Consider the following 71,595-nt stretch of genomic DNA (forward strand, 5'->3'; position numbering starts at 1 on the left):
CTTTCTTGATAACGTGACTGAAGTTCAATATCACCATTTAAAGATTCCTGAGATAGAGGCATATGTGAGAAGTTTGTAATCCTGAACTGAATTCTAGATGATTTCAACAAAACCCAGGAGACAGTGTGTGTGTGTGTGTGTGTGTGTGTGTGTGTGCGCGCGCGCGCGCATGCACTTGTAGGAAAGGCAAAAATCTGACATTCTGCTGAGTTTCTTCTTATTCAGGGAGAAAGTGGATAACTGAAATCCACTGATAACATAGAATCAAGATGCTGAATGCCAACTTACTACAGGGAAAACTTGACAAATAATGATGAAAGCAAAAAAAGAGCCAGTTAGAAAACATAATAGGACAAATAAATGACAAATAATATTGCAACAGATCACAATCAACAAGTTATATTGACTTTCCAGATTTCGCCAAAAAAAAAAAAAATTCTAGCAATGTGCTGTTTACAAACCACCTACCTCCTGTAAAGTGATAGAGAAAAGATGCTTTTGTTTTGAATATAAGTTCAAAACAAGAAGAACCAAACAGGAAGACATTTTATTTTTTGGCCGCACCACGTGGCTTGCAGGATCTCAGTTCCCTGACTAGGGATTAAACCCGGGTTACAGCAGTGAAAGCCCAGAATCCTAACCACTGGATCACCTGGGAATTCCCACGAGCTTTTTAAAACTAAGCTTCAACCAACTTATAAAAAGAAGCTGTCGAGGAAAAACAGGAAAACATGATAATACCAATATACAATCCTTTAATGTACTTTTCTTAGAAATGGACAGATAGTATAGGCAAAAAAAAAGGGGTGGTGGTGGTGGAGGGAGACAGCAAAAAAGAAGATTTAAATAATTTACAAGTTGAATTTGATAGAGTACATAACACTTTATACCAAACCAACAATATGCGTTATTTTCAAATGTGATAGAACGTTTTCCATGATCCCCTCCCCCCAAAAATCATTCTAAAGTTCGTCTGGAGAAATAAATGCAAAAAAGAATCTAGAACTTTTTTTTTTTTTGCGGTACACAGGCCTCTCACTGTTGTGGCCTCTCCTGTTGCGGAGCACAGGCTCCGACGCACAGGCTCAGCGGCCATGGCTCACGGGCCCAGCCGCTCCGCGGCATGGGGGATCTTCCTGAACCGGGGCACGAACATGTGTCCCCTGCATCGGCAGGTGGACTCTCAATCACTGTGCCACCAGGGAAGCCCTAGAACTTTTTGAGTAAGAACATATCCATGAGGCTGCTAGTACTGGTGTGATGGTGACCAATGGAAGAGTCCAGTCCTGAGCTGTACAGACTGGCAGCCTCCAGCCACCTGTAGCTGTGGAGCACCTGTGCTACTGTGAGTCTGAACCCACAGGCTGGAGTGTAAAATACACACGTGGGATTCCAAACTCAGTATAAAAACACTGTAAAATATCTCAGTATTTCTAAAGTCCATTACATGATGAAAAAATGGGTTAAACTATTATTAATTTCACCTGCTTTTTCCTTTTTACTGAGGCTCCTAAAAATTTAAACTATGTCTACTGGACGGCACTGGTCCTGAAACGGGCCTGGGTTTTCAATTTTCTGTCCACATCCTTTATGTGGACCTGTTCACGGACTCTTAGTCTTACTTTCTGATCATCATAGAGTTAAAAATGTTCACTCTCTGGCCTAGATGCTGCCAAGTTTCTCCTGGACTTGTTCACATAAAAATAGGCAAAATGATGGATCTCTCCTGCCAGTTTTTCCAGTTCTCAGTCCCACAGCTTTCCTGTGGGCTGGTCCGTTAGCCACTGCGGTGTGTGTTCGGGGAAACGGCACGAGGCATGATCCTCATGCTGTTGCAAAGCAGTCGTGGCTGAGAACCTGGCTTTGAGTCTCAGCTCCACTCCATCCGCAAACTGGTCTAGTCTCAATCTTCTACCTGTGGCATCAGGCCCTGCCTCGCTGGGTCGTCATGAGGACTAATAAGTATTACCTGTAAAAAAGCACGGCGTCTGACAGGAAGTTCTCCAGCTAAACCTTGTTCGATCTTCAGCTTGCAGTGGTTAGGTGCCACCTCTAAGCTGTACAAGGTGCAGCAGTAACCCCAGAACCCAGCCTCCACGCTGACACCCCACGAGGTCTGGTCACTCCTCCCGTACCCAGCAGGGCTCCAAGGACCAGAGAGGGGCTACAGGGCACACAAACACCTGCAACGAGAACAGGCTGGATGCTCTAGCTCCTGTGCTCAGCCACCCCCTCTCCCTTACACCCTTCTCCAGCCCTGGCTTCTCCCAAGAGGTCAAGTTCACCCCTCAGCTGGCCCCTAATGGCCCACAGGTAATTCAAAGAACATATCAAAAAGGTACTCGCCCGGAGGGTCGCCGTCTGGCCGGGTGGAATAAGCACCTCTGTAAAACCGGAAACCCGCTCCTCTGTAAAAGCAACAAGATTACTGGCAAAATGGTCAAACTCAACTTCTTCAGAACTCTGGCAATTAATCAAAGGCCCACAGCAATCTAAGAAGTGTTCATCCGAAGAGCACATGCCTTTCAGCAACTTCCAACTCACTTTCCCTCCAATATTCCACCCCTGAAGGTTAAAACCCGAGACACCAAGCACAGCCCACCTCCGCATCCCCACGGCCTCCCCTCCCCGGTCCTGGGGCCTTAGCCAAGGACCCTGACCCCGTCATTTGTCAGACCAAGAGCCACGCCAGAGGAAGCCTGTCTCGGCTGGACCACCCTGGCTTTGGTCTCTGCTCCTTCACCTCGCCCATCCTCCTTCCTGCACCAGAATCACGTGGTTCCCACCTTCAAAACCCCTCCATGGCTCGCAAAGATAGAGACCAAACCCACACACCCAGCTTTGTGAACCCTCCTCAAACTAGCTTGAAGGCTCCCATACACCCTTTCCTGCTCCAGTGATGCAAACTGTAGGGAACAAAGCTGAGACCTGAGTATAATCCGCCTTGGCCGAAGTCACACCCAACTGCCGTTGGGACTTAGGGCTGTTGGCAGGTAAGACCACATGGGAGCTGGCAGTGGGCCAAGCTCTGTGCAAGCGGAGATATCGGGTTGGCCAGAAAGTTCATTCGGGTCTTCCCGTAACACCCTACAGAAAAAGACCCAGACGAACTTTTTGGCCAACCCAACACTTCCATTTCATTTCATTGCCTTACGAGGTTGGTACCATTATCTGATCCCACAGATGAGGGAAACTGAGGCTTTTATTTTAACCACTTGGTCCCCACAGCTTGGGAGAGTGGCTGCAGCTCTGCAGGAGGATGCCTTCAGTGTGAAGGACCCCAGGGCTATCTCAGCTCCCCAGAGACCCCTGGAGGGGTGGGCAAGCCCAGAGGCACAGAGGCCTGGACCTACCTTTAAGAGGAGGGGCCCCTGGATCAAGACTTAGCTCTGCTCTCACCATGTAAATGTATTTTTTTTATATCATTCTTAGCACTACAGTACCTTAAATAACTTCACAGATCTATCAGGAATGCACAAAGAATTTGGGAAACCAGTGCTTTAAACTCAAGCCTGGCTATTTGAGACCATCACTGGGGGAAGCCAGAGGAAGCTTGGCTGCCACCGTGTGGGGCAAAGGCAGGGAAAATACCAGACGGAGATTTCCGGCTAAACTGTCTTCAAAGGAGCCATGGGTCTCCTAGTTTAGTTGGGACCCTACAGCCCATCACACTTACAACCATCCTTCACTCCCCTTTTTCACCATGGAAAAAAATGGACTCAAAGTTACAAGGTATACAATTTGAGATTTATATAAGCTTAAGTTATTTAAACTGCACAGTGCTGAATGCAGTCTAAAAAAGAATCAAACACACACCACTGCAAGGTAATTCAATGAGCTGCTTTTTTTTCTTTTCTTTTTTTTTAAACAAATTTGTACAGAAAATAAACAAAAACAAAAATCCCCGGATCACACCTATACCATACAGTCACCCTGTCAGGTATGCAGGATGCGATGGGAGCTGGGACGGGCAGCGGTAGCCGGCACAAGTAACTTCTGCTCACAGACAACATGGGATGTGGAAAAATCGTGGGTTCCCTTTGTTCTCCAGTGTATCTTGTACAAAATAATTACATTTTTTTAAACATATTTACAGAGTTTGCACAAATAGAAAATGGTTACAAATTACAACAGGATTGGCAAGACAACAGTTCCCCCCTCTCCCACTGACCGAGGCTGGAGGTATGATTGCTTTGTATTTACAGATGCATTAAAAAGTCTGCCTTCTTAGAGACCTAGACGGAATTTATAAAAAACGGTTAAATATCATAAATTCATTTGTAAGCTGTACAAGTGATTGATGCCCATCAGTCAGTTCGTGTCTTGCTCCCTGAAGATAGACTCTGAAGGTAAAAGAAACCCTTCCCCACAAGCAAGCAACACCTCCCCTGGCCTGTCTGCCACAGGGGCTTGGGTCTGGGTAGCGGAGGAAATAGGAGTAATGGAGGAACGGAATGGAGGGGGGCAGGACAACCTAGTTGAGACAGTTCTCCTTCCACTTTTGTTTTAAATAAACAGCTTGCAACCAGGTTTAGCCAACTGGCTTGTTACGTGCCATCCTATGGCTTTGAAAAGAACCCACAGTTCTTTCCTTGTCTCAGAGACGAAACATCTCAACATGACTACAGTACAGAAAGAAAGGACTTTCAGGGGAGGACAAATGTTTGTAATTCTGATGTAAAGTCTTTGCCTTGAGTACCAAGCCCAACTTCAACAGTGCAAAAAAGACTCCAGAAGCGGCGTGGGGAGGGGGTCAGAGGCTCGAGTAATAGCTGTCCACCCACTGAGCAAGTCCTCGCTCCACCAGCGACCGGTTTATCAACACCACCTAGGAGAGAAAGGTCTCTGGAGAGCATGGCCACGGCACCAGGGACCACTTCCCAAGCCAGCGTGGGTTCCCCCCTCACAGCAGGCGCCTGAGTCATGGGGTGGAAATTTGATTCATCTTCTGGGCCAACAGGGGATTGATTCACTTACAGGTTCTGTCGGCATGCAAACAGCCTTTCCAATAGGCTGAGGAAATCTAGGCTTTAGTACCAGGAGATGAAGGAGAAAACCCAAACGGACAAGGTCCAGGAAGGCTCACGGACATTCCGCTGTGGGGACTGTCACGTGCACTGTAGGATGTTTAGCAGCACCTCCGGCCTCTACCCACTAAGATGACACTAGCATTACTCCCAACTGTGGCCACCAACAGCGTCTCTGGGCGTTAAAAGGGAAAGAAAGACAGAACTCACTTCATCTCCAATGACACTCCAGAGCTGAATCAGAGGAAGGCCAGTTGGACTATACCTCGTCACCTGAAAAAAACAAAACAAAAACCAAACCCTCCACACCATGTTTAAAAGCTACCCCATGCACCTCTCCTTAAAGACTGCTGGCCAACCCGGGGTGTGAGGCACAGGAAAGCAGGCACCGAAAAGTCAGTTCCCAAGAAGCCCAGAGAGTTAGGCGAGGCCGGGAGGGACTGCAGATGCCAGGGAGGAGGCTCCTGAGACAGACCCTGTCCGGCCTGCCCCCTGCCCCGCCCCCAGCCACACACCTGAGCCAGCAGTGCTGCGTTGCCTGTCATCTCACTCATAGCTGCATCCGCCTCAGGTGAGAAGTGGTCATCGTCTTTAGAAGGAAAAGCAGCATTTAGACTCTCACTGAGGCGAGGCACTCGTCACTCACACAGCTTGCAGGTGTTTTCCAAGCAGAAGACTGCACACACTCCCGTGGACTTAAGAACTCCATGGGGCGTAGCCACACCTACGCCATGTTCAGAGCCCCAAGCCTCCCCAGGGCTCCAAGTGGGTACACTCGGGGTGCCTGCTGCATGCCAACCGCTGGGGGACGGAGGGCAAAGGGACAGAAACTCTGCCTTCAGCGGAAATACCACCACCACCGCCGCCACTTATGTGGGGGCCATGTGGACTGAGCACGTTGCATGTGTTCTCACACCGAATCAAGAACACGCTTTACAGGCGACAGCACGGAGACACAGGCCAGTGGCCAAAGGTCAACCAGCTCCCAGAGCGATGTAGGTGGAATTCAGATCGAGGCAGCTGGCCACACAGCCCAATTCAGGCAGTGACTCTACGTGGGCAGGGCACGCAGACCACATTCTTTGTCAGGTTATACAGGTCACGTCCTTGTACAAGGACATACCCAAGGCGAGAGGCAGTGAGGACGGGAGGGGCAGGATTAAGGTCTGGGAACGTCTTATGAGCCACGTTCTGGCAGGTGCCTCTGTTGGAAGCCGGAAGCCTCTCAAAGCTGGAGGCCTGGGCAGAGTCTAGAACAGTGGACCTGAAAGGGTGGTCCATGGACCAGCAGTACTGGCATCGCTGCAGAACTCGTTAGAAATGCGAGTTCTCAGGCTTCCGCCCAGACCTATTCCATCGGAAGAGTGGCAGCAAACTGTTTGCGCTTAAGCCCTGTAGGTGAGAACGAGGGTCTCAAAGAGGAAGACCTACTTTCAACACCTGCCTGCACCCCCCCGAGCCACAGGCCCCCCGTTACCTGACAGGGGCATCACGCTGTCCAGAAGGACCTCTGCTCCCTGGAACGGCAGGGTCACAAAGTCAGACCTAGAAAGGCAAGAAAGGCACAAGCTGAACACGGACTTCACGGCTGACTCACTCTGGGCTGACGTTCGCCTTCTGCTTAGCGCCGTGACCCCCACAACCCAGGGTGAAGCCACACAGAGGTACACACGACAGGCAGCAGGCCACAGCGCCCAGCTCGCCCTGCCACAGGCCTGGCCTCAGAGGCGCTGCCCGCACCCCGCTCCCCAAGAGAAGCCGCCTCACTTTTGCCTAATGACACTTGGGGGAATTCTTCTACCAGACGGGCCTTTCTAGCTCCGTCTGGCTGAGGCGAGCATGGAGTTTGTTTATATCATACTCTGCTAAAACAGAGTAGGCAGCAGCAGGGAAGAGTCAACCCACGTCCCAGGCTCCAGCTCTGCAGAAACCACTCCCGACTCACCGGATCTGCCGGAGCACGCCTACTTTCACTCTCTTGTATCCACCGTAGTCAACGTAGCGAATCTCGACTTCATTGGTCTCTTCGTAGGAGGCCACCACCTGGGCTCGCCACCAGGCACCGTCCACGCCAGGGGCAGCGCAGATGACCGTTACTGCAGGGCAGGACGAGAGCATGTGCAAAGGCCCGGCGCAGGGCAGGGCGACAGCAAGCATCCCCCAAGGGACGGACTCGGCCCGCCTCACATCTGCGCCGCCCAAAAAGCTACCCAGACCAGAAAGTGTTCATCCACATCTGTTTACTCTGAGACTCACTGAAGCCAGAGGTAGACACAGATTAACTGGAATAAACCAAGTAAACTCAAAAATTCAGGGAATGGACCAGCAACTCTGCCTTCTACTCTTTAAGGGAATGTCCCAGAAAAACGTCGAGAGCCTCCAAGTGCAGACTCAATGGCTGGTTGCTAGCACCTGCTCTGGCCCACGACAGCTCAGATGCAGGGCTCGTCAGAAGGCTGCCAGGCCTAAACCCCACTTCTTCTGGCCTTTGCTTCAGGAAGGCACTGAGAGCACTAATGCCCGGGACAGCCAACCAGGCCAGAGAGCAAGTGCCCCCCAGCGTCACCAACCACACCCTGGCGCAGCACGGGGGGGAGGGGTCTGTGACACAGCTGGCCACGCCGTGTCCTAACCCTTAAAGGCAGCCCCTGACGTAGTCACCTCCTGGCCTCCAGTTTGCTCTTTACTTCTGGGCTGAAGCAACATCAGAGAATCTGACAAAAGTGAAATCCTTATTCCTCTAAAAGAAAACCCATAAAAAATGCTACCGAAATTTCAAAGGTTTTCCTCACGCCTTAAAGCCCTCTGGGGGCTCCAGGTTAGGAGTCCCTGATGGGGTGGGTTAGAGACACGTTTCAACGTTCGATTCCCTCCCGCTAACGAGGGCAACAAAGGTAACAGCTCCTGCGCAGGGACCACCTGGGCACGTCACTGACTCTCTCACCTGTCCACTAGAGATGACCCAACCCACCACAGGACTTGCTGCACTTGGGGATCTTCTGTGGGACCTGCATCTGCATCAGGTACTGTGCATGTTTAACACACACAGTAGCCAACTGCAATTCCTAGATCAGCCCCACTCAACAGGTAAGTAGCAGAGCTGGTGCCAACACTCTACTCTGACCCCTTTCCTCCGTCAGCCGATGGAAACGCCATATTGGGCTAGCCAGGAAACTCAGCCCAGCACACTCCATGCCAACAGCAAGAACCCAGGGATGCTGCTCCCATGAAGGGTCCAAAACAGCCTCCTCTCGGTCAAGACCAAGGGCAGAACAACAGGAGACCCCCAAAGCTTCTCCCCAAGCCTGGCCAGAGCCCAGGTTCCCCTCTGACCCCCAGGGCAGCACTTACTTTCCACTGGGGTGGGCAAGGTGGGGATTCCAGGCTGAGAGTAGCAGAGGTACATCTGCTGGTCCAGGCTGCGCAGCGCATGGAAGGTAGGGTGTGTGTGCTGCTGCACAAACAGGTGCCCGGCATTGACCTGGTTGACCACGATCACCTCCACAGTGATGCCATCCGGGAGCATGAGCTGCAGAGGAGAGGGGTGGTGAGCACGGCAGCAACTCTTCTCATGTCTGGGATGAGCACTGAGGCCCCAGGGGAAGTGTCTGAACTGGCACATCTTTGAAAAAGGCATGACTACCCAAAGCAACATGGCACCCAGAGGCTGACAGAGGTTCAAGGAGAACTATTTTAGCCGTGCAGTGTTTGGCTCCACTGTGGCCCTTGCCCTGCAATACCACAAGTAACCACTAGAGGCAGCCTCAGCTCAGCTGGGCAGAGAGGCTCCCAGGAGCCAGCTGTGGATGCAACGTCCCACCTCCCACTGGCCTGGGCACAACTTCCCTCCCTCGCCTCTTCAAGAGTCTGTAAGACCCAGGGAAGGCAAACAGGAATGAGGTGGCCACTGAGAACAAGAATAAGAGGTAGACCAGCCCTCGGACCCCTCAGCCAGCTCACTGGGACCTGCAGCTGACCCCAGGAGCTCTGGTTTGACAGCATCTCTCTGCTCTGCCTTTCTACCAGCAAGCAGAGGCCTGAGGTCAGGTCCACTGTCAAGGTCTGCACAGTCCGAGTCATTTGTTCTTCTTGACTCTCCACAGACATCCTCCCAACTCATTCCCACTCTGGGATTTGGAATGTAGGTTTGCTCGGTGCGAGGTCCCATGCTAAAGACCCTAGAAGAGGCCAAGACTGGTCTCTCAAAAAAAAAAAAAAAAAAAAAAAAACTGTCCTTAAGGCACTAGTTTCCCTGATACTAAGGCAACATCCAGGTGCGCTGGATGGACACAGTAGGGCATCTACTCCACCTCCCAGCCAGGTGGCCACAAAAAGCCTCTGGCTGAGAATTCTGTGCCTCCCCCCGCTCCTGCCCCCGTCCTCTCAGTGCTGCTGGCTGAGGCACCTCTCCAGTCCCACCCAGCCACAGAGCACAAGGGCAGGAAGCCTCACCAACCACTCACTTACTGAAAAAAAGAGTGGGTCTGTGGTCGAACCTGGTGGGAAAAACCCTATGATTCAGAAGTGGAGCACGGAGTGGGGTTCAGCCCACTCCCAGATACCCATGGGAAAGGAAAGGGACATTCACCTCTCCCCGCAAAGCACAAGGGTCTTTGGAGGGAGGAAGACACCCTCCCCTAAACGAAATCCAGCTTGGAGCTGCACATTCACTCCGCCTGTGAAATGCAGCGTTCTCGGCCTTCAGAACCCTACAGCTCTACTCCCGGTGAGACGGGGCTCAACAGGGCTGGGGGCACACAGCAGGGAAGGATGACAGGCCCCAGAGAGCCTGCAGCCCCAGCACGCAGGCCCCCGACGCGCCCGCTACCCCCCTGCCGGGGCTTCCGGGGTGGGGGCGGAGGCAGGGGTTCTTCTCCTTTATGACCCAGGAACCTCCCGTGAGGCAGGAAGGCGAAGGGGAGCCTTCGCCAGGGCCACCGCTGGACCTGGCTCAACTAGGAGGAAGGAACAACGACACAGTAAGAGCCCGTTCGAGCCCAAAACGGTGGGTCCCAACCAGGTCTCAGAGGTGATCCAGGACACAGCACCAGCTTTAAGGAGTCCCGAGCCAGCCTGCACACACCCAGTCTGGACAGACTGTAATCCTCTCTAGGCAAACGCCCTGAAAACACGAAGGGTGCCCAGGCGGCAGAGCCAGGGGAGAGTGGTCCTTCCGAGCAGCAGGGACCGAGAGGCCTGTGGCTTCCGACCAGCACTCCGGCCCTCAACCCGATCCAGAGAGCACAGGCTAGAAGCAGAACTGACCAGTGGAGCGCAGAGGTGAGAGGGCACGGGCATCAGTGTGCTCCCGGCCTTCCTGGCCCACGCTCTTGGGAGTCTCCTGTTCGGGGGAGGCTGGGGGAAAGGGGCACAGGCAGCCCCGGCCCCCAGAGGCATGCTCACCCAGGAAGTCATTGGGAGAGAAGGCAGGGCCAGCGAAGGCAGTGGGGGAGCGTAGATGTTGGTGAGGTTCAGTTCCTTGAACTTCTTCCCAATCAAGCTCAGGGCCTTGTCCACATGATGCTGAGAGCCTAAGTGGGGTGTGGGAAGCAGGACACAGCCACAGGGGTAAGACAGACAGCAGAAGGGCACTCAGGCACACCCCCCACTGCACGGGACTTTTCCTAGAGTTCGGGTACATCTCTCATGTGCCAGAATGCCAGGCCTCGCCTCCGGATGAAAGGCATCTAAGAAGCTTGCCGCCTGCTGACCTTTCAAACGAGACCTCTACTGTTGTGACTACACTCACGGTAACAGGAGCCTAGCAGCCAGGGAGGCCCAGCCTTCGTCGACCATCAACCCAGGACCCCTGGCCTGCCCCTGAGTGCCCACACCTCTCCTGACCAGAAGACCAGACTCAGGGGGGACCCGAGTCTCTTTCAAGCACCAGAAGTGGAAAGGAGGGTAAAGGGAAGCCCCACTCCCTTCACCTAGGGTGAGGAGCAGGGCTTTCCACTCAGAGACTTAAATCCCAAAAGGGGAGCAACCGGGACTCAAACGCTTCAAGTTACTTACACTTCAGGTAAGAAAACTCAACACAGGGCAGCAGCCGCCACTGACCTTCTATGTGGCAGATCTGGACGTTCTGGGTGTACGGAAGGCTCGAGATGTAGATCTTGGCACCAGACGTCTGCTTCAGAAAACTCACATACCGTCCCTGCTTGCCAATCAGCCGCCCAACTAGGTGCTTCCAGAGAGAAGGAAAGACGAGAACTCAGTGAGAAATCAACTCCCTGCATCCCCAAGACCTGCCTTTGTTTTATACCAGGTCAGGCTCGAACATAATATCTGTTAACACGTCAGCACTCACTTGCCAGGCACCGTTCTAAGCACTTACATTTACTCAGAGTAAATGTATGAAGCAAACAGCATGCGTTTATCACCATTTTGCAGTTGAGGGAACAAACCCAGAGGGGTTAAGTAACTCGCCCAAGCTCACACAGCGACTACGCAGCTGAACTAGGCAGTATGGCTCCAGGCCTGGGCAGTTTCCATTTCATCCCCGACAGTGGGGCCCATATTCAGAAGCTGCAGAGGCAGTATTTTCTCCTCCCAGATCCACACTGTGAGATGTTTCACTAGCACAAAGTTTGATTTACAAGTCGTCCACTCCTCCAAGTCTGCTCAGGTCCGAAAAAGAGGCTCGATTTGAAAATAAAAGTCTATGAAAGAGCCCTTGGGCTCCAAACTTAGCCACAACGTTAAGACGAGCCCTGAAACATTCCCCAACGACCCCACCCTGAGGAGCCGCTAGGGACATGGTCACTCCTCACCCAGAGCTGCCTGGGTGTGCCCTTTGCAACCACTGAAGGAGAAGAGGGTAGGACTGCCATCAGGGTGACCAGGGGAAGAAAGAACTCAGGGAGCCAGAACCGCAGGGCAGAGCAAGCCCCCTAGACCCCGAGTTCAAACCAATCCAAGTCTCCACCTCGGTGGGAGCCTAAGAGCCTCAGGAGAATGCAGTCGGCCAATTATTTCTGAGCCCCAGAGACAGACATCAAGATCAAGCTAGTAAGATGTAAGTTAGAAAAGAAGCTAGAAACCACTTAAGCACCCTGGAACTGGGGGACTGGTGAAGTAAATTGACATTCACACAATGCATAATGCAGTTAAAATTACATTTTCAAAGAATAACTCAGAAAGCTGAATTGTTAAATATTTAAAAGCATTAATTAGAGCAACATAATCTTAGTTTTGTTTAAAAACCACAGGGTGCAAGATGAGAAGGAAATAAAAGTCTTCCCAGTCACTCTCGGGGGTGGAATTAGAGCCTGATTTTTATTTTCTTCCTACACTGCTATACTTCTCGAGCCCTCTAAGATACGAGTTTATGCTGTGCTCAATCATAAAACACACTTTGCGTTGGAGAGCATGAGAAGAGCAGTGAGGGGACTCCCGGCCAGCCCCTGCCCTCAGTCCGGTCTTGCTGCCATCTCCAAACAGATCTGAGTCCCAGGCCCACAAGAAAAGCCCCAGAGGAGGGGAGCAGGCCTGCGAGTGTGAAGAGCATGCTCCTGAAGGCAGCCGGAGGGATTCCACTCTGCAGGAAGCTCTCTGGATCCTGGCAAAGTGGAGCGCTCCCATCCCTTCAGCCTCTGGCTCCCTGGGGGCTTCTTCCGGTTTACGGCCCCTCCCTCAGACCCCTGACCCCAGCCCGATGACGCTGCGCCTGGGGGCACCGAGAGCTCGCAGCCCTTACCTTAGGCACCTCGATCTCCCAGACGGTGAGGTCGACCTTCTTGGGATGGGAGCCTGCCTGGGCATTTTGGAAACCGTCAGGCTTCCTGAGGCCACAGCAGCTGTCCACCGAATCCATGCTGTTCCCGTCCGAACCTGCAACACGCACAGACACACAGACACCAGCCAGAGCAGTTAATAACCTCCAACTTCCAACTCGCATCCCAGGAGGCCCCCGCCCCTTGCCCCCTCCCTCAAACTTGGCAGGTGACTGTCAACTCACAGTCTAGAAGGCTCAGAACAGCCCCCAATGAAAGGAGGCCTGGGGGTGTAGAGACACCTAATTTTAGCCTGTCACTTACAGTCCCACTTGCTGAATTGGCAGCCGCGCCCAGCACAGCTGCTGGAGCAGAGACAAGTGGTGAACTACGAAGAGAGCGACGCTGGCCCAGGAAGGGGGGCCCACGGGGGGGAGGGGGGCCAGCAGGTCCCACGGTCTCAGCAGCTGGAAGTAGGTCCCCATGGAGACCAACCCGTCACAGCTGGTCCGCACCCTTCCAACTACGCAGCCCCTCAGACGAAGGGCCCCTGGTCCCCAAGGCCCCAGGCCTGGGCACACAGGCGGTGGCCTTCCGCCAAGCAGAGCTAGAGAGAGTTCTCCACGGCCCTTATCCCGGACAGGGCCCCGCCAGAGAAGGTGACGGAAGGAGGCCCCCCTCCCCTCCGCTTAGGCCTGACTCGTGCCGCCCCTCTGAGTGCTCTTCTGGGCCCAGGGTGGGTCTTCGACCCCCGCTCAAAACCGGAGTGCAAGTTCGGTCCCGGTCCCGAGAGGAGAGAGCGGGAAGCGGGACTGGCTCCGACAGGGGCTGCTCCACTCCCGCGCGGGGTGTGCCAAGGGGCCCATCTCAGAAAACGGGGGCCACACCAGCTTCAGAGAAGTGGCTCTGGCTTCAATATGGAAGGCTCAACTGCCAGAAGGAGGTCGTTCCTCAGCGTCTACTAACTAGGTTATTTCCCACACCGTTTCTCCAAACCCTGACGGACACAGGCCCCTGCCGAGCAATCCACATGCTACCTGGATGCCGGGGCGGCAGGCGCTGCTGCCAGCTAAGGACGAGTCCCCGTGAAGCGACTCCTTCAGCCCCGGGGGCCCAGACGCGCTTCACGCAGGGAACACCACCCCTTCGGAGAGAAGCCTGCTTAGCCGACCTGCTAGGACCAGAGGTGGCTGACGGGGGGCTCGGCTCATACACGGCCCCCAGCCGCTGCCCGACGGAACAGGACGCGCCTGTCACCCCAGTGACACCTAGAGGCAGCTCCAACCACACCAGGAACTCCGGCAAGGCCGGCTCCACTCAGCTGGGTGGTCCCTGGGCCACTCTAAGCTTCGACTTCCTCGCGCCCAAGGCAGGGCTACTGAGGGAGAATGCTGGAAGGCTCGAGCCTGGAGCCGGGCATAGCCAGTGCTCAGTGGGTGGCTCCACCACGCTCCCACCTGCCATGCCCACGCCTCCCCGCTCACCACTCTCTCCCCTGCAGCCTGGACACATCTGAGTAGCTACTACAATCAAACTGGAGTCAGCATGGTGAGGCTGAGGGGCAAGAGGCAAAGGGAAACTCCTTTATTCCTAAAAGATTTTCACCCATTTTAAGATGCTTTAAAACAATTTTAAAACCCCTGAAGTTGGGTGCATCTTACGGTCTCTGGCTTCCTGCACTCGTGAGCAGCAGCGTTTCTTTTTTCTTTTGGAGGTACACACAGAACAGCAGCGTCTTAACAATAGCATCTTACAGGTGACAACTTGTAGCGTGTGGTACACACCAGATGCTGCCGAAAGCAGTATTATTCCCAAGAGTCCCGACCTTCCAGGAGCCGCGACGGTAGGGAGTGGCTCCAGGACAAGCAAGCTGGATACCCACAGAGGGAATCCATGGCCTCTTTCCGTGAGATCAATGAAAATACCCCAGGGAAGCTGCAAAACCGGGGACAGGAGCTGCTGACCTGTCTACGCTGGGGTCAGCACTCGAAAAACCCAGTGGACACTTCGTTACCAAAGTGCCCCTTTCCCGGGGGTGGAACTGCAGCTGCACAGAAAGGAAATGGCTGAGGTTCTCTGCGAAGGAATAGGTGACAGCAACACGCAGGGAGGCATGAGCCTCCTGCAAGGATTCAAGGCTGTGGCCATTCTCTGGGCACTTACCCCGAAAGAGCTTCTGGAGAAGGAAAGCAGGCGGAGACATGGGAACAAGCACATGATTAAAAGGAAATAAACCATAAAAAAAAGCTTACCCATCCTTGGTACTCAAGGGAATTAAAGCTGAGGAGGCCTCTCCTTTTTAGAAAAAAAGCTACTACGAGGTTAGCGTTTAAGAGAGAGACACACTCAGGTTAATGGGTGAACCCAACTTTGAGCTGGTTCCTTCGGAAGGACTGGGAAGGGTCCCTGGCTGACGAACCAAGTTACAGTTCCCGTGGCTTTGGGGTTCAGGGCAGCTTAACTTCTCAGTTACCCACCAGCTCTATGCTGTACCCCGACTTTCTGCAGGCCGGCTGGGACACAGCATTGGAGAGCGTCATTACTTGCACAAGGAGCAGAGGCAGGCCGGCTGCCTTTCCCGACCAAATAAAGGGAGACCCCCTGGTCCTCTGAGGGACACCCCAGGCCCTCCTACCTCCCGAATGATCTGCTTCCGCACCCACGGTCCATCCATCCTCAGCCCCCAGGTCCGACAGCTCCCCTTTCAGCACCCCGTTGCTGAAGGGCACAGTACTTTCTGGCAGCAGCGGGGTGGCAGCCTTGTCCCTGGGGCTGGAGGTGGTCTCTGTACAAGAGTCTTCGAGCCCCGAAGTGCTGACAGAATCTGAGCACTGCCCAGAGGAGGCCACGGAGGGGACACCCTGGCCGTTGCTGGACACGCAGGTGACACAAGCGGCATCTTCTGCCAGGATGCTTGCCTCGTCCAGTGACTCTCCAAGGGAGGCAGCCGGTGGAGGGCAGGGGGCCAGGGAGACGTGGTGCGCGGAGTTCTTTGGCTTCCTGTCCTTGGTGGGGCTGGACAGGGGGCTGGTCAGGCAGCTCACGTACGTCTTTGGTGGGGGCAGATCCTCTGCCGGCAGGTCTGCGGAGGGGAAGGCGGCGTCCACCGGGCCCGTGGCTGCCTCCGCTGTGGCCAGAGCAGGCTCCGCGGCATCCTGGCCCAGGGCAGCTCTCTGGTGGGCTCGGGCGCAGCTCTCCTCCTTCGGCCCTTGGAGCTGAGCGGCCGAGGCCGGATGCATCCGACCCGCGATCCTGCCCATCGTGGTGCTCAGCACCTCCTCGGTGGCCTCCAGGATCACTTTGGAGATGATCTGGAAGGCAGCCTGCTCGACCTTCTCGTTTCTGTCCAAGGTCTCTTCCTTGCCCAGCTCCCGGCTGAAGTCTCCGTCCCAGCCTCTGCTCCCCCTGACCCGGGGCGCTGGTGTCTCATCGGGCGTTGCCAGCTCCGAGTGGGCCGACTCCACGAAGCTACTCAGCAACTTCCCCACGGGGTCCTCGTCCACCGCCAGCAGGCTGCTCCCCTTCTCTCCCCCTCCTCCCAAGGGAGCCAGGCTGGGGGCTCTGCTGCTCGGCAACTCGGGGCCCTGCTCCCAGGACACGGGACCTTCTTCCGGCACGTTTTCTCCCGTCACCGCATCACCTGTGCCTTCGGCGCCACCCATCTCCCTGGTCTTCTCCCCAGGGTCCACCTTCTCTGCGGGGGCTGCAGACTGGCCCTGCTGGCACCGCCCTGCCGGCCTGCCCATCACGGTCTCTCGATTACACACCTCAGCTGCTTCGTGGGGGAACGGAACGCCTTTTGGGGACGGCAGGGGACACTCTAGAGGAGCACACTTGGCTTCGTCACCCGTCAGAGCGAGCTCCACCCTTGCACTGTCCTCTTTGCATGGTCCTGGTGGAAACCTCGTGTCCGCGGTGTTGGGAAGGCCGCCCGAGGACTCTGATCGCCGGTAGGCCGGGTGTGCCCGCAGCAGGGCCGGCGGCTCCACAGGGGGCTTGCTGGCGGTGGGGAGCTCCCTCTCCGGCGGCTGGGCGGCACCGGGGGGCGGGGCCGCTGCTCCAGGACAGGGGTCCTCCGCGGGAAGCGCGTCCTCCGTGGCAGGGCCAGCCCTCAGCTTCACAGCGCTGGCCCCCATCTGTTTGTTGTGGCTGCTGAAGTGCTCTTTTTTACGAGAGAAAAACCACCACCAGCCGAGGAGCGCCAGCACTCCAGGCAGTGCCAAGGGGAAAAGTGAGCGGAACTGGATCGCCATCCTGGAGGCCTGAAGTAACTATACCTGCGAGAACAGGAGAGAAAAGGGGATGCTGTGAGAGACAGGTAAGAGGATCCTGATGTGACTGCACAGCAAAGACAAACAGGTTATGGCAGAGCCTTCGCTCCCCCACTTTCCCTGACCCCGCAAGGAGCATCCCTCCCTCTCGGCACACCCAAGACTCTGGGTGATCCTTGGAGGTGGGTGGGCAGGAAGACACACCTCCCCCCACTTCCGCTCCCTCATCCATGCACACTCCCTTGAAACAAGCTGAGCCTTCTCTTGAAACCAAATCCCTTCCTGCATCACTTCTTTTTTTTTTTTTTTTGCGGTACGCGGGCCTCTCACAGTTGTGGCCTCTCCCGTTGCGGAGCACAGGCTCCAGATGCGCAGGCTCAGCGGCCACAGCTCACGGGCCCAGCCGCTCCGCGGCATGTGGGATCCTCCCGGACCGGGGCACGAACCCGCGTCCCCTGCATCGGCAGGCAGACTCTCAACCACTGCGCCACCAGGGAAGCCCTTGCATCACTTCTTGATGCCAAATTCTCCCTATGTTCCCCCAAGGGACTAGTTATGTTTACTGCTTTAGTTCTCTAAACTCCCAGAGCACTTATCTATCCAGGTGGTGTTGGAGCATTTTAAAATACCAATGGAATCCACATGTACATGTCCCTCGCGTGCACCCCCAAAATCATGAGTCAGTGAAATAGTAGTTACGCAGCAGTAAAGTCAGAACAGAGGATGAGTTAAGATTTTTAAAAGGATAGGGGAGGACTTCCCTGGTGGCACAGTGGTTAAGAATCTGCCTGCCAATGCAGGGGACAAAGGTTCGATCCCTGGTCCGGGAAGATCCCACATGCCGCGGAGCAACTAAACCCGTGCACCACAACTACTGAGCTCACGTGCTGCAACTACTGAAGCCAGCACACCTAGAGCCTGTGCTCCGCAACAAGGGAAGCCACTGCAATGAGAAGGCCGCGCACCACAACAGAGTAGCCCCCGCTCGCCGCAACTAGAGAAAGCCCACACGCAGCAATGAAGACACAACGCAGTTGCCCCAGAAAAAGGATAGGGTATACTCCAAGGCGAGGGACCAGTAAAACACACAGTGGCGTGGAGATACGGTCATGTTTGAGAGTCAAGTCGTTTACTGGGCTCGATGAGGGTCCTGCACCCGCTGCAGAGTCTGGACTTTTTCCTGTAGACAACAGAGAACCAGCTTTGGTCTGCAAGGCACACACACCAAACTGTGTCTCTGGCTTATTCTGGGAGTAGGACAAAGAGTATTAAGCGAAAGAAAGCTGAAGACCTAGAGTCCGTTAGATCCAGGTAAGCAGAAATAAGAGCCCAGAGGAAGGCGGGAGACACGTAAAGGAGACAGGGAACTGTTTTCTTCACCTGTAAGGTGGGGACACACCTTGTAAAGGATGGCTGGTATAAGATCACTTGAGATACGTGTTAATCCTTGTAAAGCAGGTTAGCTCTCATTAGAGGTATGTGACAAACTTATTCTAGAATACACACTTGTATCCTCTGCCTCCCATACAGCAAATTTTATTCTGTCTGCAAAAACTGTAAGTCTTCTTAAAACCAAAAATCCTCCACTGATATGGTGAATTACTCCTTAACTTGGTTTGTGCTTTGTTGCAGAGATGAATGTAAATGCTTTAACAACTCTTATTTACTTATATCAATGTTTAATTTTCTTGTATCAATGTTCTCGGGAAAACCCAGAGCAGAGTTCCCCAGGTGGTTCTAATGTTCAACCGAGGCAAAAAAAGTTTAACCACTGCACAAAAAAAAAAAAAAAGTCCTGGAGACTCTGCTTCTCAAAGTACAGTTTATGGACCAGAAGCACTGAGCATCACCTGAGAAACTGCTCTAAATACAGTATCTCAGCTCTACCCCAGACCATTTAACAAGACCAGCAAAGGACTCACGAGCAACATGACAGCTTGTGAAGGACTAGGAAAAGTGTTCTGCTCCAAAGTGAGGGGGTCGGGGAGGGGTGGGAGGGGTCATCTCCAGAAACTCCTTCATCTGTAAAAATAAACCTTCTTGCTAATATCTGAAGATGAAGCAATGGAATTGGAAAATACAAAGCAGAGTTAAACAATGGCCAGGGCTCAGAAGACTATATTAATCCCTTCAGGCACAAAACTCCAATGATGCTACCTTAGAGCTTCAAATTCAAACACGGAACCTCACTAGATGCTTTCCCTTGCATTGCTTAGTCCTCAACCACCGGGTTTGCAATATGCATTACCATCCTAAAGGTTAAAATAACTCCAGGTCACACAGCCACGAGGTTGAACTCAGGTTCTACTCCACATTAAATCTAGAACCCACTTTAATGAGTCTGTGCAGACGAGGCATTGTACAGGCCAAGGAAAGGAGAAGTTTGTACCCCTCTTAAAACTTGATGGCCCTATTTTTTGACCCACCTCCTCGAGTAATGGAAATAAGAACAAAAATAAACAAATGGGACCTAATGAAACTTAGAAGTTTTTCACAGCAAAGGAAACCATAAACAAGACGAAAAGACAACCCTCAGAATGGGGGTTGAATCAATGGATAAAGGATTAATCTCCAAAATATACAAACAGCTCATGCAGCTCAATATCAAAACAACAAATAACTCAATCAAAAAATGGGCAGAAGACCTAAATAGACGTTTCTCCAAAGAAGACATACAGATGGCCAAGAGGCACATGAAAAGATGCTCAACATCACTAATTATTAGAGAATGCAAATCAAAACTACAATGAGGTATCACCTCACACCGGTCAAAATGGCCATCACCAAAAAGTCTACAAACAATAAATGCTGGAGAGGGTGTGGAGAAAAGGGAACCCTCTTGCACTGTTGGTGGGAATGTAAATTGATACAGCCACTATGGAGAACAGTAGAATAGAAAAACAGAATTACCATATGACCCAGCAATCCCACAACTGGGCATATACCCTGAGAAAACCATAATTCAAAAAGACACATGCACCCCAATGTTCACTGCAGCACTAATTACAGGTCATGGAAGCAACCTAAATGCCCATCGACAGATGAATGGATAAAGAAGATGTGGTACATATACATACAATGGAATATTACTCAACCATAAAAAGGAATGAAATTGGGTCATTTGTAGAGACGTGGGTGGACCTAGAGACTGTCATACAGAGTGAAGTAAGTCAGAAAGAGAAAAACAAATATCGTATATTAATGCATATATGTGGAATCTAGAAAAATGGTACAGATGAATCTGTTTGCAAGGCAGAAATTGAGACACAGATGTAGGGAACCAATGTATGGACACCAAGGGGGGAAAGGAGCGGGGTGGCATGAATTGGGAAATTGGGACTGACATATATACATTATTATGTATAAAACAGATAACTAATGAGAACCTGCTATATATAGCACAGGGAACTTGACTCCTCTTTGCTGTACAGCAGAAACTAACACAACACTCTAAAACAACTATATCCCAATTAAAAAAAAACAAAACACCTTGATGATCCTACCCTATGACCCAAAAATCCCACACCTGGAATCTTTCCTTAAAAAAATACCACAGGCAGAGGTCTATATAAGAGTGCTCACCGGGGTACCATTTGAAACAAGACTCAAAGCAACGGCTGCTCAATCTATCGCAGACTCCATGGTCATACCAGTTTTGGAAAATGAGGCTGATTCTCCTGTACTGACATGGAAAACTTGCCATGATACAGAAAATAAAAGCGGTAGACCACTGTGGGTACGTGATGTCTATGTCCACATAATCCCATGGAAAAACTGGGAAGGATCCAGGCAGCCTTTCAGCTGTGGAAGAGGGGAAGGTTTGTACATTGATCTTGTATCCTACAAACCTTCCCAAACTTGTTTTTTTCCTTATCTGCAAATAGGGATAGTCTTCCCTTTTTCCTTTTGGAAAGAGAGAGTTTTAAATTTCTTTAACAGAGATTCTCCAACTTGGCTGCCCACCAGCATCACTGGGGAAGCTTTTAAAATCTCACAGTGGTACCCAGAACAATTACCTCAGAACCTGAGGGTGAGACCTGGGCATCGGGTTTGTTTTTTTTTTCCAATGTGCAGTCAAGTTGGGGAAGTCACTGTTCTGGAACAACCTGCGCACACACGCAAAAAGGTGGTGGCAGATTATGGAGATTTGCTCTCTGTTCAGTGTCCTTCACATAAAAATAAATAAATAAATAAAATGAAATCTGAGAAGGAAAAGAGGTTATGGGGGACGGGCACACGCAGGATAAGGCCCTTTATCAGGAAATCAAGTCCCACCCAACAGATCACGTGCCACAGGAAGTGGGGCTGGGGTCTGAACACAGGTTTTCTTCTCGTCAGTAAAGTTATATTCTAATTCCTTATTATTCTAATCCCATTTCAGCAGGGCTTATAGCTGTGATTCCCATAGTATTCTAGCAATTCTCTGTTCTCAGGTAAAAGATTAAATGGAATGGGATGGAGAGGAAGAAAAAGAATCCTATGTCTTAACTACCCATAGGGGGCAGTCTCCTCACTTTACACACCAAGGACCCAAGGCCACAGACTTACATTGGTGTGTGTGTGTGTGTGTGTGTGTGTGTGTGTGTGTGTGTGTGTGTGTGTGTAAGGGGGGAGTTGCTACCAAGACATAAACTGCTTCTCAAAATAGCTGGAAGAAGCCCCCCCTTTGGAAGTAAAAGCCAATCACAGGGGTCTGCTCTCCAGCAGGTGTCCCCATCCAACCCCCAGGATCCCAGAAGCTGGCTACACTACAATAAGGCAGAGGCCCAACACAAACCACCAGTCTAGCTCTGGTTCTGCACTCCACGAGGTCCACACTGCGACCCAGACCACAGCCCACCACGCCCCTGGCCTCCCCTGCGGCCTCATCTGTTCCGTTCCCAGCCCCAGTTCAGATTGAACGCACAGAACCAGACACCTGGGGCCAGGACACGTGTTCCCTGCCTGCTGCTCTGTAGCCCAGGGACACCGCTGCCACCTGCCCACCTAACCCTGCCAGCCGAGCTCGGTCCCCAAGAGACTGAGGCACAAGCCCCCGGATCCACCATCTATAGCCCCCCCACCGCCCCCCAACAGGCTACTCAGCTAATGACAGCTCAGGAGACACTTTCTGCATTTCCAAGCCAGACAAATACCCCGTTGTTGTGCCAGAAGGGCCTCAGAGAAGGGGGGTGATGCTGCCACCGTGAAGCAGTGTCAGCCACCCCACAGGACCCTGAATGTCCCACCTGATCCCAGTGGCCACCACTCACCCCAGGGACTAGAGCTGGGGCACCAGGAGCCGCTGCTTCTACGTGGGGAGCAGCAGTGGCCCCTCTTCTCCACGCCCACAGGGACAGGAACCGCCCTACAGGGAGAGCTCCAGGCGCTTGAGAAAAGAAGTATGAGATCCCCAGAAAGAAGGGGAACACAGGGCTCGTGTACTTTTTCCCAGCAACCAGGGGGCTGTGAATAGCCTCAGAAGCCAGCTCCACCGAGAACAGAGCCAGGGGCCACCGGGATCAGCAGACACCCCACCCAAAGGTGGCGGGTTCAGGAGGCTAGTGGGTTTCACCAAGGGCGCGGCGGCCTGGGGGCACCTCACGGGGAGCCCCACTTCTCACCAGTCAAGGAAAGTCCCTCACTTCCTCGGCCCTTCAACTTCGAAGGGCCCTACCTGAGCCAATTCCCTCAGACAGACTTGCGCATCGGTAAGGCACCGTTTTCCCTGCTCCACCCGGTCTGATAGGCCTGGACAGGGGGTGCAGGATGCACCCACCTTCCCTGAACCCTGAAGGGGCTGCCTTCACGCACACACACAGCGGCAGCCCTCACGAGGCCCACTGCTACCTTCCTTCTCTGGGCACAGACTCATGTATGAGCGGCTCTCTTTGCCCTGGTTTTGTGTGCATGTGGTTTTTTTTTTTTTTCTTTTTTAAACCTGAACCTCTGAAGAGGTTTGTAGTGGCATTTAACACTGGAGGTCTAACGGCCTTCACACTCGCTCACTAATGAAGATGGCCTCCTCCCCCAGGGCCTCCCACCCCAGGCCCAGGACACTCAGGCGCAGGAAAAACCTTGCAGAAGAATGCAGAGCCGGCCCTAGCACTGGTGGGGAGGAGACCTGGCTATTTTGAATCTGGCTGCCTGCTTATTTTTAGCAGGTCCATTTGCTGGGAAATAGATGCAGGCTGGCTGGCTGCCCAGTGGTCACACAGAGCTCAACGCAGGCACGTGCCACAGCCCCACAGGCTGCAGCATTCACCTGGGTCAGTCCAGGTTCTAAGAAGACGTCTTCCTTCTCCCAGAGGAGCAGGCAGCTTCTCAGAACGGCTTACCTCTGGAGAAGTAATGGTCTCACTCCCAAGCGTGATGACCAGGGCAGTCACTGCAGTCTAGAGCCTTCTGCTAAATAAGAAGGCAGATCTTTGCGAGATTTGCTAAACAAGAAAACAAAGAGTGTTGGTTCCATCAAATCAATTTGGCTGTGGTTATTGTGGAAAAAGAGCTGCATGTGATTAATGATGGGGGGAAAAAAATCGACCCTAAAACAAGAGCTTAGGGGGCCAAGAGCCTTACAAGTCCAGTGTGGGCTTGGGCCTGGCCAGTGAAGCCAGATCTACTCTATGATCCGGGCCTTAGTTGCGGCATGCATGCGGGATCCAGTTCCCCGACCAGGGATCAAACCCAGGCCCCCTACAATGGGAGCGCAGAGTCTTACCAGCGGGCCACCAGGGAAGTCCCTACTCTGTGTTCTGAGTGGGCTTTTAAACACTCTCCAAGAAATCTGAACATTTCTTCCATTATTCCAGCATTACATGGTCACTTTTGCTGAAGACGGTCCCTGGGTGTTCACCAACAGGGGGCGCAAGACAGCCCATCTCTGGAGTGTCCAGCACATCAAATTCTTGCTAAGGGGCTTCCCCTCTTGAAGGGGGCCTTCCAAGGACAGGGAACAGCTACATGACTCAGAACCTAAAGCCTTGCTGCCACTGCATTCAGAGAATAACGGCAGGCTGCCGGCTAGGCCCATGTCGTCCCCCACCTGCCCCCCACCCCAGAGGAAGGCCACATACACAGAGGTCTTTACAAGACTCCAAGGGTGTCTCTGGGTTTGTATAGGATGCATTTACCCAATTCCTCATCAGGTTGAGCTTCCGCACATACAAATACGTTTAAGTCGCTGCAAGAAAACGCTGCTGGCCACCAGAAGCTCACAGTCCGGATGGAGGAATCGCTCTGTCTCTCACACACAGATGCACCGAGCTGAGCCTGACTTCGGAAGTGGGCAAAGAGAACACAGGAGGCTGTCTCAAGGAAGGCCATGACTTCCTTAGGCTGTAATGGTGGGCTAACAGCATAAATTAAGGTTCTAAACCCAAGATGCCTGGGGGATGGAGCGGGCAGCAGGGTAGAGCAGGATGAGTCCGGGAGCTGGAGCCGAATCGCTGGCAGGGCCGGACAAATGGTGTTTGACCTCTACTGTCAGGACAACGGGAAGAAGCCGTGGCAGCTGTGGCACGGCCAAAGCAGAGCAGGTCGCAAGAGGCAAAGGCCTGAGCCGCCCCCGAGGGGGGACTGCAGTCCAGGACTGGTGGCCACTTAAGGCACAGGGGGCCCCTGAGCACTGGAAACGTGACCAGTGTGACTGGGGGACTGAATCTTAAAGTTTATTTGATGTTAATGTAAATCTAAACAGCCACATGCAGCTGGTGGCTACCCAGTGGACAGCGCAGTGCTAGGTGGTTATCCCCGAAGACCTAAAGGAAACACAAGGGCTGGATAAACGCTGCAACGGCCAGCGCCTACCTTGCTGAGCAGAGCATGGTCCTGCCCCTGGGGGTGGGGGACGATGGTGAACTGGGCCACTGACCCTCAGCAGCATGGCTGGGGCCCAGGGATCACAGCGCTGGGGCCATGCCTCAGGCGGCTGGTCTCGCCCAGCCGTGTTCACAGGGTTGTTACCTTCATCCTTAGGGGGCCTGGATGGGCTGTGACTCATGTTGGTACCCTAAAGACTCCAAATTAGCTCACAGTGAAGACTGTCCCCCACACCCTCCATTGTGATGGCCCAGCACAGCGGCCAGGGGAGCTAGACCAACCACACTGCCCGTTCTGGGTGGACCAGCTGTCCCACGAAAGTCACGGAACACTTCCAGTCTGCTTTCTGGGAGACCAGAGGCTTCGCCCAGTAACATCTGGGTGGGAGAACCTGCTCACTGAAGCCTCCTCCAACCAAAGCGGAAACTCGGGGTCCAGTACCTGAGCTCCAGGTAAGAAGAGTCAGAAGCAAAAAAATCCCATCTGGACATGTTCTCAAATGAAGAGCTCTTCTTCCTCCAGCTCAACTGAAAATTAAACTTCCACTTAGGAAAACTCGAGAAATCAGGGACTCACACAGGGTTAACTGCCCAACCTCTCTCCTCCTCCTCTGACCAAACCCACAGCCATCCAGTCTCACCAGGCTTCAGATGATATGGGAAAATCAGCATCTCCTACAAAGGACTTCCCATTGCTTCCCTTGCGGGTAGGGATGTGGTTCTTAAAAACGTGAACGACTATGTCACATCCATCCTGCCCCTTATCCCTGGCTCCTGGCAACCTTCTTGCTTTACAAGTGAATTCTGACAGGTTTCTGAGGACAGTGATAGAGCAGGGGCCAGGAAACTGTTCCCAGGCACATGGAGTTCCCACCCATGACCACAGAACACAAGACTGCCCAAAAGGTATGCAGGTGTGCTCTGACAACACGCTCACCTGAAAGCTAATAAGGACGGCATGTGCCTTCAGAAGGAATCAGAAAAGATGCTGCTATGAGGCCAAAGACCCTTCCCACCACCATCTCGGGTGGGAAAAGCAAAGAGGTAAGACAATGGCTTTCCAAATGGCAGACGGTGCAATATGACCAACTCAGAAATCCCATAAAGGCACATAACGTAATTTCTACTCAACAAACATTCATCGGTACCAACAGCGTACAAAGCTCGGTGCGACGCAGAGAGGAATCAACAAACGCACTGCCCTCTTTCAAGACTTTCAACTTCTTTGGGGGCAAAACCCCCCAATGACCTCTTCTCCAGTGGGCCTGGTACTGCCACCCTCCGCCACAGCCCAAAAGTCAGGCAAATGTCCTGGCTGGGCCAGGGGGCGGCGGTAGGAGCCAGACACCCCAAATTAGGATGTTCTAGTGTCCTGGGGTGAGAGATGAAAGGACGTCAGCCTTAATGGCAGTGCCATGGGAGCCAAGGGGGCGGGGGTGCCCCCTTCAGCATGCAGACTTTCATTCTCACCACGACTTGGTACCCAGGTCCAGATCCCCTCTCATTTCAACTACTCCTGAAGTAAAGCCCGGCCTTTTGCTGGCGTGGCAGAAGGGACCTGGGGGCCTGGTTGTCTCTGCCGTCTTTCCACCAACCCTCAGCCTTCAGCTGCACAGCTCCGACCCCTGCCTTCAAAGGGGCTTGTCCTTGGGCACAGATCAGCGTGCTTCTGGTTGGCTGCCCACCCTCGCACACTTTCTCACCAAGACGAGGGAGTAAAACAAGAAAGGAGGGGGCACCAATCCAGGAAGCAACACAAGAGAAGGGGAGAAGGAAGTCCCAGGATGCAGGGGAAGCAGAGCCAGGGGACCGGGGATGCTTCCCAGGAGCGACTCGGAACTGCTGAGTCTGCAGTAAGTTTAAGCACGAGAGGAGCTTCCCGAGAGGAGCTTCCGGGCAATCGACCCACAGTGGCCAAGGCCCAGGGGTGAGTCAGAGAACTGGTGAGACATACAAAGAAAACCAAGCTAAGGAAACAAAGGAAATTAACTAGGAGAAGAGAAGGGAGGGGGGAGACAAGAAGGGAAATAGGATTGCAGCCATAGCAATATTTAGATCACAACACTGTCATGTGACCAAATGTTGGGTTACCTCTATACTGAGAGGATGAGGGGGGAAAAAGTGTAGGAATGGGCCAAGTCCTTATCTTGCAGAGCAGAAAAACAAAACATAATATTTTTAAAAAGGAAGGAAGGAAAAAAAGGAGTAGTATACTACTTAGAAATCCAGTCAGCCCTCCCTATCTGTGGATGCAGAACCCGAGGACAGAGACTGCAAGGGATTTGAGCATCCGCAGATTTTGGTTATCTGCGGGGGTCCTGGAACAAATGCCCCAGGAGACCAAGAGCCAACTGTGTAGAGGTAAATGGCAGGGAGGACGGCTGCCTCTAGAAGAGAACAGGACAGGGTGGGGAAGCACTCCAAGCGAAGGGCTGTTCTTTCAAAGCTTACCAGAGTCAAAAGTCAAATCTGTGTACAAGCAACGCTTTGACAGAAAATTAATACATTCTTAAGTATTACCTACAATGGACGCTCTCCTACCATACAACTTTATGTTTCTTGTTAACCATTATAACAAATATGTATTAGTGCCAATTCATTTTTTTTTTTTTTTTTTCCGGTACACGGGCCTCTCACTGCTCTGGCCTCTCCATTGCGGAGCACAGGCTCCGGACGCGCAGGCTCAGCGGCCATGGCTCATGGGCCCAGCCGCTCCGCGGCATGCGGGATCCTCCCGGACCAGGGCACGAACCCATGTCCCCTGCATCAGCAGGCGGACTCTCAACCACTGAGCCACCAGGGAAGCCCCCAATTCAACTATGCACAAACTTATACTGCTTTATTTTCCCATAATAACTGATACCAATCTTCCTTCAGAAAACCCCCAACTGCCCCGCTGACATACAGTAACACTCAGAAAGAGAACATGCTTACTGACAGCTAGACCCTTTCAGAGACGAGGCGTATGATCCCCCCACCCCGGTGAGGTCACACCAGCATCAGGCAGCAGAACCCCCCAGGGCTAGCCATTTAATTAAGATTTTAATACCCACAGCGAGCCAGGTTCCACTGGGGTTGGGGGCAGGGAGGTGGGGGAGCCCTCCGGAAGCAAAGGTGGAAGGAGGGGTAGGGAGTCACATTTCAGATGAGATAATACCGCAAAGAAGCCGGAACCTGCAGCCTCTCTCAACAGATTCAGACAGCTGAGCCCTAGGCATCCCCTGCACGTAATGAATTAACCATACTCCTGTGCATCCAGGATGGTACTAGTTGGGAGAGCTGAGAAAGCCAATCACTTTCTGTGTTGCGTAGATTAAACGAGGAACCCAGGTTGACGAAGGCTGGATAAAGTGTGCCTGGGAGAGGGGGAGCTTTAGACAGAATGGTCAGGGAAGGTCTCTCTGCAGAGGTGGCAGGAGAGTGAACAGCAAGGAGCGGCTCTGCCAAGATCCTGAGAGGACAGGGAAAGGAGAGGGGGAGAAGGCTCCAGCCGGGAGAAGACGTGCCAGCAACCTAAGGCAGGAACAAGCCTGGCTGACTCAAGAGACAGCAAGAAGGGGAGGCAAAGACGAGGCTGGAGGGCCGCTGCCAGAGAAACTGCTCCCCAGCATCGCTGCGCAGAAGCCATGCTGAAGGTTACGAACCTGGAAGACCAGGTTCACCCAACTCCCTCCAGAGAGGGGGACCGACTTGCCCGAAAAGCCAGGGGACTGTAGTTTCTGAATGAACAGAAGTCGACTGCAGCGTCCGCTCCAGGACAGAGTGCCTCTGTGGCTGGTAGCATGGCAGGCACGTACTGTGAGCCAACAGAGGTTCGCTCTGAGTTCTCAGCGAATGCATCTGCCAGGAAGCCCTGGGGTCGTTAGCCCTGGAGGACCGCAGCTAAGCCCTCACCCACAATGCCTCCACACCCTCAAGTGCATCTGTCCCAATAAGGTGGCCCAGCCCCCCTCCGGGGGTGGGGGTGGGGTTGCGGATGGAGGACAGAGACAGACAGACACACACACAGAAGTCCCTGCCACTTCTTTGAATTGGACTTTGCGAAAACAACCTTGTTCTCCAGCCAACGTAAACCATAGGCAACAGAGGACCTTATATGGCTCTAAGCTTTCTTAATCAGAAACAAGAGAGATGGGCTGGAGCTGGCAGCTCCAAGTTAGAGGAAAGAAGGGACAAGAAAGGGGGGAGAATGGAGGGCAGCGAGGAACAAAACTTGTTTGTCAGACCCCTTTTTCGTATCTCTTCAGCCTCAGTGGCTTCCCAGTAAGAATTCCTGCTGAAGGGCATGCGTTTGCCTTCTCTCGTGGTTTTATTTTGGCTTAAGTCAGAGGATGCCAGTTATGAGGCTGCCGCGGATTCATAGTTTTACAGAGTTTTTAGTGGCCTGTCCTCAGGCTGGGTGACTTCCCACGAAGACAGAACTAATGTGATTTCCTGAGAAATCGGCTGCTGGGTCGTCCTTCCCTAGGACAGCAATCCTGACCTAGGAGTGCCGGCTCACTGGGCTGCCTCGGTCACATGCCCGCCTGGCCCGGGAGGCAGGGGTGGGTCCTTGTCACAGGTCCAGATAGAAAAAGCAGCCCAGGGACCTCTTAAGTGACCGCACACACATACACACCCCCCATGACAGTCTCTAGGGTGGCTTTATTCTCCTTCCTCCCCTGATTAGGAGAGGCAGCAGCTCTGGCACCAGGACCTGCCCCGTACACTGAAGCCACATGCACTTGGCCCTCCTAAAGGATACCACCTGCTAAAAATAGCATGATAGCACATGCTTGGCTGGGCGGGCCTCACCAAAGTCAAAGGACAAAGCAAGGAGGTTAGTCTCAGCATGGCCTCTCCTCACTAGAGACAGAGCTCACGCCCATCCCAGTGCAGCTCAGGGCAAGCCACTCCCATCTCTCAGGAGGGGCAGGAAGGGGGAGGGGCAGGAGATCTGTCTTCCCAGCCAAGGCTGGAGGGAAGGGGGGGGCAGGGCAGCATGCTGAGAGCTGAGGGCTGGGCTTGAAGGGATCCTGCTGCCTGCTCCAACAGGGAGCAAGCCAAGCTACTCTCAGGCGATGGCCTGTTGAGGCCAGGGGATGGTCTCGAAACCCTGTGTGAGGTCTGACAGGCCACACTACTACTAGCCAGGGAATGAGTGACTTCAAGGCTGCCTTTTCAACCAGGTGATCAAACTAAGCCAGTCTCGAGAGCAGTTTTCCAGGCCCTAAGGCATGGTTATGCAGCTGGAAGGCACTGGACGGTTGCGTAATTCTGATAAAACACTTGCCTTAAAGATCCTTAACTTCTGTTTCCTGTAAAATGATAACATCCAAAGAAATGGGATACAAATACCTCCCTCCTAGGGCTGAATGAGGCTGTAATGACCTAACAGTCTGACTCAGTTTGTGGGATTTTATTCTTTTAAAAACCCAGTTTCACTTTCTGGATGAGGATGGAGGGGTAATGGGGCAGTTAACAAGAAACAGCCTCTAAGCAGGGAGCCAGAGATACTGAACCCTGATCTAAGCCCCAAGACAGCCCAGTCCTGTGCCCTAGGATCAGCTTACCTTCCTTAGGGCCTCTGTTTCCACATACACAAACTAGAAATTCTTTTTTTTTTAATTAATTAATTTATCTTTGGCTGCACTGGGTCTTCATTGCTGCGCACGGGCTTTCTCTAGTTGCTACTCTTCATTGTGGTGCATGGGCTTCTCATTGCAGTGGCTTCTCTGGTTGCGGAGCACGGGCTCTAGGCGCAAGGGCTTTAGTAGTTGTGCCTCGTGGGGTCAGTAGTTGTGGCTCATGGGCTCTAGAGTGCAGGCTCAGTAGTTGTGGCGCACGGGCTTAGCTGCTTCTCAGCATGTGGGATCGTCCCAGACCAGGGCTCGAACCCGGTCCCCTGCATTGACAGGCAGATTCGTAACCACTGCGCCACCAGGAAAGTCCACAAACTAGGAATTCTTAACCTCATAGGATTGAGAGAGAATAAAAAGGGAATAACGTGCAAAAACCCTGCCAAATTATCAGGTATACGGTAGGTACTCAGTAAGTGTCTGTTATGCATCTTCTGCTGTTGGGGTCCAAAAAAAGAGTTCACATTACATGCCAAAGGCCAGTCTAGTAGGGTTCAAACTAAGCACACCCAGGACTAGATGAGGGGCATCTGGAAATAGAGCGCACTCCCCAGAGCCGGCTCCACACCAACACTTCGGGATCCCCACTGGGGACCAACTCTCCCCGAGGCCTTCAGTAAAGCCAGGCCTCCTAACACTGAGATGGACCGGAGGAGCAGAATGAAAATGATGCTTGTCCGCAAGGTGTCTGCAACCTGGTTCAGCAGAGGGCCCACACTGAGACCTGCAGGAAGTCATCAGGGGAGTGAAGGACCAAATAGCAAGTCTCCTGACGTAACGACCAAGCCAGTGAGCACTGGCGTTGGAGAAGCAGCGAGGACCTTTACACTGATAAACAGGCTCTCAAGCGAAAACGGCTTTCCAAAGGCTTAGCGTCTGGCCCCTTCACTTCACACTCCCATCCCCAGACCCCTCACTACACTCCTTTCTCAAACTGTTTCATAATTGATCACTGCCCTCCAAGCTGGAAGACCGGAACTTGCTCTGAACATGCCATGGAGAGGACTGATAAATAACTTGTCACCAAAGCTGTTGGGTGTGTGGAATATGGAAGACTAAGCCCAAACACATGATGCTTTACAAGGCGAGACAATGAAGCTTTTAGAGTTGGGCAAAGAACTAAGTCCAGTGCTGTCCAACAGAGCTTTATGTGATGATGAAAATGTTCCAGAACCTGCACTGTCCAGTACTGCAGCCACTGGCCACATGAAGCTACTGAGCACTTGAAATGTGACTACTGTCACCAAGGAACTAATTTTTTAATTTTACTTAATGCTTTAAAAAAGTTATATTTAACTAGCTACACATAACTAGTAGCTACCCTATAGGACAAGGCAGCTCTAGACCCTCAACCCTAAAGACAGACTGAGGAGAATAAAGATATTGTAAAAAATAAAAATATTTAGTACAGTAGCACCTTAGAGTTAAATGAACTTCAAATGCACCTAAAACAGTGGGTTGTCATTTTTTTCTTAGACTTCGGCTTGTACTACCCAGGCACCCCCAGCCCAAACACACCCTGCCTCCCATACACAACCTGCGGCAACTCTACCTCCCAGCAGCCCTAAGGGGCTGACTAACTCCAGGGGTTAGTCAGATTGTGCTCTTAGGGGCACAGTCTGAATGCCTTTGGTGTTGACCAATCTTCTTTCACCAGCTAAAGAAACTAAGACCCTGAGGGCCAACAGACCTGCCTGGAACCCCAGCCAGGTTTCAACCCTGAAAGCGGCACCCAGATCTCAACCTCCACTCCACCCACAACCCCCAATCCAGGGCTCTTGCTAGCTAAGCCCAGGGTGAAACAAGCCTCATCAGCCCTCAGCACTGCATACCTTTACTTCCAGAACTCTTCTGAGGCCCTGCTTTGTTCCTAAGTACATGGGCCTCAGTGAGGACCGGCTAAGTGAAGGCAGCCAGGCTGTACGACCAGATGGGGACAGAATGTTTACTGTCAACTGTTGCAAACTTATCAAACCGAGCTGCAGAGACACTCAAGATGGCAAGAACTGGACAGAACAAAGACCACTTAGTAGAACCATTTAGGAGGAGGAAAAGGACACCTCGAAAGTTCCTTATAACTGAAAGCCAGTCCTCAGAATGCTGAATGATAACACACATTCCTTTACTGCAACAATCTGCTTAGAAAGCAACAGGAAGATTAGGTGAAAAGCCCATGGACTTGATGACTCCTTGTCCTTCTCACAAAAGCCCTCTAGTTCAAGTCCAAACCCACACTTGTCGGTTTCTCTATCCCTCTATTTGTATTTTTTATCAGCCACTGAAACAATCCCGAATGAACTCTAGCTTCACCCTGCTCAACTGCACTCAGAGGTGTCAGGATTAAAGGATTAGGGAGGCGTTTGCTTGTAACTCACCTCCCAGAGTAACTATCAAGGAAGAGGTGTCCCCTAAATTTTAGTTTCCATGTCCCCACCAGCTATTTTTCCAGCTACTCTGTCCTACCCGAAACACTGTCACTGTTTTACACGGCCCAAGTTTAAAACTAGGTACGAGGGCCAGCAGGTTTGCTCGGTGGAAATGCCACACACAATGGGTACTTGATGTTAAACGATCAAAGGTGAAACCTGTGTGAGACATTACACCAGAAAGGGATGTGGAAGAAACAACCTGCCCTAGAAATGAAGGTTTAGGATTAAAATACATCCCACAAAGATCAGCAACTCAAATAGCATGAAATGATTTCAGTGGGATAAGAGGCCCGTAAGGACCCACCACCACCTGCCCAGAGCAGAGGGAAACTCCCTAGAGGGGTAAGCTGAAGGTACTAAGTCACACCCAAAACTTCCCCACAAGAGCACAGCGGTCCAGACTGCAGAGAAGCCCATTCATTCTAGACTCACAGGGAAGATGAGGAAGGAGGAGCCTGGGGAGAATGGGCTGGAAGGCACCAGCTCACCAGGCACATGGGGTGCTGTAGGCTTGAGCCAGGAGGCTGGCTGGCAAAGTGTGGGGAAGCCAATTTGTTTTCCCCCTCCTTCCAACCAAGTTTCCAGGTCAGAGGTTGGGGAGTAGGGTACTTTTATTAGAATTCAAGTCACTTAACAGATTCAAGGGAAACTTAAAGTCAGTCTCAGAGACTCTTTAAGAAAGAGGGAAAAAAAAGAAATCAATGCTTGAGCACCCATCATGTACCAGGCACAGTGCCATGCCCCACGAATATTATCTTAATTTGTCTTTAGGATGGGAGAACACTGAAAAGCCTAAAACTAGCCTTCACCCACAAACGATGGTTATGACCTGGCCTGGGTTCAAAGCCCAAGAATAACTGGGGTTACCAGGTAGAGCAAAACAAATGACTTTAAAATATTGATGCTGAGCAACCTTATACTGGAGACACATCCCCGTGGCACCTGAGCAGCCACTTCCAACAGACACCTTCACTGCCGCCCTGCAGTGGCCAAGTCTGAGTGTGCTTCCTAGAAACAGCTGGGAGGAGGAAATGATATTCACACAAAGGGCTCCAGCTAGACACTCACAGGCTGGGAGGGGATCAGTTACCTGCAACTTCTGGGCCATCACCTGACAAAACATATGACAATAGAGCCTATTTAATCCAGGTAGGCACAAAGGCTTCAAAGATTTGCATACTTGTAGGACGCAGAGAACCTACTCTAGCCTAGGGCCATTCTTCATCCGAGAATATACCCAGGAATTACTACCCAGAACCCACAAAACTAGTTTTGAGGTTCAAGAGGAAAGGTTCAACACAAGTCAGAAAAGCTCCCCCAAAATTACTTCACTTGCTTCCAGTGCTGAGAAAATCTTAAATAATCAGCAGGTGAACCACCTGAACTTCAAGAAAAGAGGAACTGATAAATGGTCAAATCATGCTGCCCTCTCTGCATTTCAAAGATGCTCTGTACCTTTAAGAGCAAAGAGGGTGGGTGGTGCTTACTAAGAGCCCAAACTTCTAAATAGAATTAAAAAAAAAAAAAAAAAACTAATCCGGGAAGGACTTAGTTACAATAACAGGGTAGCAAAGTAAGGTCACTAGCTGCCAGAATTAATAGCTTCTTGTGAATGGTGCTTCTTGATCAATAATTTCGACAAAGGGGGTGGGGGGCTTGGATAGCAAACCAACAGATATGACTGTACCAAGTGTCCAGCAACCCAGATTTCCTGCAGGAAATCAATTTAAACACCAAGCAGCCTGAACTTCATAGGGGAAAGATGGCTAGTTGAACCTAATTGTCCTGCCCACACACCCTACCCGACTTGAGAAGCCTCCTCTCACACCTGGAGTTAAGTGCACCGGGTTTGTGTTAGTAGAGGCCGGGGGGCAAGAAGGCGCCAGCCAACCTCTGCATCTCCGCGGAGAAGGGAGACCGCGAAACGCCCAGGGCTTCCAAGAAGTCCCAGGTCTATTCGGCACCACCCAACACACCAACAGCTCCTATCCGTCTCTTGTGCCTTCCTTGGAGGGAAAATGGGAGGAACCGCACCCAAGGGCACAAAACAGTAAAACTGGCGAAAGCCTGCCCAAACACACTTTGATCCAGAACCCCGAAACTAGCGTGGTCCCTCCGGCCCGAGTACCAGAGGTGGGTGCAGGCGGAGCCCGACACGTGACCCACAAACCCGCGGGCATTAAGTCAGCGGGCACACGGGACAGGACAGCCTCCGCCTCTCCGACACCCTTTAAGGGGCTGCAAAAGCTAATCCTCTTGAGAGACACCAAGCCTTTCACATCGGGACCCTAACTCGGTTCAAACCGTTTCCCTCCGCCCGCAACAAGGTTCCAATCACGACCTATCTCCTAGCTCATCCTCCCGGCTCTGCAAACCGAGCCCCTTCCCCTGGTTCGCCGCACTGAACTCCCAGGGGCAGAGCGACCAGCTCCAGTCTGCCACCGCCGGCCTCGATGGGGAGCACCCCCGGGCGATATAAAGGGGCCCAGAAGTTGGGTGAGGTTCCTGAAGTGACCAATTCAACTCAGTGGGGAAGGAGTGCCCGCAGGCCTTGGGACACTTCCTCGCCCTTGTGAGCACCTGGCCCTGCCCACAGCCCGCCCGCCGGCGCCTCTCCCGGCTCAGACTGGGTACACAAGACCTTTGAAAAGTAAACGCGTGTGGGGTTGGGCGACCTTGGGTGGAACGCACTCAGGTCCGTCTCTCGGGAGAGTGTGTGCGCTCGGGGAAAGTTAAGCCGCAGAGGGGTATCCCGGGCGTCGCGCCCTCGCTTCCCGCCCCCGAGGATGGTGACGCGCGTAGGGGACACCGCGCGGCTGCGGAGCGCGGCCCCAGCCAAGCACAAGCGATTTGTCAGCAAGAACCCGGCGGAGAAGGACGAGGGGGCGCGCAGGCGACGAAAGAGAAAGGGCCTGCTTGACAGCAGGCGACGGGCCGGAACCCCTCTGCACGCCCTCAGCGTCGGGAGCCTCGCACCCCGTGAGTCCTGGAGCACGCGACGCACCCTGCACCTGCACCCTAGGATCACCATCACCCCAACGGCGCCGCCCTCGGGGCCCTGGCAGGTGGTCCCCAGTTCAGCCGCTCCCTGCGGCCCCAACTTACCAGCTCCTCGGCGACCGTCAGGATGCAGAGTCCTCGCGCCGCCGCCGCCCCCTGGCCCCTCGGCCCCCGCCTCTGCCCCGCCTCAGCCCCTCTGCCAGGCCGGTCCCGCAGCGTTGCACTCCGGCCGCTCCCCCACGTGCTCGCCCAGACCCGTGGAACACAGAGACATTAAATACTGAGGACGCGCAGAGACGTGCCCGCGGCGCGACGCAAGGCCCCGCCCCCCGCCCTCGTGCCCCCGCGCCTTCCCGGCTCACCTGCGCGTGCGCGCCGCCGGCCGCTCCCGCCAGCGCCTCTGCCAGCTGCGCCAGAGGGGGCGCGGTCTAGAGTGTTCCGCCAACATCCCGCCCCCGCCGCCCGCAGCCGGGCCTTGCTCAGGCTCTCGCGAGATGAGCTGTAATCTCGGCTGCGCTCGGGAGAGAGGCCTGGCTGGAGTCTTCGGAACGCCCCTCGCTCCTCCCCCACCTACGAACCTCGAAGCTCTGGACCCCTCAAGACCTGCGCGAGTTCGCCCGCCTCGGGTGTGGGAGATTTCGAGGGGCCAGTTAGACCGTCTGCCTGCCTCTGTATAGAGAGGCCCCTGGAAAAGGCAAAGGGGCAAGTGATGCGCAGGGCTCCTCTTGCCTCCCTTGCCTATATATACTATATATTATAGATAGAATATAGATCTATATTATATAGATATATTCACTGTAATTCATCATTACATTTTACGCATGATTTAGTGATATTAATAACTGCACGATAATAACTGCGTAATGGGAGTACGTGGCACCACTCAGATGCGGCATTCTTGCGCATTTTCACAACTTGGTGATGTCAAAGTGAAACAAACTTTCCTCCAAAGGGGGTTGGGTTTTGGAATAATTCCTGCCAAGAGATAGTCATCATGATCTATCAGTGACTCCCTGAGGAAACTTGAGAAAATAAATTGCCCCCAAACAGGTGGACAGGGTGGGGGTTCCAGCTGGCCAGAGACATAGGGACTTTAAGTGAAAAGAGATCATGCTAAGAACTATTACTTGGGAACATGGTTAATCCTAACTAGTTATCAAATGCAAATTTAAATGATGATGAGATACCTATTGAGTTTAAGTTCATATGTGTATATGAATCCCAATTGCATGGTGTGATTAGGGACATGAAGGAAACAATCAGGAAAGAAATAACAAGAGACCTATTTTAGGTTCTGTGGTTCAAAAAGGCCTAAGGTGAGACTTAAACTGAAACCTGCTTGATGAGAAGGAGCTGGCCTTGCAAATTGTACTTGAGAATAAGGGTTGGGGAGTATTCCAGCAGAGGCAGCAACACTGCCTGTGTTGCAGGAAACAGCGTTTGGTGAACTAGATTGGTGTGGATGGACTACAGTGAGGTGGGGAGAGTGCTAGAAAAGAAGGTTGGAGACTATAAAGGCAGGAGGGGTTTTTTGGGGGGGCAGGAGGTGTGAGGGAAGTGGACCACTTTATAAACCATAGTAAAGCTTAGATTTTCTTCTTCTCTGTTTAGCTCCCAGGCATACTTCTACCCCAGGGCCTTTGCACTTGCTATTCTCTCCAACTGGAATATTCTGCAGAGCTCAACTCCCTCATTTCTTTCAAGTCCTTTGCTCAAAGATCACCTACTCAGTGTCAGTGAAACCTTCCTTGGAGTCCCTGCTTAATAACTGTAAAGACACACACACACACACACACACACACACACACAATTCCCTGTCCTTCATGCCTTCTTTATTTTTCTTCACAGCATTTACCACTATCTACATACTACATATTTCTTTTATTTCGTGAGTGGAAGCGTTGTTGAGGGTATGGCACATCGAGGGCACTCAGTAAAAATATGTTTAGTGAATGACTGGGAAGCCATTAAAGAGGGTTAAGTAGAGAGTGACACAGTATAATTTCTGTTTGGAAATGGGAGCTGTAGCTGCTGTGGAAAGAATGGACTAGAGGAACACTAGCATAGAAGCAGTGAGACCAGTTGGGAGGCTGGTACAGTGGCCCAGGTGAGAAATCATGTTGGCTGAGCCGAGAGTCATGGCAGTGAACATGAAGAGACTGCTTTGGACTCAAGACAGATTTTAGAAGTAGTAGCAACAAGACTCACTCATGTTGTTGGGGGTAAAGAAGAAAGAGCAATGCTTCCTCTGGCCTGAGTTACTGTGTGAAATGGGGTACAGTTTATTGAGATGGGGGAAGATGGGGGCAGAGAATCATTCGTTTCATTTTGGACCCATTAAGTTTGTAATGTTTTCGTAACATCCAAGTGCAAATAGTAATTAAGCTGGATATGCAAGCCTGCAGCTCAGAGGACTTGGGCTCAGAGGAGTGGATGGGAAATACAAGTATGTATTGAAAACCATGTAAAAAGTGGATATTTTAAAGGCAGACAATGCCCTGGTGGTGGTGGAGGTAGGAAATATCCACAAGGAAGAAACTGAAAAATGATGCCGGGGGGTGAGACCTGGAAAGGTGGCAGGAAAAAATGGGGGGACGGAGGCAGAGGGGAGGAAGAGGAAGAAAGAGGGAGATGGAGCTGTGAGTATGGTTATGAGAAGGAGGGACAGAAAGCAGGGGCAAAGAAGACGGAGATGTCAGTCATATCTATGCCTGGGGATGAGGGCAAAACCTGCCAGGATAAAAGGAATGAGGGGAGAAAAGAGGAGTGGGAGAACGGGAACACTAGGGAAGACACAAGACTCAAGTCCAAGGGGGAAAGGTGAGAATACAGATTAACTGTAATCACAACTAGAAATCAGCCCAGCAGCTGTGGCTGAGGAGGTGACCACAAGATCAGGGCAGTTCAGAGGTCAAAGAGTGATTCTAGTATGAGATTAGAAGATAGAGGAATGAGAAGGGAGGTGAGGATGGAATGTGAGTCTAAGAACGTGGCCATGAGGAAAATAGGATTCTATTATTAAACTCCAACATGAGCTCATAATGGGCAAAAGCCTGCTTAAGGCAGGGATTTTAAGCTAGGTTGCCCAAGCTTCTGGATGTCCATGAGCTCCCCAAAATTGCACACATAGTTTTATAAGTATGGTATTTTCTGTGGAAATAGGTTATTTTTAATATATTGCTTTTGTCTCATTAGATTAATATAACACCCCGAACAAAGTGAAACAAACCTCTCTTACTCTCCATCCCACTCCCTGTTTCCTTAAACTGCAGAAGCATTTGGTTCTGCCCCAGGACATGTGTGTCTGCAGGGAAGAATAAATGGTCTCCTTCTAGGGAAGTCAATGGACAGAGTTGGGAAGTAACAACACTAATGGCTAATGCTTAATGAGCACTTAACGCGCAGCACCGTTCACAGCACCTTATTCTAACCTCCACAAACCTCAGTCACACAGCAGCAGAGACAAAGTTTTTAACCCAAGAAATCTGGCTCGGAACCCCTGGGTTAACCAGTTCACTATACTAGAGGCGGATCTAGGGATCCAGAGAGCGGTATTATACAGGAACGTGTCTGCTATAAATTGAATTGTGTCCCCCCCCAAAAAAAAGATAATGATGAAGTCCTAACCCCCAGCACCTCTGAATGTGACTTTATTTGGAAATACGGCTGTTGCAAATGTAATTAGTTGAGCTGAGGTCATAACTGGAGTAGATTGGACCCCTAATGCAATATGACTGGTGTCCTTATAAGAAGATGGCCATGCGAAGACAGGGAAACAGAGAGAACATCATGTGATTACAGCAGATTGGATTTATGCATCTATAAGCCAAGGAATGCCAAAGATCACCCACAAACCACCAGAAGCAAGTAAGGGCCAAGGAAGGATTCCCCTGCAGGCTTCAGAGAGAACAGAGCCTGCTAACATCTTGATTTTGGACTTAATCCCTCCTATACTGTGAGACAATACATTTCTATTGTTTTAAGCCATCCAGTTGGTGGTACTTTGTCACAGCAGCCCTAAGAAACTGGTACAATGCCCTTCTTTCTTGAACCCACGGGTGCCAGGTGGTACAAGAGAATGTGAAGTCATTCAGCAGTTGATAAAAGGTGGCTGTCCCCTTCCTCCCATCTGGGCCCAAGGTGCCATGTCTTCACAAGGCAGAGGCCTCATCCAAGTGGCTATGATGAAAGGGCCTCAGATAGGCACTACCCAGGCTCTGACACCATCACCACTACATAGTTCTTGGGAATTTTCCAGCTACATAGTTAAGATCTTAATTCTGGTTCTGTTCAGTGGGCGTCTGGCAGGGGTACGGTTGGCCATTTCCCAGAGCCCCCTCCACTCTTCCCAGCTTCTTCCAGTTTTGAAGTGGAGCCTGAGAAACTCTGCAAGCTACTCCAGATAGGGTGAAATTCTACCCCAAACCAAGTTAGGTCCTTCAACTATAGCCAAGCTCGTGCATATAGAGAAGCAATTAAATCTTCTATAGATAGACTGTTACCTACCTCATTCTGTTCCATGAGAGGCATCTCTTTGGGGCCAACTGTTGGGATCTGTAAGGCCACACATGCTGGGTGCTGTATGAATGTTTGAATTGCTTGGACTCTATGAGAAAAATTGCAGTGAGCCCTCTCTGGTAAGGTTAATAATCTTTATGACATATTTTTGTTAGTTTGCATATCTTGCTGTGCACCACTGCAGCTGGGAGGGTCTGAAACAGCAAGATCCGGAAGTCTCAAGTAACTGCAGACAGACCGGAACTTCCCTGGGGATGAGACATTTAGTCAAGGTGACCCACCTCTAGGAGGGATGGGGCAGAGCACATCGCACTATGGGGGCTCAGACCCCTCTCAAATTTTCCATTGCCCCCAGCCTCCGCATACCCTCTGCTATTTCTCTGGAACCATTTCCTTGCTCTATCCATTCTAAAACCTGGCAAGTTTCTTAGTCCTCTCTGTCTTCTGTTTGATCAGGCATTCAGGTTTCCCATAGACTAGCACATTCTACCCAGGAGTATCACTAGTCCACCCAGTGGCATTGTGCAGATTAGGTAACAAGGGTCCCTTCCCCCAGACAGGCAGCTCTGTGCCAGGCACCATGGTGAGCACAGTGTGATAGCATAGCCTGGATTTCAGTCCCTACTTGCCCTTGGGCCGGATGCCCTTGTGCAGAACTTGACCTGCACAACCCTCCTTGACGTTCCTGTAGTTGGGAGGCAGCCTTCACAGAGCGAGTGCTGTCTACCATGACACAGTCATCCAACCAGACGCCTGCGGGTTTTGGGCACCATACTGAAGTGGCTTCATTCATCTAATTGCTGCGAAAGCCTAAAGCATTGCCTTGCTCAGCACAGGTACACTTGTGACCTCAAGGAACTTTGCCTAGACTCTGTTTCCTCCTCTGTAAAATGAGGATAATAATAAGACCTACTTCATGGGATCGTTGTGACAATTAAATGAGATATTCAGCATAAAATACTTTGCATGGTGCCGAGCCCAAGAATAAAAGCAATGATTGCATTTCAAGTTCTTTCATCAATAAATCAAGAGCAAGTCGAGGTTCATTCAACAAATATGTATTAACAGCTATTTTGTGCCAGGCATTGTGTAGGGTGTTGTGGTTACCAAGGTGAATACTCCCAATGTGGTAGGGAAGGCAGACGTGGATGTCTACAAAGGCTGTGTACAGTGGGATCAGGGCTGTGACAGAGGTCAGTACAGAGGTGGGAGGAGAGGTGGTAAATGTCAACGAGTTTCATTCTGCTTGTGTTAGGGTTAAGGAAGCTTGAATATATCATTGGTACTCCTTCTGCATTTGACATTCACCAAAATAAAATGTATTGCTTTAGTTCTATTGTTGCGTATCAATTCACCCCCAAACTGAAATGGCTTAAAACAACCATTGAGGCCTGCCCTGGTGGCGCAGTGGTTGAGAATCCGCCTGCCAATGCAGGGGACACAGGTTCGAGCCCTGGTCCGGGAAGATCACACATGCCGCGGAGCAACTAAGCCCGTGCGCCACAACTACTGAGTCTGTGCTCTAGAGCCCGTGAGCCACAACTACTGAAGCCCGCGTGCCTAGAGCCCGTGCTCCACAATGAAAGGAGCCACCACAATGAGAAGCCCGTGCACTGCAATAAAGAGTAGCCCCCACTCGCCACAACTAGAGAAAGCCCACACGCAGCAACGAAGACCCAATACAACCCAAAATAAATAAATTTAAAAAAAACAACAACGATTGATTGTCAGCTCATCGGGAGGGTTTGTTTCTGCTCCAGATGTTGTTGGCATGGTGACTCAGCTGAGATTGGAGGATCCAAGATGGCGTCACTCACATGTCTGGTGCCTGAGGTGAGATGGCTGGAACAGCTGGGCTGGCCAGGCATTTACCTCTCCCTCCTCGTGGTCTCTCCAGCAAGGAAGTGGAACACGTCTATATAGTGGCTTGAGGTTCCAAGAGGATGAAGGCTGAATCTGCCAGGTGTCTTAAGACCTAGGTCCAGACCTAGGCAGCATCACTTGTGCTGCACTCTATTGGTCAAAATAAGTCACCAAACCAGCCCAAGTTCAAGGGAAGCACCAATAGACTCCACCTCTGGGTGGGAGAAGAGGCAGAGAACTGGAGACATGTTTAACCCACCACATCTGTTATATCATATTCCATTTTACAGCCTATTTATTTATTTATTTATTTATTTATTTTTGACTGCACTGGTCTTCGTTGCTGTGCACTGGCTTTCTCTGGTTGCGGTGAGCGGGGGCTACTCTTTGCGGTGCGCGGGCTTCTCATTGCAGTGGCTTCTCTTGTTGCGGAGCATGGGCTCTAGGTGTGTGGGCTTCAGTAGTTGTGGCACGCAGGCTCAGTAGTTGTGGCTCGTGGGCTCTAGAGCGCAGGCTCAGTAGTTTTGGCACACGGGCTTAGTTGGTCTGCGGCATGTGGGATTTTCCCGGACCAGGGCTTGAACCCACGTCCCCTGCATTGGCAGACGGATTCTTAACCACTGTGCCAGCAGGGAAGTCCCATTACAGCCGATTTATGACTTAGGAGGTATCTATCAATAATTGGTGAGATTCCGTGGCTGCTTCAGAAATCAGTGGCGTAAAATGCAGTGTGGTATAGCAGTGATAAAACCCAGGGTTCAAACCCTCATTTCAGTACTAACTTGCTGTATGACCCTCGGGCAAGTTATCATACCTCTCTTCCCACCCTTTCCTAATCTGTAAAATGAGGGGCAGTAAGATCTAATTTGCCAGGGTTATTTTGAGTATTAGAGAGAATGCATGGAAAGTGCCGGCGCCTGGTAGATGAGATAGCTGAGCAGTTCTGTAATACTGTTGTTATTAGATTGCCTTTCTTCTTCTTTTTTTTAATTTAATTTTTTGCAGTTATCTTCGGGTCTTTGACCATTTCCTGGGCAAAGAGAAACATTTTATTTTTAACATTTTTTATTTATTTATTTATTTTTGACTGTGTTGGGTCTGGTGCTGCATGTGGGCTTTCTCTAGTTGCGGCGATTGGGGGCTACTCTTAGTTGCGGTGCGCGGGCTTCTCATCGCGGTGGCTTCTCTTGTCGTGGAGCACAGGCTCTAGGTGCGTGGGCTTCAGTACTTGTGGCACTCGTGCTCAGTAATTGTGGCTCACAGGCTCTAGAGCGCAGGCTCAGTAGTTGTGGCGCACGGGCTTAGTTGCTCTGCGGCATGTGGGATCTTCCCGGACCAGGGCACGAACCCGTGTCCCCTGCATTGGCAGGCAGATTCTTAACCACTGTGCCACCAGGGAAGCCCTGTCTTTCTTCTTAAGTAAGGTAATAGGACTGGTAATAGAGTGATTTCTTCTACCTGTCAGGGGAACACCTAACAGACCTCTAGTATTGCTTGCCCCTCCCTGAAAACCTCGGCAATTATGCTGTGGAGTTGAGGCATGGCTTTGTCAATTTGTTCAACCTTTTGGAAAGCAATTTAGTAATCATTAACAAGAGTCGTAAAAAACGTTCATATCCTTTGACCCAATAACCAGATTTCAAAAAAATTATTCCAAGGGAACTGATTCAAAAGAAAAGCAAAATCCATATACATCAAGTTCTTCATTGCCATTTTCTGTAGAATGGCTAAAAATAGAGAAACAGCTTAAATGTCTAGTAATAAAGAAACGGTTAGTTAAATTATGATACAAATAAAAACTTGTTGGAATATTACATGATTCCTAAGGTGACAATTATTATCACTACATGAAAGCATGGAAACATTTTTTAACAAAATGCTAAGTGACAAATTCAGAATTAAAGAATTTCTCTACATAAACAACAACTAGAGACAAACAAGGAAAAAAATTGTTAGTGTTTGGGAAGTGGTTTTGAAATTGATTTATTTTCTTTAAAAATATTCCTTATTTTTTAATATCAAAATCAGAAGAAAAATTTAGGCAGGGCCATGTGGGAAAGTGGTTTATTAAAAAAGAAATGCCACATCATAAAAGCCAGAGAATAAATTGCAGAGCTTTTAAAAATACAAATGCCCAAGCTCCTCCCTGGAGATTCTAATTCAGAAGGTCCCAGATAGGGCCCAGTTATTTATATTTTTTCAGAGCTCCACAAATGATTTTGATGTACACGAGGGTGAAACTCATCATTATCCCTTCAAATGATCTAATAAACACTCTGTTTGATCAGAAATAGCAATACAAGGAAAACTTACATAACTAGAACTCTTTTTCCCTAATAAAATTGGTTTCTACTTGTGGGCCTTCTCCATTTCCAGTTATTTAGTTGTACTCTGATAAACTGTGGCCTTTGTACATAATCCAGAACACAGAAAGGACAGCTTTCGATAAACATGTGTGGTTCTGTACAATGTAAGGAAACAACATGACATAAGAGCTGATGACCTAGGGTTTAGCAGGAAGAATAATAGCACCAGAAAAAAAATCTCATCTCCGTATCAGTCAAAAGATATTGACAGAATTTCAAGGATCATCTCCCACTGTGACCAGCTGTGGCCCTTTCTTGAGGAATAGAGGTAGTGGGTAGGCTCATGACAATTAATATGCATATTTTTCTTTCTTTTTATATTGCTAACATTAACCCATAGACAGTTATTGTTAAAAACGGAAGAGTAGGAACAGATAAAGCCATATAGAGCCTTGTTCTACCCAACTTAGCTTCCACAGAATATAGTGAAAGAGACAGCACATTCTTTGAGAAAATCCTGGAGTTAACCAATTTTCACAATAACTGTTTCCTGAGACCATCTTTTCCCAAAGTGAGCTCTTTGTAAAAAGCAGTTCCTCAGAAGGCTGAAAGGTATTGCCTGAAAAGGGGTTCCGTGATGAAATAAATTTGGAATGAAGGATTTAACTGAGGTAGAGAGGTTTCTTTGCAGGACTTGTCAGGGCCTTTGTGAATCTCTCAGAAAGAATTGTAATATGGAATATGAAAACCTCCTCTTGGTCGACGAGACATGCTTTGCAAAACACTTCCATAGACCATATGATTTCCAGTAAGAGCTAAATAAATGTTAGTTGTTAAGTCAAAGAAAATTAATTCAGGGTATTATGATCCTAAGTTTACATTACTAAATTTGCATATTTCACCTAAGGAAAATTAACTTTTGTGTAAAAATTAGGAGATAAAATTTCTAGAAAATTCAAGAGCCTCTCCAGACAAATCCTCAGAACTGATGGATTTCCAGTAAAAAGAAAGTTGCAAAAAAAAAAAAAGCAAATAATTGGAAAATTTGATTTTAAAATACCATTCATAATAGGACAAAAATCTATAAGCTATATAGGAATAAGTCTTATAAAATATGGTCAGACTTCTATGAAAAACAATTTAAAGCTTTTACTGAAAGACTTAAAAGTATTCCTAAACAAATGGAGAGAGGATACCATGTCTGTGGCTGTGGAGACTCAATGTAGTAAAGATGTAATAGTCTCCATCTTTCACTTCCTTTGCTTCCTAATGAAGACCTTTACTTCTCATCCTTTCATTTTCTTGTTTCTTGTAATGTCCAAAAACAAAGAAGGTAGTAGCTCTTTCATTGCCAGAATGTCTTCTGCCTATCTTAACAAGCCTCTAGTGAGATGCATTTTAGAGCTCCATCTAAAGATGCCCAGTGTACCCTGGTAGTTGTTTTTAAGGTTTCCAGTGTAATATTCGTGTAATATCAGATCCTGTGAGGGGCCTAGGCAAGTTGTGTCTTCCAACCATTGGATATCTCTTTGCATGGCTTAGTTAGAAAGGGCTTTTCTTGTGTTCGAAATTGCCAATTTAATTTACTAAGCAGGGTGCGATAGAGATAAATGAAGGTAGCTTCCTGGCTCACAATAATACTCCTAGTGGCCACATTTGTGCTACAGTTCCCCTGATAATAAACTCAACCTCAAGTCACAGAGGTGGGCAAGCAATCCCACCTGGGTTAATTAAAATGCCTCATTTCTCAGGCCTGTAATTGGACCAGTGGCGGATACACGACCTGAGCTGGGCTGATCAGTCTTTCCTGATAGGGGGAAGGATAAAGCTAAGAGGAAAAGAGCAGAAGAGATAAGAGACTCATAGTTTTTGAAATCCTGGCTCCAGTCACCCCTCTTCTTTCATGGGTTGAGGATATAAGCCAAAAACAGTCCCTCTTTTGCTTAAATTAGTTCAGTATGGCTTTCCGTCTCTTGCAACAAAAGAATCTTCACGATAAGTAAGCAGGTGGAAGCTTCCGTGCATCGATTTCCCAGGAGTCTCCACAGGCTACTAGTAATGCAGTCAGAGGCTATTCAGGGAAGCAGAAATGCTCCAAGTCATAGAGTAGGAATTTATTATAGGAAGGAGACTTACACAATGGTGGGAGAATCTGGTGAAGAGAAGGACCAGGAGGAAAGTTGGGGATCAGAGAAGAGATCACTGTTTGGTCAATCTGAGAAGCTAAGCACATCCAGCACCAAAATGAGCCAAGTCTCATGGGAGGTCAGTGGGAAGCTGTGCCTTTGGGGAGCGACTGCCTTTGTGGATCACTGTCAAGCATCTGGTGTCGGGGGCCACTCTTAGTCATCAGGGTTAGCAGTTGGTAAGAAAAGGCAGATCAGGGACTTCCCTGGTGGCGCAGTGGTTGAGAGTCCGCCTGCCGAGGCAGGGGACACGGGTTTGTGCCCCGGTCCGGGAAGATCCCACATGCCGCGAGGCGGCTGGGCCCATCCCACATGCCGCGAGGCGGCTGGGCCCGTGAGCCATGGCCGCTGCGCCTGCGCGTCCGGAGCCTGTGCTCCGCAACGGGAGAGGTCACAACAGTGAGAGGCCCGCGTACCGGAAAAAAAAAAAAAAGAAGAGGCAGATCAGGAGCAGAGGAGAACAAGGACGAGCTGGAACCCACAGGCACCTCTGCATCTATCTGTAACTGCTTCTGACCACAACAACCTGCCGAGGGTGATGGCTACTGCTTCCCCTCCACCTTCCAAATCTCATGCCAAACCCTACCTGGAACCATACAGAGAAGGGGATCCTGGGAAACGTACATCCCAACTTAGTCAAACAGACACAGTACAAATTATCCTAACTTTATCCAGGAGGCACACATTAAGAACGTCCTGTAAAGGTTCTCCATTGAGAAGGACAACCAGACGCTACTGCACTTGACTTGACCGTGGGCTCTTCTCATCAGGCAGTTTTTCTCACCCCCTTCCAGGTTCTCAGCTCTGCAGCTCTCTTCCCTTATACCCGAGAGCCCTTGATCCTCCTCCCAAACCTGTAGACTCAGCCTTGTCACAATTTCTAGGACCGATTCTAACTTTAGAAAAGGAAGATTAATGTTTAGTCTGATGATCAGGGACACGACATAAAGGTACGCTTGCTCTGAGATCATCTTTGACTTCTTGCTCTGTCCTAGGTTCCTTTGGCTGGGGCCAACAAGGCCCTTTTTTTTTTTTTTTTTTAGCTTAAACAACAGAAATTTATTTTTTCCCCAGTTCTGGAGGCTGGAAGCCCCAGATCACGGTGCCAGCACGGTTGGGTTCTGGTGAGGACTCTCTTCCTAGCTTGCAAATAGCATGTGTCCTCACATGGCAGAAAGAGACAGAAGCATCAAGGCCCTTTTTCTTATCACCCTAGTCCTCCCAGGTCTAAGTCCCTACCTTGCTTTGGCTCTGCCCACACCCCACCCAAGTCCTGCCTCTGAACTCCAGCTGGGAGAAATGGCTGCTACCTGCAAACATGCTTTCCCGAAACCGGCGCCTACAGGCTTGATTTCCAATTGCAGCAAACCCATGACATGCTTGAGCAATACTCTTCCAAGCCATTTCGAACCCCAACATTGTACAAGTGACTCCGTTGTGGAGTGCAGGCTCAGCGGCCATGGCTCACAGGCCCAGCCGCTCCGCGGCATGTGGGATCTTCCCGGACCGGGGCATGAACCCGTGTCCCCTGCATCGTCAGGCGGACTCTCAACCACTGTGCCACCAGGGAAGCCCTGTATAAGTGACTCTTGTTCTCCAGAATCAAAGGGTCACCTGCTTGTCGTGTGTAGCCTCTCATCACCTACTCGCCTCCCTTTCAACGTTCACTAAAATTTAACTCTCTTTTGATGACCAGTTTCTGTGCCATACGCAAACAGCTTCTTTAATTTCTTTTTTTTTGTATAGAACACAAGTGGACCTGTTCATCCCTTCCAGCCCAGCACAGCTGAGTTTGACATTCAGTTATATTTCATTTTTCTGACTAAATTTCTCTTCAGTTTAATACCAGCATCAGCAGCTAACTTCCTCTTTCAAAGAAAAAAAAAACATTGTGGTTATTGTTATTTTTTAATTACCTAAGGAAAATTTCTGTATGCCCAACAATGAGCAAAGAACCACAGCGTCATGGTGAGATGGAAGACCAGTCATTCGCTCAGTTAGTTCACACGTGCTCAGGTATTTAAGATGCTTGTCCTGGCAAAATGACAAATGGCTGCATGTCATGGATCTTCGGGGTCCCTCAAAAGTATTTTAAGTGGTGACTGTGACATCCAAGAATTCCAAGGGTGTTAATTTATTAGCTGCTCTGTTGTTACCCTGTATCCGCCTCTTGTCATATCAGATGACCCTGATGTCTCCTATTTTACAAAACAACTGCTTATCATTGATTGCCCTATTCCCCAGATTCCACGTTCTGCCTGCAACACTGGAGAGCCTCCTAGCACCTCAACCTGTGGGCTGCATTCCCAGGGCATATCCTGGGTAGGTGTGTCAAGTGCCAGGTCCCCACCCCTTCCAGTGCACCTTGTTTCTTCAATGCTCTGGACCAGATTGGCTAGGATGGCTGCCATTACCAATAACACATTGAACACTGGATATACTGACTCATGGAAATAGTTTTAAATACCTCAGCTGGTTCCAGGGAAACATATCAAGAGAAAATACAGGAATCCGTAAGATACCTTAGATCATTAAATCACCTCTTATGAGCCATCTAAACTCTAACAAGTTGAGCGAGATTATCATTTACACTTTATAGCCATCAAATTAGGCTCTAGCTCACGTGTATGATCCAATGGCACTTCTATGCACTTACAGCTCATTGGGCTCTTGTGTAATCATTGCAGCTATATTTAAGTCTGTTTTATAGAAGTTGAGGCAGCACACTTTTATTGTTCTAGGTGATAATAGATTTTATAATCTTTTCTCCTAGGATGTATTTTTGACCATGTCTCTGACTTATTTAATGCTGAGTCCTTGGTTAGGAGCCCACTGTCCCATTTTAATAGTATTCCTATGAAGAAATGAAATACATCTTTATTTTTTCATTCATTGAATATGTTAATGTTTAAATGACCCATTCTGCTACTGAGGACATCATGAGCAGTCTGCCTCTGATTTGTGCACTGAGTGTGTGTGTGTGTGTGTGTGTGTGTGTGTGTAGCCAATAGTGAGGGATGGGGTGGTGTGGAATGGATATGATCCTTGGAGAAGAAGCTCTATTCTAGGACTGATAAGTGTGACAAGTTTCCCAAATGGCAATAAAAGTAGAGAGCCTGCTGGTTGGGATGACCCTGAGCCAGGCTCCCCCAAAGATTCAACATCTTCAGCTTCCCCTAGGTTTCCTCCCTTAGAATTTCAGCTCATTCTTGTTCTTTCTCTGGACAAAATGGAGCCATTCCTTTTTATCTTGACCCTACTTTGTCTAGAGGCCCTAGCGTCTTTTCCCTGAAGACTCAGCCTCTCCTAAGTACCTCCCAGGGATGTCCACATCTTAATCCCCAGAACATGGGAATATGCTACCTTGCAGGGCAAAGGGGACTTGGCAGATGTCATTAAGTGAAGGATCTTGAGATGGGAAGATTATCCTGGATTATTTGTGTGGGCACAACATAATCACAACGGTCCTTATAAGAGGGATGCAGGAGGGTTAGAGCCAGAGAAGGAGATGTGACTATGGAAGCAGAAGTTGGAGTGATGTGGGGCTATGAGCCAAGGAATGTGGACAGCCTCTAGAAGCTGAAAGAGGCGAGGTAACAGTGTCTCCAGAAAGAAGGCAACCTGACCAATATCTTAGCCCAGTAATACCCATTTTGGGCTTCTGATCTCCAGAACTATAAGAAAATAAATTTGTGTTGTCTTATGCCACTCAATTTGGGGTGACTTGTTACAGCAGCAATAAGAAACTAATACAGTGCCCCAGCCAACATTGACTAGAAGGTAGAGACAGAGGGCTTATCTAGAGCCGTGCTGTCCAATATGGTAGCCATAGCCACACGTAGCTACTGAGCAGTTGAAATGTGGGAGGTCTGAATTAAGATGTGCTGCCAGTGTAAAATACACACCAGATTTTAGGAACTTCATGAACATTTTGGATACATTGGGTTAAATAAAATATACCATTAGGATTCCTTTCACCTGATTATTTTTACTTGTTTAAATGTAGCCACTAGAAAATTTATTTATTTATTTGTTTGTTTATTTATTTATTTTTGCGGTACGCCGGCCTCTCCCTGTTGTGGCCTCCCGCTATTGTGGCCTCTCGCGTTGCGGAGCACAGGCTCTGGACGCGCAGGCTCAGCGGCCATGGCTCACGGGCCCAGCCGCTCCGCGGCATGTGGGATCTTCCCAGACCGGGGCACGAACCCGTGTCCCCTGCATCGGCAGGCGGACTGTCAATCACTGCGCCACCAGGGAAGCCCCTAAATGTAGCCACTAGAAAATTTAAAGTTACACCTGTGACTTGCACTATACTTCTATTGGTCAGCGCCGTTCTAGGGATTTGGATGAATCTTGCTGCTGGGGTTTCTTTTATTACTGTGAAACCTGACTGGGTTGGACCAGGCTTTGCTTCCAGCTCAGATGCCTCTAGTCCCTGTTGAGTACTCCAGGATGCTGCCAGAAGGAGGACCAGTCCTGAAGTTCCCTGCCTGTCTTGAGTCCTGGTATTCCACTTTAAAAGTTTTATGGACTGGGGGCCACCTTTAAGAAAAAGAACAGAAAATTAGGTATGGGTCTTGGAGCAGTCTGTGCAAATAAAGGGCTTGGAAGCTTAAGCCTCATTTAGCCTCATGGTGATCTGCCTCTGCCCCCTCTCTCAAATCTCACCTAGCGGGTCTCCTTTCTCCTAGTTGCTGATCTGCCAGGTTTTCCAGTCTCCATAGATTCTCACTATTCCAAAGACAACATCCAAAGTGGCCACCACAGCCCTTAATCCAGGCAAAAGGGGCCCAAGCCTTGAGCTTTACACAACAGATAAGTGTATTAAGGAATGTAAGAGTGCCCATCATTTGGGGTTTGGCAGTCAGTGCTACCACAGCACAATCCGTAAACCCTAAACATTTGTTCTCATGACTCACACTGCTCAGGTCCCAAGAAATGGCTTCCTTACATTTCTAACCCTATGTCCTTGAAATACAAAGGGACTGAGACCAAGTGCCATGAAGATTTGTCAGTGGTGCTACCGCTAACATAGAGCTAGACATTGCCTCCGAGCGCAAGGAGGAGGAAGAATTTAAGAAAAAAAGACAAATCAATTAACTTGTCAAATCTTTCCTCTCAGCTAGCTTGAATGCAACAGATTCCTGCATAACGAGGTTGTCATTTCCCGGTGGTGCATGGTTCTGGTATTTGCAAGAGTTGCAAGTAAAAGCTAAGGGATATTTTGTAACACTAAATAATTCATATCACTCTTAAATTTGTATATATGCAAGTTTAGATGCAACATTCAGGAAACATATGAATTGGCAACTAGGTGGACAGATACAGTGGCAACTAGATGCACATTGAATGCTAAAATGATTAACTTTCATTAACATTTGAATAAGATGTAAATTTTTCCAAGATTTAGATATACATTTCAGCTTTATTTAAATAATTTTGAAAATGAGTACAAGATCATCATAGAGATAGAAGATACAAAAGTGAAGCTCAGTGAAGAAAAAAGATAAAGGAAAAGGAAGTATTGATAGAATGCAGTCTGCTTACATAGAGAACAGACTTGTGGTTGCCAAGGGGAAGAGAGGGTGCGAGAGGAACTAATTGGGAGTTTGAGGTTAGCAGATGCAAACTATTATATATAGAATGGATAAACAACACGTCCTACTGTATAGCACAGGGAGCTATATTCAATATCCTGTGATAAACCATAATGGAAAAGAATATGAAAGAGAATATATATATACACATACATATATGTATGTGTAACTGAATCACTTTGCTGTACAGCAGAAATTAACACAACATTGTAAGTCGACTACACTTCAATAAGAAAAAAAATCAGTGCTTAAATTTCTAAAAACTAGAAACAATGAAAGTGAGCAGGTTTCTGCTGAGCATGACCCACATAAAGAGACAGACAGGATTTTACAAATTTTTTACCTAATAGAGATTTCATTACTAATCAAATAACAATGAACAAAATAATTTCCAACTCATCTTTTGGAAAGATTAGATGAAATCCCTGCAACTTCATATTCTCCATTAAATAAAGCCTTAATTATTGATTAAAATGATAACAGCAACAAAAAGAATTATTCATAACAAAATTATGACTCAGGGAGCCAAATGCAATTCTGGCCTGTCCGATAGCATATGAAGAAAATTGCATTTATAAAAGCTGAAATTGAATGTGAAAACGAAAAACCTCTGGAGCTTTACTGTGCTTATTGGACAGTGATCCTGAAAAATGGCTGTCACATCTTTCTGACAGTGTAAATATATTTCTAGCAAGATGCAATCCAATTCAAATGAATGAGTACAATTTTCCACTGTATGTATATGGCAGAATTAAATTTAGTATTTAATTTTACAGCAAAATTATTTTAGATGGAGAAAGAAATTGTAGAAATAGCTGTTATATGTTTTTATATCCTAGGTCCAAAAGCAGTATTTTGTTACCACTGTGACAAAATTTTAAAGCAAGCCTCATGATCAGTTTTGGCCAATTAAGGTGTTTGTTTCTGGAATCACTTAGGTTCTTGACTAAAATGAAACACCACTTGCACACAAAAAATATTACATATGTAACTACTACAATTAATTTTTAAAAGATTGAATAAACAGTAAAACAAAAATAGTATTCGACAGAGACAAATGATGTTCTTATATTATGTATGATGCTCTTATAAAATAGTATGTGTCCAGATGGCAAATAGGCACATGAAAAGAAGCTCAACATCGCTAATTATTAAAAAAATGCAAATCAAAGCTATAATGAGGTATCACCTCACACCAGTCAGAATGGCCATCATCAAAAATACACATACAGGGCTTCCCTGGTGGCGCAGTGGTTGAGAGTCCACCTGCTGATGCAGGGGACGCAGGTTCGTGCCCCGGTCTGGGAAGATCCCACATGCCGCAGAGCGGCTGGGCCCGTGAGCTATGGCCGCTGAGCCTGTGCGTCCGGAGCCTGTGCTCTGCAACAGGGGAGGCCACAACAGTGAGAGGCCCGTGTACTGCAAAACAAAAACAAAAACAAAAACACATACAATAAATGCCGGAGAGGGTGTGGAGAAAAGGGAACCCTCCTACACTGTTGGTGGGAATGTAAATTGAGGCAGTCACTAGGAGAAAAGTATGAAGGTTCCTTAAAAAACTAAAAATAGACTTGTCATATGATCCAGCAATCCCACTCCTGGGCATACATCCAGACAAAACTATAATTCAGAAAGATAGATGAGGGCTTCCCTGGTGGCGCAGTGGTTGAGAGTCCGCCTGCCGATGCAGGGGACGCGGGTTCGTGCCCTGGTCTGGGAAGATCCCACATGCCGCGGAGCGGCTGGGCCCGTGAGCCATGGCCGCTGAGCCTGCGCGTCCGGAGCCTGTGCTCCGCAACGGGAGAGGCCACAACAGTGGGAGGCCCACGTATCGCAAAAAAAGAAAAAAAAAAAAAAATGCATCAGATGATCACTATATAGAATGGAGGACTCAAAATGAGATTATTAATTTAATGTGTTTTAAAGTAAGAGGGGGCTTCCCTGGTGGCGCAGTGGTTGAGAGTCCGCCTGCCGAGGCAGGGGACACGGGTTCGTGCCCCGGTCTGGGAAGATCCCACATGCCGCGGAGCGGCTGGGCCCGTGAGCCATGGCCGCTGAGCCTGCGCGTCCGGAGCCTGTGCTCCGCAACGGGAGAGGCCACAACAGTGAGAGGCCCACGTACCACAAAAAAAAAAAAAAAAAAAAAAAAAAAATTATAAAGTAAGAGGAAAAATCATATATAACATACTTAGAAGTAAATTTTACTTAGGTACTCAATTTACTTAGATCATATTACAGAATATAATCAAAAGTATTATTTCTTTTTCTTTACTATTATAAAGGTAACATTTCAAAAGTCATGGAAAACAAGTCGTATATATTATATATATTGATGAACTACCAGAAGGAAAAAAAAGACAAGGAAATTGAAATTAATATTCACTGCAGTAATAATTACATTCAGTTATCTTTGCTATTTTGTTGGCTTTAAGTCATGTTAAAAACCACAGCTTTATGGGTTTTAAAAAAAAATTTTGTTATGAAAGTATGTTTGTTTTGTTGTGATGAAGCTGTATGTGAGAGTTAGAATTTATTTTATTTAACCATTTATTAGTTTGATTCTAAACTCTTAATTATTTAGACATATGGTACATGAATCTATTTAATATTCTTACTTGGGCCCAGCAAATGTTAGGTGTAGACGCAGCTGCCACCCACCACCTTTCTCAGGTCTGCAGACTCAGAGCCTTTAGGAACCCAACTTGCAGCTACACCAGTTTGCCAAGTCCTGGTCACACCAATTCCCAGCTTCTTCCACAACCCACATAGCTAGTTGTTGATGTACCATCAGGTCTCAGGCACAAGGGCACATATGTAACTACCATAAAAGTCTCCAAAGTGTAAAACATACTAAATCAACCATGTGTGAGGAGCAGCCTCACAGATGAACACTTTTACCTGCTGACGAAATGATCCTACTTCTTTCTCCCACACTCTAGGCTCCCAGACAACTAGTGTTTGGAGTACCAGACCCATGGGAAGTGAAGAGAGACTTAAATTTATACTAATCTTCCTCATCCAGAGCCTAATTACGTCATGACCATTCGTCTGTGTGAACTCAAACGGCTGTGTAGAGTCGGGGAAGTCACGTATTAATTATTCAAATTACTGATCTCCTGTATGAATTAGACCCTTACCTTCGCCCAAAGTCCCCAGCCTGGTTTCCTCTCTCATCATCCACTCTCTTGTGGGATACAAGCTCTTTCGAACTGTCAGAGCAGTACATTTGCTGGTTCAAAAAACAAAAACTGGGCTTCCCTGGTGGCGCAGTGGTTGAGAGTCCGCCTGCCGATGCAGGGGACACGGGTTCGTGCCCCGGTCCAGGAAGATCCCACATGCCGCGGAGCGGCTGGGCCCGTGAGCCATGGCCGCTGAGTCTGCGCGTCCGGAGCCTGTGCGCCGCAACGGGAGAGGCCACAACAGTGAGAAGCCCACGTACCGAAAAAACAAAACAAAACAAAAACTAAGTACCTGTAGATGAACACCCTGGGTTCAGTCACCAATGGTTTGGAGGATCTCCTCATGTTTTCTATCACTGCTCCTTTCTATTATCACAGATCCTTAAGAGTAGCTGCAAAGAGAAGAATTTAGTGGCAAGCTGTGCCCACATCCAGATAAGCGACAAACTGCTCCAGGCTCTTTGATGTCCAGGATAGCCTTGAGTCTGTGTGGTAGGATTTCCCTGGAAGCGGTGCTTGTTTTCATCAAAGACAGACTGAGAGAGTGAAAAAACAAACAAAAAACAAAACAAAAAAAATAGGATAACAGAAGCCTGCCAAGATAGGCTGGTACCTTATCCATCCCATGGCATCTGGTCATGAAGCTTTGCTAGATTTTCCAGAAAAATCACTCACTGTTTCTCTTTCTTTTATAATGACATGGCTTTTTTGTTTCTTTTTATCATTCCATAATAGTTGCTATGTATTGTACAAACTAGAGGAATTACAGATTGGCAGAATAATATACAGCCAACTGCATATGTGCAAAGTAAAATATAATTTTAAAAATCACCTGTAGTTCTACCCACACTATCATTGGTAAACTCTGGTGTATATCCTTCCAGTTGTGTGTGTGTGTGTGTGTGTGTGTGTGTGTGTGTGTGTATTTTAATAAAAATGAGATCATGTTGTAAATGCTCTTCTGACAATCTGACTTTTTAATCTATAATATTATGAATGGTTTTCATGGCTTCGAATTTTCTGCTATATTATCATGATTATTATTATTGAAAATGAATTCTCAGTATATGATAGCTACTTCTATGTGCCATGTACTATACTAAGCACTTCACCTATATCATTTAATCATTTCTGTGACCCTGGGAAGTAGGTATTACTATCCCTATTTCACAGATTAGGAAATTAAGTCTCAGAGAGATTGAATAAGTTAAAATATGCCAAAGAGTTAGTAAATGGCATAGCAGATTGGAGCCCAGTTCTCTCTGCTGACAGAGCTCAGGTTTTTAACCAATATGATAATAATTCTGATTAGCAGAATTGAGTGTTCTAATAACCTTTTAGTTAGAAACATGGATAGATCAACAGGTAGTAGGGAGATCAATAATCAAAAGATATACATAAACATATGTAAATATAGTCGACCATGTCATCATATACATGGATGTGCATGGGTATTTGTAGACACACACACATGTGCACGCACGCACGCACACACACACACACACACAGAAAAACAATATAATCCAGGATCAAAAGAAGGAAAACCAGAAGAGAGAGTAAGGTCAGAGGCAATGACATAGAAAATGTTCTCATTCTTTCCCTGGATAAGTTGTGGATGCCTTGGAGAAGTAGAAACTACCCTTTAGTTCCCCTTTAACTCTTTTTTTCTTCTATTGGAGTAAAATTGCTTTACAATGTTCTGTTAGTTTCTGCTGTACAATGAAGTGAATCAGCTGTATGTATACCTATAACCCCTCCCTCATGGACCTCCCTCCCACCCCCCCATCCCACCTATCTAGGTCGTCACAGAGCACCAAGCTGAGTTCCCTGAGCTATACAGCAGGTTCCCACTAACTATCTATTTTACACATGGTAGTGTATTTATGTCAAACCTAATCTCCCAATTTGTTGCACCCTTCCCCACCGTGTTCCCCACCATGTTCTCTACATCTATGTCTCTATTCCTGCCCACAAATAGGTTCATCTGTACCATTTTTCTAGATTCCACATGTATGCGTTAATGTATGGTATTTGTTTTTCTCTTTCTGACTTACTTCACTCTGTATGACAGACTCTAGGTCCATCTACGTCTCTACAAATGACCCAATTTCATTCCTTTTTATGGCTGAGTAATATTCCATTGTATATATGTACCACATCTTCTTTATCCATTCATCTATTTCTGGACATTTAGGTTGTTTCCATGTCCTGGCTATTGTAAATAGTGATGCAATGAACATTGGAGTACATGTGTTCTTTTGAATTATGGTTTTCTCAGGGTATATGCCCGGTAGTGGGATTGCTGGGTCGTATGGTAGTTCTATTTTTAGTTTTTTAAGGAACATCCATACGGTTCTCCATAGTGCTGTATCAATTTACATTCCCACCAACAGTGCAAGAGGGTTCCCTTTTCTCCACACCCTCTCCAGCATTTATTGTTTGTAGATTTTTTGATGATGGCCATTCTGACTGGTGTGAGGTGATACCTCATTGTAGCTTTGATTTGCTTTTCTCTAATAATTAGTGTTGTTGAGCATCTTTTCATGTGTCTCTTGGCCATCTGTATGTCTTCTTTGGTGAAATATCTATTTAGGTCTTCTGCCCATTTTTGTGTTTGTTTTTCTGATATTGAGCTCCATGAGTTGTTTGTATATTTTGGAGATTAATCCTTTGTCCGTTGCTTCATTTGTAAATATTTTCTCCCATTCTGAGGGTTGTCTTTTCATCTTCTTTATGGCTTCCTTTGCTTTGCAAAAACTTTTAAGTTTAATTAGGTCACATTTGTTTATTTTTGTTTGTATTTCCATTACTCTGGAAGGTGGGTCAGAAAAGATCTTGCTGGGGTTTATGTCAAAGTGTGTTTTTCCTATGTTTTCCTCTAAGAGTTTGATAGTGTCCAGTCTTATATTTAGGTCTTTAATCTATTTGGAGTTTATTTTTGTGTATGGTGTTAGGTAGTGTTCTAGTTTCATTCTTTTACATGTAGCTGTCCAGTTTTCCCAGCACCACTTATTGAAGAGACTGTCTTATCTCCATTGTATGTTCTTGCCTACTTTGTCATAAATTAGGTGACCATACGTGCATGGGTTTATCTCTGGGCTTTCTATCCTGTACCATTGATCTATATTTCTGTTTTTGTGCCAGTACCATACTGTCTTGATTACTGTAGCTCTGTAGTATAGTTTGAATTCAGGGGGCCTGATTCCTCCAGCTCCATTTTTCTTTCTCCAGATTGCTTTGGCTATTTGGGGTCTTTTGTGTTTCCATATGAATTGTAAAATTTTTGTTCTAATTCTGTGAAAAATGCCATTGGTAGTTTGATAGGGATTGCACTGAATCTGTAGATTGCTTTGGGTAGTATAGTCATTTTCACAATATTGATTCTTCCAATCCAAGAACGTGGTATATTTCTCTACCTGTTTATGTCATCTTTGATTTCTTTCATCAGTGCTTTATAGTTTTCTGAGTACAAGTCCTTCGCCTCCTAGGTATTTTATTCTTTTTGTTGCAGTGGTAAATGGAAGTGTTTCCTTAATTTCTCTTTCTGATTTTTCACTGTTGGTGTATAGGAATGCCAGAGATTTCTGTGCATTAACTTTGTATCCTGCAACCTTACCAAATTCATTGATTAGTTCTAGTAGTTTTCTGGTGGCATCTTTAGGATTTTCTATGTACAGTATCATGTCATTGGTAAACAGTGACAGTTTTACTTCTTTTCCAATTTGTATTCGTTTTATTGCTTTTTCTTCTCTGATTGCTGTGGCTGGGACTTCCAAAACCTATGTTGAATAAGAGTGGTGAGAGTGGACATCCTTGTCTTGTTCCTGATCTTAGTGGAAATGCTTTCAGTTTTTCACCATTGAGTACTATGCTTGCTGTGGTTTTGTCATATATGGTCTTTATTACGCTGAGGTAGGTTCCCTCTATGCCTATTTTCTGGAGAGTTTTTATCATAAATCGGTATTGAATTTTGCCAAAAGCTTTTTCTGCATCTATTGAGATGATCATATGGTTTTTATTCCTTAATTTGTTATTGTGGTGTATCACATTGATTGATTTGCATATATTGAAGAATCCTTGCATCCCTGGGATAAATGCCACTTGATCATGGTGTATGACTCTTTTAATGTGCTGTTGGATTCTGTTTGCTAGTATTTTGTTCAGGATTTTTACATCTATGTTCATCAGTGATATTGGTCTGTAATTTTCTTTTTTTGTGTTATCTTTTTCTGGTTTTGGTATCAGAGTGATGGTGGCCTCATAGAACGAATTTGGGAGTGTTCCTTCCTCTGTAATTTTTTGGAAGAGTTTGAGAAGGATAGGTGTTAGCTCTTCTCTAAATGTTTGATAGAATTCTCCTGTGAAGCCATCTGGTCCTGGACTTTTGTTTGTTGGAAGAATATTAATTACAGTTTCAATTACAGTGCTTGTGATAGGTCTGTTTATATTTTCTAATTCTTCCTGGTTCAGTCTTGGAAAATTGTACCTTTCCAAGAATTTGTCCATTTCTCTGTGGGTCTCCTTTTTATTGGCATATAGTTTTTTGTAGTAGTCTCTTATAATCCTTTGTATTTCTGCGGTGTCAGTTATGATTTCTCCTTCTTCATTTCTAATTTCATTGAATTGCATCCTCTCCCATTTTTTCTTGATGAGTCTGGCTAAAGGTTTATCAATTTTGTTTATCTTCTCAAAGAACCAACTTTTAGTTTTATTGATCTTTGCTATTGTTTTCTTTGTTTCTATTTCATTTATTTTTGTTCTGATCCTTATGATTTCTTTCCTTCTACTGACTCCGGGTTTTCTTTGTTCTTCTTTCTCTAGTTGCTTTAGGTATAAGGATAGATTGTTTACTTGAGATTTTTCCTTTCTTGAGGTGAGATTGAATTGCTGTAAACTTCCCTCTTAGAACTGTTTTTGTTGCATCTCATAGGTTTTGGGTCATTGTGTTTTTGTTGTCATTTGTTTCTATGTATTTTTTAAATTTCTTTTTTGATTTCCTCAGTGATCTCTTGGTTATTTAGTAGCACACTGTTTGGTCTCCATGTATTTGTGCTTTTTACAGTTTTTTTCCTGTAATTGATTTCCAATCTCATAGTGTTGTGGTCAGAAAAGATGCTTGATATGATTGCAATTTTCTTAAATTTTCCAAGGCTTGATTTGTGACCCAAGATGTGATCTATCCTGGAGAATGTTCTGTGTGCACTTGAGAAGAGAGTGTATTCTGCCACTTTTGGGTGGAATGTCCTATAAATATCAACTAAATCTATCTGGTCTATTGTGTCATTTAAAGCTTGTGTTTCCTTATTTATTTTCTGTTTGGATGATCTGTCCATTGGTGTAAGTGGGGTGTTAAATTCCCCTACTATTATTGTGTTACTGTCAATTTCCCCTTTCATTGTTGTTAGCATTGCCTTATGTATTGAGGTACTCCTATGCTGGGTGCATAAATATTTATTATTGTTATATCTTCTTCTTGGATTGATCCCTTGATCATTATGTATTGTCCTTCCTTATCTCTTGTAACAGTCTTTATTTTAAAGTTTATTTTATCTGATATGAGTATTGCTACTCCATTTTTCTTTTGATTTCCATTTGCATGGAATATCTTTTTCCATCCCTTCACTTTCAGTTTGTATGTGTCCCTAGGTCTGAAGTGGGTCTCCTGTAGACAGCATATATATGGATCTTGTTTTTGTATTCATTCAGTCAGCCTGTGTCTTTTGTTTGGAGCATTTAATCCGTTTACATTCAAGGTCATTATCAGTATGTATGTTCCTATTACCATTTTCTTGTTTTGGGTTTGTTTTTGTGGGTCTTTTTCTTCTCTTGTGTTTCCCACCTAGAGAAGTTTCTTTAGCATTTGTTGTAAAGCCTGTTTGGTGGTGCTGAATTGTCTTAGCTTTTGCTTGTCTGTAAAGCTTTTGATTTCTCCGTTGAATGTGAATGAGATCCTAGCTGGGTAATCTTGGTTGTAAGTTTTTTTCTTTCATCACTTTAACTATATCCTGCCACTCCCTTCTGGCCTGCAGAGTTTATGCTGAAAAATCAGCTGATAACCTTATGGGGATTCCTTTGTATGTTATTTTTGCTTTTCCCTTTGCTTTTCATATTTTTTCTTTGAATTTAGTTTTTGTTAGTTTGATTAATATGTGTCTTGATGTGTTTCTTCTAGGGTTTATCCTGTATGGGATTCTCTGTGCTTCCTGGACTTGGGTACCTATTTCCTTTCCCATGTTAGGGAAGTTTTCCACTATAGTCTCTTCAAATATTTTCTCAGACCCTTTCTTTCTCTCTTCTTCTGGGACCCCTATAATTCGAATGCTGGCATGTTTAGTGTTGGCCCAGAGGTCTCTGAGACTGTCCTCAATTCTTTTCATTCTTTTTCTTTATTCCGCTCCTTGGCAGTGATTTCCACCATTCTTTCTTCCAGCTCACTTATTCGTTCTTCTGCCTCAGTTATTCTGTTATTGATTCCTTCTAGTGTGTTTTTCATTTCAGTTATTGTGTTGTTTATCTCTGCTTGTTTGTTCATTAGTCCTTCTAGATCTTTGTTAAACGTTTCTTGTATTTTCTCAATCTGTTCCTCCATTCTATTTCCGAGATTCTGGATCATCTTTACTATCATTACTCTGAATTCTTTTTCAGATAGGTTGCCTTTTTCCTCTTTATTTATTTGGTCTTTTAGGTTTTTACCTTGCTCCTTCATCTGTGCCATATTTTTTGTCATCTCATTTTTTTTTTTTTTTTTTGCGGTACGCAGGCCTCTCACTGTTGTGGCCTCTCCCGCTGCAGAGCACGGGCTCCGGATGCGCAGGCCCAGCAGCCATGGCTCATGGGCCCAGACGCTCCACGGCATGTGGGATCTTCCCGGACCAGGGCACGAACCCGTGTCCCCTGCATCGGCAGGCGGACTCTCAACCACTGCGCCACCAGGGAAGCCCTCATTTTTTTTTTTTTTTGATGGGTGGGATTGTGTTCCTGTCTTACTGGTTGTTTGGCCTGAGGCTTCCCGCACTGGAATTTGTAGGCTGTTGGGTAGAGCTGGGTCTTGGTGCCAAGATGAGGCCCTCCTGGAGACCGCACTCTGATGAATATTCCCTGGGGTCTGAGGCTCTCTGTCAGTCCAGTGGTTTGGACTTGGAGCTCCCACCGCATGAGCTCTGGCCCGACCACTGGCTTGTGAACCAAAGTCCCACAAGCCGTGTGGGGCAGCAAAAAACAGAAAAGAATAAAAGGAGCAGAACTGTAACAAAGAGTTAAAAATAAAATAAGGTTAGAAAATTAACAGATATGTTAGAAAGAGTAAAAAAGTAAAAATATAGATGAAACAGCAACCAGAAGGTAAAACAGAACCACTGTAGTAAAAAAGAGGAGACAAAAAAAAAAAAGAAGCTGGAAAAGGCCTTGGCTGGGGGGTGGGGCTTAGGCTTCACTCAGCAGGAGGGGCCCAGGAGTGCCTCTGGCCTTGGAGGTCAGAGCACCAGGTCCAGGACCCCAGCAGGCTCACTGGGCCCGAATGGGTGGGGGAAATGCTAGGCACGTTCCCCCCGATCCCCTGATCCCAGAGGGCCCCTCCCCATTGGCATCTCTTTTTCTTCCCCTCCCCTCCCTCCTATGCCCCTAGTAGCCATACGGACAGAGGGGGCCCCAGAAGGCAGGGAGGGGACCAGACCTGGGAGCCCAACAGGCTTCCTGGGGCCAAGTGGGTGGGGGAGATACCCTCCATGCCACCCCAGATCCTCCAGTCCTGGAGGGTCTGCCCCCCACCGTCAGCCTCTCTCCTCTTCCCCCCTCCTCTCTCCCTCCTATGCCCCTAGGATCCACAAGACTGGAGGGGGCCCCAGAGAATGGAGGACCAGAAAATCATTCCAGGGAGTGTTGTAGGAAATAATGGGAAGAGACTCTTCCTTTCAGAGTTTGTGGATAATAAGAAACTGCTGGTTGCTATTTTTATCATGACTAGGGAGACACTAGTTGAGAATGAAGCCCAAACAAAAGGGAGCTGGATCACTGAAGACGACTCTGAGTATCTAGATCCAACTGTGTCTGAAGCCAAACGACCCCTAGACTCAGGTAAGTCAGCAAATTCCCCTTACTGCTCTGGCCAATTCGAATATGATTTGCCATTTGTAACTGAAAGAGACTTGTAGCCTTCACAGGGCTCTTCACAAATACTCTGCTTCTTTCTTTCCAGACACATGGTAAGACTGTACTTCCACATCCTCTTTAAGTTAGGGGTGGTTATGGGACCTGCTTTGACCAATTACGTGTGAACAGATATTTTAAGAGCCAGTACAAGATATGCCACTTTTTTCTCTATAGCAACCAGCAATACTCCAGATAGCGTCTCTCCCATCAGCCTGGTTCCCAGCTGACCTGCAATGGACATGTAGCGTGAGCTAAAAATAAACCTTTATTGTTTTCAAGCTACTGAGATTTTGGAGTTTTTTGTTACTACAGCATAACCTATGCCATCCTCACCAACACTAATATAGACTAGTTTAGAAAGGAAAGGGATTATTGCTTCGTTAATCTGTGTATCATTTAAAAATCGTCAGCATGCAATGATGTAAATATACACAATGCCACTGAACTGTACTCTTAAAAATGGTTAAAACGGCACAGCCCCTTTAAGGGGGTTACAGTATCATCACCACTTTACTGCAGGCTGTGAGCCCAAGTACCAGAGCTGTGACATCAGTCACCTTCATGAATGATGCTCTTCATTTACACTTTAAAGTTGCTCACTCTCACCTAGCTCAGCACCAGACTGATGTAGCCCCTTCCACTTCTGTCCATCTTCAATCCCACTACAGCACAGAGAGCAATGCAGGGGCATATATATGAGGTTTCTGATTGGACTGTAACCATGAGCAATACCAAATTTCAAAATTCCACTCTCCAGTTCGGATATTGTATGATGCCCTATGACAGCTCTGAAGATAACATTAAAAGGCCAGGTTACTTTCTTCTGGAAAAAAAAAGGTTAAAATTGTCAATTTTATGCTATCTATATTTTATCATAATAAAAAATATCACCAGCAGGCAATCGGGTATTTATTAGGGCCCTATGGGAGAGTTCCATGTAAATGGCTCTGATGGCCAAAAAAATTCTTTCTTGCATTCATTCAGCAGACCTTTACTGAGCACCTACTATGTGCCTATCACCATGCTAGGCACTGGGGCTACAGAGACCACACTTTTGCTCTTGAAAAGCTTTCATCCATCAAGAGGGCACTCATCACAGCTGGTCATCAACTCATCACAGCTGTTCGTCATCCTCGACTCCCTGCCCACCCCCTCACCCCCACTTTCAGGTTCTTGTATTATCACTAGACCCATCTATGGGCCTCATCAAGCAGTGATGACTCAAAGCCATTGTAGCCATTTAAAGAACACTCCCTCTTTCTAATCTCTTTGCCCTCCTCCTCACTACGACAGTGTTTACGAGGATAGGCTGGAAGGTCCAGCAGGCAGAGTCAAATCCCAGCTCTACCACGTAATAGTTTTGTGACCTGGGCAAGTTACTTAATCTCTTAAAATGGAGATGCAAATAGTAACTGCTTTGTGATGGTTGTGAAGATTATATGCGGTATTTCACATAAACACGTAGCCCAATGCCTGTACAGAGTAAGTGCTGAATAAATATTAGTTATCATCAGTAGTTGTTCTGAACTGCTGGTTTACCCTGTGATGCTTACATATCCAGCCCACTAGTGGAAGTTGCAGTCAAGGATTCTGTATCCCAGGCTTCTCCATGTTCTCCATGTCCTGATACTTGGAGTTGGGCTCCCATTTCTTGCTTCTCTGCAGGGGGCCATTGCTGGTCCACAGCCACTTGGGAGCACCCTTGAGTTAGGCACGACCTGTTCTCCCTCCAGACAGGTGGCTCCATTCCCAGCCAGCAGAATCCAGTCAGAACCTTTCACGTTCTCATTTAGTCAGAACTGGGTGTGTCCTCCCGGACACGGACACGAGGCTGGAGGCTGGTTCCCAACAGCTAAAGGAGGCCACCCCTGCTGCGAGAAGGCTTATAAGCAGCTCAGTATCCCAACTTCCCAGCCTTGTCAGAAGGATTTGTAAGTGTGGCTGGATTAATATTTCAAAGTCCCCCTCACTCTTGTCAAATTTCTGGAAGGCCTCCCTGCATACCCTGCTCTTTCACCCTTTGTGAACAGGAGTCACCCTTCCGAACCAGAGAACAATGGTGCAAACACCGGACAGTTATAGGCAAGATGCCGCTGGGCTAAACATAGAGAGACCAAAGGGCACATTTGTAGAGAAAATCTGTGTGTACAATCCTTCTAGATGGTAATTAATAATTTTCTTCCAGGTGTTTGTAGTTATCTCAACCAAATCTAATTCCAATGATTTTTTTTTTAATTCCAAAAAATTTTAGTTTTTGAAAAATTCCAAAACATCTTATTTGGATTTTTTCTTCTATTTTCCTTATCTTGTAAAAAATGAGCAGACATTTTCTAGAGCAGTTTTAGGTTTATAGAAAAATTGGCCAGAAAGTACAAAGAGTTCCCATATACCCCCGCTACCCAAGTATACACTTTCCCGTGTTATTAACATCTGGCATTAGTGTGTTATACCTGTTACAATCAATGAATCAATAATGATGCATTATTATTAACTAAGGGCCCTAGCTGACATAAAGCCTCACTCTTCGTGTCATACAGTTCTATGTGTCTTGACAAATACATAATGTCATGCACAGTATCAGACAATAGATTCACTGCCCTAAAAATCCCGTGTTCCATTACTCATTCATCCCCGTTCCCAGCCCCTGACAACACTGATCTTTTTACTGCCTCTGTAGTTTTGCCTTTTCCAGAACATCATATATTTAGAATCATACAGTATGTAATCTTCTCAGATTGGCTTCTTTCACTTAGAAATATGCATTTATAGTTCTTCCATGGCTTTTCCTGGCTTGGTGGCTTGGTGGCTTGCTTGTTTGCTTCCTCTCTTCCTTCCTTCCTCCCTTTTTTTTTGTGGTGAGAACATTTAAGATCTATTCTCTTAGCAACTTTCAAGTAAATGAAACAGTATTATTAGCCATAATCACCACGTTGTACCTCAGATCCCCAAACTTGTTAATCTTATAACTGGAAGTTTGTACTCTTTGACCAATATTTCCCCCACCCCTGCCCACAAGTGGCTCATTTCTCTTTATCATTGAATAATATTACATTGTATGGATGTACCATGATGCGTTTATCCATTCACCTATTGAAGCACATCTTGCTTGGTTCCAAGTTTTGGCAGTTATGAATAAAGCTGCTATAAACATTTGTATACAGGTTTGTGTGTAGACATAAGTTTCCAACGCATTTGGGTTAATACCAAGAAATCTGATTGCTGGATCATATGGGAAGACTATGTTTAGTTTTTAAGAAACTGCCAGACTGTCTTCCAAAGTGGCTGTATTATTTTGCATTCCCACTCTTTCGGATGCTCATGTTTTGTTTTCATTAACGTGCAGTGAGAATTTGCAGTCAGAGGAGATCTAAGTATAGCATTTTTCCAGATAATAATTATCTTTCAGTCATTTGCAGTTATTTGAATCAAATCTAATTTTTTTTTAGCAGCTGTCTCTTATTGAGAAATCCCAAAACATCTAATTTGGACTTTTCTTCTTCTTTTTTCCTTATTATCTTTTTTTTTTTTTTTTTTTTTGCGGTACGCGGGCCTCTCACTGCTGTGGCCTCTTCCGTTGTGGAGCACAGGCTCCCGACGCGCAGGCTCAGCGGTCATGGCTCACGGGCCAGCTGCTCCGCGGCATGTGGGATCTTCCCGGACCGGGGCACGAACCCGCGTCCCCTGCAACGGCAGGCGGACTCTCAACCACTACGCCACCAGGGAAGCCCTCAACTAGTACTTTTATTGAGGTATGCCTTTATTGAGGTTATACCTTTATTAAAGTAAAATTTATATACAATAAATTGCATCCATTTTAGTGTACAATTTGATGAGATTTAACAGATGTATATATACATCCTTGAAACCGCTGCCATAATCAAAACACAAAAGATTTCTATCATCCCCCAAATTTTCTTGTGCCCATTTGCAGTCCATCCCTCCCTCTGCTGCCGTTCTCAGGCAACCATGAGCTGCCTTTTTTTTTTTGGACAACATACGTTCCCTCCTCATATTCTTTTGAAGCAAATGTCACATATTGCTTAATCTATAAATATTTTACTATACGTTTCTAAGGGATAAGAGCTCCTTAAAAATACGTAATGTCAGGACTCCCCTGGTGGTCCAGTGGTTAAGACTCTGTGCTTCCACTGCAGCAGGGCACGGGTTCGATCCCTGGTCAGGGAATTAAGATCCTTCATGCCACACTGTGTGGCCAAAAAAAAAGTAAAAAACAAAATGAAAAAAACCCAAATGTCGTTATTATACTTCATAATCAACAATAATTCCTTAATATTATCAACTATCCACTGCAAAGCAGGTGTGCATCCTGCACACTAGGTAGAAACCCCCAAGGGCTGGCAAAAGGGAGAGAAGTGTGAGCAGATCGAGCAAGTGTAGGCACTGCTGGCTGCAGAGCCCAGGAGCATTTTGCCTGCATCCAGCTGTCCTTTCCTTTGCTGGATACTGGGGACTCTCTCCCCTAGGGTTGCCAAATAAATACACAAATAAAAATAGAGGATGCTCATTTGAATAGTTGGATTTGCATTTCAGATAAGCAATGAATAATTTGTTTAGTATAAGTATGTCCCATGCAGTACTTGGGGCATGCTTATACTAAAAAGTTATTCATTGTTTATCTGCTATTCAGATTTAACAGGCGTCCAGTACTTTATCTGGCAAGGCTGCCTCCTCTGAAATTGATGGTGGAAGGACGCTGTCATGAGCCCAGGGCATCTAGAGGGCTGGTAGTTCAGAGAGCAAATCTCCAACTGACTAAGGTGGGACTGGTTAGAAGGAACTCCAAATCCCCCAAAGAGATAGGACATCTCCCAGCTCCCGACCCCCAGGCCCCTGTCCCTACCGATGGACAGAGACTGGCTTCCAAATCCCTCTCAAGTATTTCCAGCTGATCTGGCTTCACAGCCTCACACAGAACCCACCCTAAAAGACCCCTCTGCGTTTTGGACAGATTCTAAAAGGGAATAAATTAAAGCCTAATTAATCTGAGGTGCCCAGGGAGCGAGCTTTCCCTGGCACTTCTCTACAAAGTTGCTCTTTGCTCTGTACTGATCTAAGTGGCCATTGTTATAATGGGAATTGTCTCCAGCAGCCCTTTGTGGAGTAGGAAAACCCCACTTGCTCAGACTTGCTGTATCAAATTGCAAGATGATCTCACCAAGCGCTTGTCCTCCTCAGAATTTATTTTGGGTGTAACACATGTTAAGAACATAGGGGTGAGCCAGGCTGTGAATCTATCTGTGCCAAAGGCAAAAAGACCTTATGCCCCTCATGTCTATAAAAGAGAGCTCTTTACCTGCCATCACAGGTGCCTGCACCTGGCAAGTAACATCCCACTCAATGCAATTGGTTCTTTATTGTCATTTTATTTATTGTGAGATATCTGATATATACAGAGGAGTAAATAAAAACACATGTACAGTTTAATGCATCATTAGAAACTGGACACCCATATAACAACCAACCAGGTCTAAAAGGGCACTCAGCCTTGTGAGGCCCCCATCCCAAATCATATTCCCCTCCTCCTCCAGAGACAGTCACTATCCTAACCTGTGCAAATCATTTCCATGCTTTTCTCTTTAGGGTTATGACTATTTGTGCACCGCTAAGCAAGCCCGTTTTTTTTTTAATTAATTAATTTATTTATTTTTATTTTTTGGCTGTGTTGGGTCTTCATTTCTGTGCGAGGGCTTTCTCTAGTTGCGGCAAGCGGGGGCTACTCTTCATCGCGGTGCGCGGGCCTCTCACTATCGCGGCCTCTCTTGTTGTGGAGCACAGGCTTCAGACGCGCAGGCTCAGTAGTTGTGGCTCACGGGCCCAGTTGCTCCGCAGCATGTGGGATCCTCCCAGACCAGGGCCCGAACCCGTGTGCCCCACATTAGCAGGCAGATTCTCAACCACTGCGCCACCAGGGAAGCCGCAAGCCCCTGTATTTGAACTTCATACAAATGGAAGGACATTGCATATATTCTCTGTGACTTGTTCCTTCCTCCCAATTGTTCTTAGACTAGCAATGTTTTCTGGAGTAGGCTGTCTTCATAAAAATTACTGGCCTTGAAGTCACACTAACCAGTTTTGCCCTCCTGGCTCAGCCACTTACCCACTAACTGTGTGACCTCTCTTTTCCTCCTTTGTCAAATTGTATCCCTGGACATGAGCACCTCAAGAGCAGGAAGTGCATTTCATGTATCATTCTGTTCTCAGCAGCTCACAGGGCCTGATACCTGATGAATCTTGTGTGAATGAAGGCATTGTGGTGAGATGATGTATTCAGGGCCAAATCCCACACCTGATTCATAGCAAATGGTCAACACATGGTGGCTAAAATTATTATTGTCATCAGTGTTGTTTACTTGAATATGCACCTGCCTATGGGAGGAAGCCTCTGTAATGGCTGCCAATGGTCCCTGCCTCCTGATAGAATGTGGCAGGAGTGATAAGATGTCACTTCCAAGATTCCATTATAAAGGGCCATGACTTCCACCTTGGGTCCTCTTTCTCACTGTCCCTGGGGGAAGTCAGCTGCCACGTAATGAGGTAGCCTGGAGGAGAGGTCCCTGGGATGAGGGACGAAGGCCTGTCAACCACCACACAAGTGAGCTTTGAGGCATATTCCCTCTCCAGTGGAGCCTTCAGATGAGACCGTGACCCCAGTACAGCTTGACTACAACCTCTTGAGAGAGCTTCAGCCAGAGGCTCCTAGCCAAACTGGGCCTGGATTCCTGACCCACAGAAACTATGAGATAATGAATATTTGCTGTTTTAAGCTACTACATTGGGGGGCAATTTGTTACACAGCAATGGATGACTAATACACTGCCTTTTCTTGGATGAAGGAGCACTGGTAATTTTTAGAGCATGTGGCAAACAAGGAGATGCAGTGTTCAGATCCCCATTTAAGGATGGAATCCTGCCCAGATGCAAGGAGTACAGTTAACTGACAGCCTTTGGGGTCCAGCCCAGCTTTCAAGCTAAGATCACATTTTTCTTAAGTGCCTTCCCCAGCCAACAGGTAAGCTGAAGTAGTGGTACAAGGGCTTGGCCATCTCCATCTCTGTTTTTGCTTACAGAGCTCCATGTTGGGCTCCAGAGACTTTGACAGGTCTGCACTGGAGTCTTGCCTTTCCATGGGTGTCACTTCCCAATAAACCTTTCTCGTTCCCAATCCCATCTCAGCCTATGCTTCCTAGATAACCCATTCTGCAAACCAAAGACAACATCTGCTTCATAGAAGCCCAAGCTTTCTAGTCAGCCCAGACCTGGATCCAATACAGACTCTGCCCCAAGCTAGTTCTGTGACTCTGTGGAAGTTACTTAACCTTTCTGAGCCTTTTTTCTCACATATAAATTGGATGGTAAATAACATGGGGCTCAAACAGGACTTTTATTTACAGTGTATAACAGAATGAGCGACACATAGTAAGTGCTAGATAAAGGACAACTATTGGGCTTCCCTGGCGGCGCAGTGGTTGAGAGTCCGCCTGCTGATGCGGGGGACACGGGTTCGTGCCCAGGTCTGGGAAGATGCCACAAAGTGGCTGGGCCCGTGAGCCATGGCCACGGAGCCTGCGCGTCCAGAGCCTGTGCTCCGCAATGGGAGAGGCCACAACAGTGAGAGGCCCGCGTACCGCAAAAAAAAAAAAAAAAAAAGGACAACTATTGTCTATCCGTAGACTATATACCAACTAGTAGCCACTTTATATTTTCCATAAAGTTTTATTGGAAATTATTCCAGTAATTTGTCCAAAATATGTTGTCTAGTATATCTATAATAGATCTTTGATTTTCATGAGGGTGTCAACAAAAAATTAATCATTCAATCTAAGAAAAAAATGGAAAATTTTATTCAAGCCATATTTGAGGATTATAACCTGGGAAGAGCATCTCAGAAAGCTCTGAGAACTGTTCCACCCCCTTAGAA

General features: G+C 47.9%; 1 protein-coding gene across 2 annotated transcripts; it reads right to left on the reverse strand.

The window, feature by feature from the left end:
- Positions 1-791: 791 nt before the first annotated feature.
- On the reverse strand, positions 792-36,322 carry AKAP1 (A-kinase anchoring protein 1). Of its 2 annotated transcripts, none has more exons than XM_060290873.1 (11): positions 36,222-36,322; positions 15,378-17,019; positions 12,727-12,860; positions 11,088-11,214; positions 10,431-10,558; positions 8,379-8,556; positions 6,973-7,123; positions 6,505-6,572; positions 5,543-5,616; positions 5,238-5,300; positions 792-4,828 (listed from the first exon to the last, which is right to left on the reverse strand). In XM_060290873.1, the coding sequence occupies exons 2-11, from the start codon at positions 16,993-16,995 to the stop codon at positions 4,754-4,756; spliced, it is 2,616 nt and encodes an 871-aa protein (XP_060146856.1). In that variant the 5' UTR covers positions 16,996-17,019; positions 36,222-36,322; the 3' UTR covers positions 792-4,753. The 2 variants fall into 2 exon arrangements, with proteins under 2 accessions (XP_060146856.1, XP_030737509.1); XM_030881649.2 differs by lacking the exon at positions 36,222-36,322 and adding an exon at positions 35,965-36,094.
- Positions 36,323-71,595: the final 35,273 nt, after the last annotated feature.

This window comes from Globicephala melas, chromosome 20, assembly GCF_963455315.2.
Source record: "Globicephala melas chromosome 20, mGloMel1.2, whole genome shotgun sequence".
Classification (NCBI taxonomy): Eukaryota; Metazoa; Chordata; class Mammalia; order Artiodactyla; family Delphinidae; genus Globicephala; species Globicephala melas.

What these genes read in the sequence shown, in the direction of transcription:
- AKAP1 (XM_060290873.1), bottom strand. Translation starts at nt 16,995, where the DNA reads ATGGCGATCCAGTTCCGCTCACTTTTCCCCTTGGCACTGCCTGGAGTG. An exon ending in CTTGCCCACCCCAGTGGAAA is followed by an intron (nt 7,124 to 8,378) that starts GTAAGTGCTGCC and finishes CCTGCCCTGCAG; the next exon opens with TAACGGTCATCTGCGCTGCC. An exon ending in CAGCGTGATGCCCCTGTCAG is followed by an intron (nt 5,617 to 6,504) that starts GTAACGGGGGGC and finishes TTCCTTCTAAAG; the next exon opens with ACGATGACCACTTCTCACCT.